This window comes from Bidens hawaiensis, unplaced genomic scaffold (genome assembly GCF_021521415.1).
Source record: "Bidens hawaiensis isolate Kalapana, Puna unplaced genomic scaffold, B.hawaiensis_p1.1 tig00028327_1, whole genome shotgun sequence".
Taxonomy (NCBI): Eukaryota; Viridiplantae; Streptophyta; class Magnoliopsida; order Asterales; family Asteraceae; genus Bidens; species Bidens hawaiensis.
In genome coordinates this window covers 21,615-93,703 of record NW_027494628.1, presented here as the reverse complement: position 1 = coordinate 93,703, position 72,089 = coordinate 21,615, and the positions used below count along the sequence as shown (strand labels likewise).

General features: G+C 35.8%; 2 protein-coding genes, 1 long non-coding RNA gene and 1 pseudogene across 4 annotated transcripts; all 4 read left to right on the top strand.

Moving 5' to 3' along the window:
• The first annotated feature begins 43,490 nt into the window (after positions 1-43,490).
• LOC143576876 (uncharacterized) lies at positions 43,491-46,109 on the top strand. The gene is made up of 2 exons (XM_077060873.1): positions 43,491-43,579; positions 43,615-46,109. The coding sequence occupies exon 2, from the start codon at positions 43,758-43,760 to the stop codon at positions 44,667-44,669; it is 912 nt and encodes a 303-aa protein (XP_076916988.1). The 5' UTR covers positions 43,491-43,579; positions 43,615-43,757; the 3' UTR covers positions 44,670-46,109.
• On the top strand, positions 44,901-45,811 carry LOC143576872 (uncharacterized). Its single transcript, XM_077060871.1, has 2 exons — positions 44,901-45,494; positions 45,563-45,811. The coding sequence occupies exons 1-2, from the start codon at positions 44,901-44,903 to the stop codon at positions 45,809-45,811; spliced, it is 843 nt and encodes a 280-aa protein (XP_076916986.1).
• Positions 46,110-46,147: 38 nt separating the features above from the next.
• On the top strand, positions 46,148-47,246 carry LOC143576875 (uncharacterized). Its single transcript, XR_013143012.1, has 2 exons — positions 46,148-46,723; positions 47,113-47,246. It is a non-coding gene; the product is annotated as an uncharacterized LOC143576875 (long non-coding RNA).
• An 11,483-nt stretch (positions 47,247-58,729) lies between these two features.
• Positions 58,730-65,204, top strand: LOC143576871 (calcium-dependent lipid-binding protein-like; annotated as a pseudogene). The gene is made up of 13 exons (XR_013143010.1): positions 58,730-59,064; positions 59,163-59,264; positions 59,335-59,385; positions 59,463-59,583; positions 59,669-59,787; positions 60,536-60,605; positions 60,686-60,766; positions 60,829-60,908; positions 60,977-61,202; positions 61,275-61,439; positions 62,447-62,744; positions 64,908-64,969; positions 65,166-65,204. The product of XR_013143010.1 is annotated as a calcium-dependent lipid-binding protein-like (transcript).
• Positions 65,205-72,089: the final 6,885 nt, after the last annotated feature.

The window sequence follows — 72,089 nt, the reverse complement described above, 5'->3', positions numbered from 1 at the left end:
TTTGGGCTTTGGTTTATTGGGCCATTATTGTTTGGACTATTATTTGAACTCTTGATTGAAATGGACTAGTTAAGCAACACATCATCCCATGCTGCATTGCCTCAAGAGTTGGATTCCATTGAACTACCACTCGTGTACCCCGTTTACTGTCTCATGAGCGGTTTACTGAGTGGAAGTCCAGGTTCGAAAAGTACGTGAAGATGAAAGATGCAAAGATTTGGAGAAGCATTACCAGGGGTCCTCAATCTATACTTATGAGAAGGAAGATGGTGAAGTAGCTGTAAAGCCCATCTCAATGTACATCAATGAGGATTTTCAAAAGTTTGAGGACGATGAAATGACTCTTGCCACTCTTACCATGGCACTTTTATCTGAAATTGCACAAGTATTCAGAGAGCTACAGTCTGCTAAAGGGTTGTGGGAAGCCCTTATTGAGGTATATGAAGGGAATGAGGATATGAGACGAAGCTGACAAGATCTGCTACGTCAAAGGTTTAACATGTTTAACCATGTTCTTGGTGAGTCTTTGGAGACACAGCTCTAGAGATTCATCACCCTGATCATTGAGAAGAGAACAACTAATATTTACCTAAATCTCATTGAGATCAATAACAAACTGGTGAACTCCCTGCTCAGAGATGGGATTGAATGTGGCAGTGATCAAGAAGTCCAAGGACTTGGCCAGACTCACATGTCGGAAGTTATGTCAATCATCAAATCTTGTGACATGGATGACAAGCAGTGTGCTTTTAATCATGCCAACTCATACAAAGCTGTTGGTTGTAGTGCTACCTCGAACAATGCATTCGTATCACAAGATAATTTTTCTCTGTACAAGTCTTCCCAGGGACAGTTTACTCACCCACCTCAAGAAAATTTCTAGATGTTTAAATCCTCCCAAAGTCAAAGCTATCAACCAACCTAGCCACCTCCGATATTTTATCGACAATCCACCCCACCGACTAAGTCTTTTTCAGCAACACCCAGTTCACCCCCTACAAAAATTCCTTCTTTGTCAAAGGAGATGCAAGAAAACATTGCGTTGATGGCAGGTTTCATGAACTGATACAATGCTTCTCTCGTTGGAGATTTGGTCCACCCAGTCATAGTTGCTGAATTGGATCAAATCCATCCAGATGATGTGTAGGAAATGGACATTTCTTGGAAGATAGCCATGGCCATTTTTAGAGCAAAGAAGTTAACTAAGAGAAAATATAGAAACAACTGGAACTTGCCGGCTGACAAGAAGGTGGGATTTAATAAAAACACTCTGAGGTGTTATAACTGTCACGAGTCGAGTCACTTTGCTCGTGAATGCACGGATCCAGCTAAGGAGGGAAACAGGGGAAGGGCACTGGTTCTGGTGGGTGGTGTTAGAGGAGAAAATGCAGCTGGTGCTAGAGAGAATGAGTGAGGATTGGTGGCTCAGCAGTTTGATTGGACTGAGCAGATGGAAGCACTCAACTTAAACAATCAGACTGCGAACCTTGCTCAGATTGATGCCGTTGAAAAAGAGAACGGTGCAAAGGAGCTGGTAGAGTACCTTCAGTTTGCCTTCACGTCTTCCACTTCTCCCAGATCATCTGAGGTATGTTATGAATTATGTTCTCAATTTTGCTTTAAAAATGTAGAACTATATACACAATAGTAACCTGCTTCGAGAAATGAAAGGCATAAAACATGAAAATTTCACCCTTAAGAAATTTGAAAAATCTTTAAAGGAAAAATTAGAGGCATAACAAAAGGATTTCTTTAAACTTCAAAATGATTTTAGCGTAAAATGTTGTCACCACTTAGATGCAAAACAAAAATTTGCCAAACTAACTGCCAATTTAGACGCTTCTAAGTTGGAGATTGCAATTACCTAATAAATTTGAAAACCCTGAATTCAACTTTAAGAAATTAGATGACTCTAGTGCTGTTGTTGAATCTATGATTGAAAAACTGCTAGAATGGAAAGACAAAAGGGGTGAGGGTATTGGTTACACCGAGGTTCCACCTCTATATAATAATAACTATACAGGGATTCCTCTTACTAAAGAAAAGGAAGAGATTGAACAATTTATGCAATATGATAAGCAAAGTACAAATGAGATTGTTGGTTATGATTCAGTCAATCCTATTGAACCAATCTTGAGAGTGAATGATACTAATGTGTCTACTTCGCGTGCAGATGAAGTAATTATAGAGGATTGGGCTGATGAGGAGGAAGACTCATTTGTTTTAACTAATAAAGACTTTAATTCTACTGTTTCTTTAAATTTACCTGCTTTAGATTCTATTACTACTAGTGCTTGTATGGGCTATGTTTTTAAGAGAAAAGACAATTGTTTGGTTGATTCTTATAAGCCATTTAAAACTTGTGATGTGGTTTCAAATAAAATTGATAAAAATAAGATTTTGGATAAGCATTTGTCACTTAAACTTGTTAAACAAGGGAGTTCATGTTTGCATGATTGTGATAAATTAAATGTTCAGGCTAAAACGGGGCAAACTGGCTCACACAAAATGTCAAAATGAGGGGTTGGCCACAACGAATTTTCTATCAAAAGACAAACGTGTTTTGACTATGGCACTCCTGGACACATTGCTAGAAATTTTCCGTACAATTCTTATGTCCCATACTACGGACATAAACAGAGGAATATGTCTCGAAATACCTTTAATAAACTTAATTATAATAAATCAAGGTATTACAGGTATTACAGGGCAAATCCCTCTAATGGTGATGGGAAATGAAACAAGGGTGAAATGTTGAAATCCTATCAGACTAAGCCTGCCATGTTTCGAAAGCGTGAGGAAAAATCTAATTTGGTCCCGAGACCAAAGCCGGCCTCTAGATCGAAATCAATCTGGAAACCAAAATCCAACATGACTTCCGTTCGCAAACCAGAGCCAAAGACAATCGTTTGCGTTAGTCACAAAGTTTTGAAACCCGACTATAAGTGGTTGCTTAAATCTTCGGTGTCCAAATCACTAAAAACTTCCTGTTCAATCTTAGATAACTAGGAAGATATGTCATGGCAACCTGTATCATTCATAGATGAATGAACAGTACCCAACATTATTATGGACTGGGTACCAAATACTAATTAATCTCGAACATCGTGCAGGAAAAACTATCGAGGAATATCATCAGGCCTTGTTATGTTGATAGTGGCTGTTCCAAGCACATGACAAAAGACATCTCTCAACTGCACAACATTCAACAATTTAGTGGAGGGTATGTTTCCTTTGCGGGAGAAGAAAATGGGAAGATCACATAGAAGGGTACCTTAAGTAATGGTGTTCTTAAGTTCGAAAATGTAAATTTTGTTCCATAATTGAAACACAGTCTTCTCTGTGTCTAACAAATCCGTGACAAGGTTTTTTAAATGCATTTTACAAACAAAGAGTGTCTGGTTTTAAAACCTGGTATCATCATACCAGAAGATCGGGTTCTTGTTCTATCACAAAGAAAATATAATGCATACGTAATCGACATGAATAAAAATGTTCCAAAAGAAATCACGTGTTTATTTTCAAAAGTGTTGAAACATAATGCCATGCGTTGGCATCGTCGTCTTGGTCATGCTAATGATAAAAATCTTAACCGTTTTGCTAAAAACAATATTGTTCGCAGTTTGCCAGTTAAAGATTTTGTAACAATTGAGAAATGTGTAGCTTGTGCACTAGGTAAACATCATCATAAATCACACAAGCCAAAACTGGTCAATACCATCTCCACAATATTCCAGTTGCTTCATAAGGATTTGTTTGGTCCTGTTCATGTATTAAGTCTCTCTCGCAGGTCATATTGTCTGGTTATAACTGATGATTACTCAAGTTTTAGTTGGGTGTTTTTCTTGTCAAATAAGAGTGAAACTGCAGAACTAATAAAGCGCTTTGTCGTACTAATGGAGAATCAACTCAATATAAAGTTAAAAGGAATTCGATTTGACAATGGCACAGAGTTCAATAACTCAATGCTAAATCACTTTTGTGTCGGGAAAGGGGTGCTTAGACAATACAGCTCAGCTCATACACCGCAACAAATGGTGTAGTTGAGAGAAGGAACATAACCCTAATTGAGGCCTCAAGGACTATGTTGTGAAACTCGAAGATACCTCTGTTCTTCCATGCTGTAGCAGTCAACACAATGTACTACGTTCAAAATCGGGTGCTGATCAACAAAACCCAGATGAAGACTCCTTATAAGATTGTCTTTGGTCACAAGCTCACTGTAGCACACTTTCGTGCTTTTGGATGCCCATGCACTCTGTTGAATCTCGAATAAACTACAAAATTAGGAGCAAAGGCTGATGATTGTTACTTCGTTGATTATGCTAGTTGCACTGCCTACAAAGTTTATAACAAGGCAACGAAGCAGATTGTGGAATCTTACGATGTCCGCTGGCTAGAGGAAAATGAAACCGTTGCTCGTGTCGGTCATGACTGGTTATTTGATTATAATGAATTGTTCAAGCCATTTAATGTGTTTCTAGTTGTTGATGCAGGGAATTCAGGTGCAAGGACTTCGGGTGTTGTTGATGAAAAATAAGTCATCTCTGTTTGTTTCAAAAAGTCTCTGATGATGGGTTTAGATCTGTCGGGATTGTATGATACTGTACAGCCTTCGTCTTCAAGTCCACAGGAACACAAAACTGAGACTGATTCTTCACAAAAGTCTCTCAAAGAGTGTAAATTGCATAGGGGGGAGAGTACTATTCGTCAAATATTTGGTATGTAAATTGCATACAGCTGAGACACCTGCAGCTAATGTTTAGTTAGCAGAGGGGGAGAGTATTATTCGTCAAATATTTGGTAGCACTCTAGTATCATGTACTCGTACAGCACCTCGGCATCTGGATGGAGGAGCCCATTCTCCGAACCCCTTGGAGACCCAACAAATTTTCCAGCTACCAGTTCTGTTCCCAATCATTCTGTTCCAACAAGGATTCAACGGGATCATCAATTCAAGAATGTCATAGGTCCCCTTTAAACGGGGGTCTCAACCAGAAGTCATACAAGAAACATCAACAACTGTCTGTATCTCTCAGATTGTGCCGAAGTATGTTGAAATGGCATTGCAAGAACCAAGTTAGGTGGAAGCTATGCATGAAGAGTTGAACCGGTTATAGAAACTCAAGGTTTGGAGATTGGTTGATTACCCGTCGGCAAGATGACACTGGGTTATTGTTCGAAATAAGGCACGACTTGTGGTTCGTGGTTTTCGTCGGGTTGAGGGTTTAAATTACATAGAAGTGTATGCTCTAGTGGTTCATCTTGAGGCCTTCGAATTTTCTTGGCATATGCTTCCTACATAGGTTTTGTGGTTTATCATAAGGATGTCAAGATGACATTTCAATATGGAGAAGCAAAGAAGGAGATATACATGGATCAGCCACCAGGTTTTACTAATTCGAAGCATCCTACTCACGTCTACAGGCTGGACAAGGCTCTTTATGGTCTTTATCAAGCTCCTCGATACAGAAGTTTGATGGACATGAATTTGGTTGGTGGAAGATGCTAATTGAAGCGCAACTTTGTCAGAAAGACTTGGATGTAGTGTTTGAAGATGAAAAAAACTAGAAAAGTTGTCAAAAGCAGATTGGAAGAAGTTAGACAAGAAAGCTAGGGCTTGTATTACTTTGTCGTTGTCGGAAGATGTGGCCTTTAACGTCATTAAAGAAACCATAGCCCGTGGTATGATGGAGACACTATCCAACATGTATGAGAAGCCTACGGTAGCAAATAAGGTCTATCATATTCGAGAGCTAGTGACAAGAATGAAGAGGGTGGGTCAGTTACAACGCATATTAATAATCTTAATTCGAACCTCTCCCGCTTAGTGTTAGTCAGCATTAAGTTTGATGATGAAGTTCAAGGTCTTTTGTTATTATCATCTTTGCCCGACAGTTGGTCGCAAACAGTGACTGTAGTTTGTAGTTCACCTACAAAAATTACTTTTGATGGGATTCGGGATTTGATTCTTGGAGAAGATTCAAGACGCAGAAGTTCAGGTGAATCATTAGGAAATATGTTAGTCACAGAAGGAAGAGGTAGGGGAAAACAACGAGGCAATGGGAGTAGGAAGAGGAGTCAGTCTAGGACTTGTAAAGATATTTAATGCTGGGGTTGTAAAGAGAAGCGACACTTCAGGAATTAGTGTCCGAATGGTAAGAAAGAGGTCATCGTTACAGAAGACGAAACAGATGACGGGGTCACTAGTGATGAGGCTTTGGTTTGCAGTGTTGAGAGTAACGTTAATGCTTGGGTGATGGATTCTGGTGCATCGTTTCATGCCACTCACTATAGTGACACGATGAAGAATCTTAAGTTTGGAGATTTTGGAAATGTTCGACTTGCGAATGATTATATACTAGAGGTTACGGGTATGGTAAATGTTGATTTGATAACTTCATCTGGTACTTCTTGGACTTTGAAAGACGTGAGGTTTATTCCAAGTTTGAAGAAACGTTTGATTTCAGTTGGGCAGTTGGATGACCAGGGGCACGATGTTAAGTTCGGGAATGGGCAGTGGAAGGTAGTCAAAGGGAATCTAGTGGTTGTTCGTGGCAAGAAAATGAGTTCGTTGTATATGGTCGAGATGTCACTGAAAGGAGTGGATCTAGTTTTGGTGAAAGACAAAGTCCGGTTCACAGAATCTCGTCGGCGGAAGAAGGTTCATTTTGCAAGTAACAAACCCCTAGCCAGAGTGAGGATTCAGGATGAACGAGCTAGGAAGGTTAAATCAGTCAGAGGACATTGTGAAAGTGGGAGCACAGGTCAAGTTTCAGTTACAGTTTCAGGTCGACAGTGGATTAAGAAAACCAGTAATCCAGCTTTAAAAGTCTCTACAATGGATTACTTGCTGAATATGGAGAGTGTTTGTTCTCAAGGTCTCAGGATCTGATAGTTTGTTTCAGTGGGAGCCGGTAGGGACAGAGAACAGGTTAGGGGCAGTTTTAGCCGTGACTGATGTATTGGAGCCGGGGAGCTTCAACGGGCCTTCAAGTTAATTGATGAGAAGACGGTGGCATCTAGAAGTTAAATGTTTAGATTACAGAAGTACAGAAGTACAATCAGAAGTTAAATGTTTAGATTACAGAAGTACAACCAGGAGTGCAGACGAGAGTACTCAAGGTCTCCGAGTGGGAGATTGTTGGGTTCGTAGGCCTCGTTGGCCAGCTTATTATTTGAAGTCCAAAGGGCAGAGGGTGGCCAGACCCAAGCCCGGCCCAGTTTGGATTTCTTGTTTATTAAGATACAAACCCTAGTCGTATATCTATATATTTGATGTCATGTATTTGTAATCTTTGGTTACTCAATAAAAGAAATACCTAGTTGCCACCCATGGACGTAGGTCAGTTTAGACCGAACCACGTTAAATCCTCGTGTTTGTTATTGCTTTCGTGTTTGTGTTCGGTTCATTTGCGCGCTTAATCCTAACAAGTATTTGTAATATTTGGTCACTCAATTAAAGAAATACCTAGTTTCAACACGTGGGCGTAGGTCAGTTTAGACCGAACCACGTTAAATCCTCATGTTTGTTATTGCTTTCGTGTGCGCGCTTAATCCTAATGGTTTTATGGTGCCGTGGAAGTTGCAGGTTTTTTGTTAATGGTGGATATGGAGTGTTTGGGAAGACAATCCTGTTTTCGAGAATAATACAAAGGGTTTCTTTGCCCAAGATCATTAGAGATCTCGGGGTTCCTGTGTTCTTGGGTGTGGTTGACCAAAAACAGATGGTCAACTAGAGAACCCCTAAGATTGGCAGAAATCTCAAGGGTTCTCGGTCAAGTTTGACCGAGAACTCTTGAGTTGACCGAGAACCCATTGTTCTCGGTTGTCAAAGTTTTTTTAACTAACAGAATTCACGGTTATCGGCCAAAACACCCTATATGGACATAAAACTATTATTATTGACCGAAATCTCTGCTTGTTGATCGAAAAACGCTCATTTTGGACATAATTTATTATATAGATTAAAACACTTTGTATTTGGACTAAATTTCAATAAGGGGTTTATAGTTTCATCATTTTAAGTTTTGGTTCATATAATATCATTTATGTTATCAAACTTAAAAAGAAATCAAATCTAAAAGATGAATGTTCATGTACATAAGTTAATAAGTATCAAACTTGGCTCGTTTCTTGCAATCATGACTGAATAGGCACCTCTCAAGTCTGTTGACTATCACAATATTGTTGAATGCTTGTTTGATCCTCCAGCTCAAAATTCAAATCCATGATCGTTGGGCTGAACACTTGCAGGATTTCTCACGCATTACGAGAGAATCCTGTAATCTGCAAGAAAATGGTGACGGACTTCTGGAACCATGCCTCAATTAATCAGCGATGTGCGTGGGAGTGGTTACTATTGAATCAACCATATAAAAGAGATCGGTGTTTATCTCTAAAGCCATTATGCGTGGCGTGCTGTTGTTTGGTGATTAACTTGATCATCCTATAGAATATTCAAGCGACACTGTGGGAGAGATTGTGCAGCGAATGTGTTATGAAAGAGTCTATCCTCTGGCTAATAAGAATTTATTTTATCCATACTGGAGGTTTCTAATTCACACGTTCTTTACGTGTATTTCTGAAAGAAAAGGAGGATTCCACGAGATTGGTCACACTCAAATGTCGGTTGTTGTGTCTTTGATCATGGACTGGAATTACATTTACTTGAAGTTCGTGTTCAATGAGATGATAAGCAACCTTTTGGGGAATAAGACAGAGATTTTTTTTTGATATATCCAAGGTTTCTGCAGATGATCTTTGATTCCCACTACCCAGAGTTGAATCGATATGTGGAGATGCTTGATTTGAAAGCTATGGGTCCTAACACTTTTGGTCTAATAAAGCAATCAAGAAAAGGGGCCAAAGTGGTTTACCAAGGGCTTCATATGTTACAAAAGTTCGGTAGATTTATTGAAACCGAGATAGATGCTGTTGTTGCTGAGGAACATACAGTTCTTGGTTAAAGGTCTTCCACTACCTTTGAAATCGTATCTGATTGTGAAGCCGACACCTCTCCTTCTCAACCTTTGGAGAAAGAACACCATGAATAAGTGCAACAATCTGTACCTACAACCAAATAACTTGAAGCGTTTAAAACATTTATAGAAAAGCTCCTGTAAACTGCGTTGACACCTCCTCGATCAGTTACTGTGACAAATGACGAGGTTGTTGAGAATGAGCCAGACACCGATCTTATTCCACGCAAACGTAAAAGAAGAGATCCAATACCTGGTGTGCTGATGAGAGATCTTGTGCAAACCGATCAACCAAAACCAACTGAGCCTATCGTTAAGACTCAGTCTAATCCAAGCCCATCTATTGAAGCCTAACAAACACAAGATCCAGCTGAAGATGACATACTACATGAGTATGGCTTTGAAGCTCTTATCCAGTCAACTACTGAACCCTCCGGGTCATTTGGGTCAAGGAAGCTCGAGTGCTACTGAGACAATTGCCCACATTCTTTCCATGCAAGAAACGTTCCTACAAGGCAAGGGTAAAGGGGTTGCCATTAAACCCAAACCCATTATGTTCATGCTCTACAACGCAGGGTCTTTGAACTCGAACAAGACTCTATGGTTAAAGATATTCATATCCAAGTGCTTAAAGCTAGCAACACAGAAAAGGACTTACAGATTCAAGAGCTTCAATCCAACATGGGAGGTCTCACTTGTTTATACGTTGATTTGCAACAGAAACTCATTAAACGATTTGGAAATGAGGTCAAGGGAGCATATTATATCAGTGATGAAGTTGATGGTGGTGACACTCAGATAGGCACCAGAGGTTTTGGATCTCTTCCAGATCTCGGCAATAAGCACGGTGCTCCTGATGTGCCTGACATTGGTGGATCAAGTTCACGGCCTACTTCAAACATTGATACTTGCAAGCAACTAGAGAGTTACATAACCGCCCCACCTAAGACCGCAAAACAATGAGAAAGAATAAGAAAGAAGACTCTGATTATGAAAATTTCCAATAAGAATGTCGTGTCTTCCGATCATCTAGATAAGTTCGTTGTGGAACATCAAAAGGGATTTTCTGATAAATACGGTGATCGTTCAGAGGTTGTTTCATGGGGATATGCTATTGATAAAGAAATGTGGTGGGTTAAGCGTAAGTCTGGGAACATGGAATACTATAAGAAGATGAAAGATTTTGGTTCATGGACGAAAGTTGATCTAAGTGATTTAATAAAAGATCCTTTCCACAATCCAAATCATGACATGAAGGCTAGCAAGTTCTGAAAGTTCTTGTGAAAACAAGTGGAGAGAGGATTTCCTGACATGCCCACTGCTGATTCTTTTGTTAAAAAGGCAAAGGTGGTTCACGATCCCTAATCAAACAAGCCGATGCTGAACGTTATGTGGCCTCCAACTGCCAAAGTAAAGTCAATTCCAATTACCAAGATATTTCCTGAAGGTGCTCTTGATGAAATGAAATTTTGGGCTTATGATGGTGAAACTGCTATAGTGATTATAAGGCTAAGGAAGAGTCAGTATTGTATTGTTGATTCACGAGACCTTCTGAAGTTTGGTGAGAAAGATATCAAGACTCTTAGCAGCTTTCAAATTGAAGCTGAACCACTCTATGAGGCAACTGCTAAAGAGTATACAGGTATGGTGGGATCGATAATCAGTACTAGTTTATGGGCGGGTGCCTACCATGAGGCTGATGCTGAAGGTATGGAGCATGAATGAAGATAAATGTTTAGACCAAGGGGGAAGATTGTTGGGATAGGCTTATTAGATGATTTACACTTGATCTTATTGGGCTTAATATGTATGTAACACCGAAAACATGGTGTTTTCGGTGGGCTTGTGTTTTGGGCTTGGGCCGAAGGTATGCTAGGCTATATGTATATATTGTATTAGGTCATTAGATGGGGGGGTTAAGTATTCACGAAGTTGGTTGTGGTTAGTAGGTTACATGGTTTGTATTCCAATCATATTGTAATCGATATTGGGTGCTTAAGCCCCAACGTTAATACAATGTGTGTTTTGAAGCATATTGTGTGCTGATTTGTGTTTGTTCGTTGTCATTCTTGAATCACCTTGTTGTAAATTTCCGCCTAACAACGAGTTTGTTTGATATCACATTAAAAGATCCTGATTTGGGACTTACACCAATGTAAGAACATCCCATCGTGTCATCGTAAAAACATTCGTAATATGTTGTAAATACTGTATACTGTTCTCCTACTTCACGATACAAATCTTCAACTCCTGTTCATACATCAACGAGACTATATCACCCTTAATGGTCTTCACAACTACAAACTTCTTCATCTGATATGTTATAAAAAATTCTGCGATAGAAAAAAATCTTCTTTCTGTTCATCTTATTCATACCGCAATCTACCGATCATCTTATTCATCTTCTTCGCGTTATAATTAAACATATCAACTGAAGCTTGTCGTGTCTCAGGTTCAGTCACTTTCTCCTTACCTTTATATTTCTCTTTCTCCTTTCTCAGACACTCCTTGGCTGCTTCAAGTTGTTTTGTCATGAAAAACGGAATCCCATCATTAGTGTTAAACCGTGTATACATATCCTGGTATTCCTCAGCAGTCACGTCTTCCATCTTCACATCATCACAGCAAGTATTCCCAGATGGAATACTCAAATCAAATCTGACTTCCTTAGTATCTTCCACTTCTACATCCACATCTTCTTTATTTAAGTTAAGAAGAATGGCGATCTGTTCTTTTCTCAAACAATGATCAACAAACTCACATTTTTCTATCTCATCAATATCAACAATACTCATGACAATCCTTTTCTCATCCACAAACAACACCTTTTTTACTCTCAAAGTGTTCACGGGTTGTACCTCGGTCGAATCATGATTAATAACAATCTCTTTCCTAGACGACTCCCCCTCAGCAGGTACACGACCGGATGATGAACCACAAGGTTGTTGATCAAAACCACCTGCTTCAAGATCCTTGACGTGATCCCGATCCTTCAATTACTTAACATGTCTTCTTTATACGCTAGTTGAAGGATAAGTTCATCCTGTTTGTCGATCTTCTCCCCCCTGAGCTGCTACCAAGACCATTAGCTTTCTATTCTCTTTCTGAAACAACTGTAGTCTTCGAAACATCTACCTCTGATCAGTCAACATACGTTTTTGAAACTCGATCAAATTCATCAGTGTTGCATAGGAAAATTATAGAAGTCTGGATGAATCAACTGCATCGGGCCTTGAGGTCTGTTAAATGACATAAACGAATAATTTGGCCTCTACATCTGTCTTGCAGGTACACTTGGACTTGTAGTAGCCAGAGTCTGTTGTGGAAAAGTTTGAGTCATTGGAGAGTGAATCGATTGTAGAACATATCTTGAAATAGACATAATACGTGAATATATTGATATCGTTGTCATTAATAAAACCACTGGTGTACTCAAAGAAGTAGTTACAGCCGGTGTGGATGGAAAAGAAACAGTAACCACTCTTGGAGCTCGTGGTTGAGACTCATGCATATCAACACTCTACCCGTTTTGGTTCGGTTAGGTTTTGGCTTATCTACCGCGATACACTTACCCTTAGCTTTACACTTTCATGCCTCAACACCACCATCACCACCCTGACCACCATGTCCATCATCATCACCATCATCCGCACCACCATCACTTTTCAAATAAGAATCTTTGTGAGACCAACGATCATCAGATGGAGCTTCATATAATTCACTCACCAAATGACCAATCAAACACTTATATTTTGGCCTTGCCTTCTCTGACCCCGATAGACTTGAATTCTTCGCATAGTGTACTCATTCTTATAAATCAACTCAATCCGATCAACGAGAATCTCCATGTGTTTAACAATATTAGGTTCCAAATGATTAATGATCAGTTGTAAGAAACATGGATACATTAGGAACTTGTTGTTCTTCGTGGTGCAATTCTCCTTAAGATGATAGAATACCATCTTTGAGAATTGTAAAGGCTTGTTCATCACCAAAGCAACAATGACGGACTTTAGCATAATCCTGCACTCATCAAATCCACCTCTTCGACCTCCCAAGAAATGAATCAGCACATGTAATAAATACTTGTATTGCTCACAGAGGTGTGCCTTGTTGTACATGGACTTGTTTAAATCATCATTATACTTCAACCTTCTGAATAAAACTTAGATCAGCTCTATATCAAACTCATAAACACAATCATCATTGTCTCCAAAGTCCAATACTGTACGAATAATACCAACATCAACAATGATCTTCTTCCATTGGATTTAAGCAACAATATGATTTTCCCCTGCAACATATCGGGCCATCTCCTAGAATGGTCTGATAATGCTATAGTGAAGTGGGAGATTGGTTGAGATAGCTCGATATATTCTTGAACGTCTCAAGAACATAATCACCTCTCCGAACATAGAACGTCCAAAGAAATTATAACCCAAGAAAGCACAAATGTTATGCTTTTTCGTCAGCAACCCATCGATTACTAGTCGGTTCTACTTCTGCTTGTGCTTGTTGTGGCTCGAAATTATCCACAAATTGCTCAACATGTTATTCTCGTATAATTTGAGCCTATTTCCTTACAAGCTGATCTTGTTGACCTTCAGGAATATTAACCTGTCGATTTTCAGCTACATCAGCACAAACGAACATGTTAACACTTGGACACATCTCATTCGTTGTCTATCAACAGTATAACAAATGGACGTATCTCTAATTCGTTAAGAAACTTAACGAATAGACTTATTCGCTTTGGAAACCACATGCGTACCACATTCGCTATGACATATGAGTCCTCATTCGTTAGACAAATAGCGAATGTCACACCCCAACCTACGGCGGAAATGCAGGGTCGCGAATTGCTCACAGCTCAAAAGGTATTATCATACAATTTAAATATGACAATATTTAATTTATTTATTTAATTAAAAATTTTCAATCAAGTACACTGTGTTAAAACAAATTACCAAACAATTACAAATAAATAAACATCTCAAATACTAAAATCAAATACAATAGTCTTTTTATTAAAGTAACTTAGGGTATCTCTAAATGATTCTTCACATTAGCTTCAAACCAGAGTATAACCTGCAATATGCGTACAAAATAATATAGGTTGTCAACACGAGGTTGAGTGAGAAAATTACCACTTTTTGACACTAAATTTAATATAGATAAAACCTGCACACCAATATTCCGAGTATCCGGAATTAAATGATAGAAAGTTATTGGTGTTGTTTGGCAATTTCCTAGCGAATCAGGCTTGGCTACTAAGACGAATGCTAGAATTAAACGGATAAGTAAGTAAGCAATTAGAAAATAAATATTTAATTGATCAACAACACAATAGTCATTATTTGCTAGAATGGATAATGTGTAGTATGAAAAATAAGAATATATACACATAAAGTCCCCAAAAGCATTTAGCAAAGTAAAATAGGGGAGTAATTATTAGGGACGAGCACGGTAATGTACCGTTACCGACCGGTACCGGTACCAAAAATACCGATCCTGAAAATCACAAATTCTTTGTACCGATACCGGTATTGAAATATTCGGTTCGGCACCGGTACCGTTACGTTACCGGTATTGAAGGTAAAATCTCGGGAAATACCGGTACCGTACCGATTCCTAAACTCAATACTTTGGTACCGATTTGGTACAGACGGTACTAAATCACTACCGATTTCGGTACCGGTACCGAATATGCTCATCCCTAGTGATTACTCACCTTATTTGCTAGGCGAGTAAACCGAAGATAATGATTAAACGAGTGAAACTAGCACCCCAAGTTATCTGACCCAAAAATACCTGAGACTTATACAAAGTAAAATAGAGTCAAAACAGAGAACATAGCTGTTGGAATCAATCCAAACATATGTACAAAACTCCGGTTATGAGATTTTTAATAAATAAGCGAGCTTTTACTGACCAGAAACCGAACAGCTAGTTGGGAGCCGGGTTTTGTTCAGTAAACTCAAAATCTTAAAATAAACATAAAAGTTTTTTGGTTTGAAAGCTAGTTCTGAACAGAAGTGTTAGATATCGATTAGTAAATCTTGTTGACTATTTTGCCCTTAAACGGGTCGGAGTCCAATTGACATGGTAAATCCTCTCAATCTCATAAATTGATTGAGGGCTTTAGTAAAAGAGATAAAAACCTACATTATTGAAAAAGAAACCTTAACCCAACAATGATTAGAACTAAGAGAAATTCGTGGTCAACAAGGTCTTGAACACCAATGTCTGCTAGTCTTGAATGAAATCGATTAAATCTTGAAGAATTTGATGAAGGGGAATGGAAATTTCGTGGGATATGGGGAGGATGGATGGAAGTCAGTAGTTTTTAGGGTTTAGAGATGTGTTTTGATTAAATTTTGAGACTTATAATGCATTTATGAAGTAATCCACTCGACTAGGAAACAAAATAAGCTATTAATGAGAAAATTGGGCATAATAGCTAATAAAATTCGCTTGAACAACAAGAAAACAAATTAGGATGTTTTAAACATTAATTTACATATCTTGGATCTTATGTTTTGTTAATTTAGTCAAAAAATAGGAATTATTTGGCAAAATTAGTCCCTGTATTTCCATAAACATGATTTTTAGCTGTTTTAAGCGATTTTAATGGTTGTTTGACATGTTTAAAGGTCATATTAGTATACAGTGAATTTAACACAAATAATTACTTAATAAATGCATGTTTTAATGATAACGAAAGATCCCAATAAAATCCCAAATCAAGTTAAACATAAACGAATACAAATACGAAAAATCCGAAATGTTACAACGAATAAGGTCATTTGTTAAACAAAGTTAACGAATAGGGTTCATTCGTTTAAAGATGAACTAATGAAACGAAAATAGTTGAAGCAACAAATATGGCCATTAGTTAAAAACAATTAAATTTAAACAAAAAGCTTTTCTTTTCAATAAAATTTAAATAAAATTTAACATAATATATAACTTTGAGTAGTTGGAGCAACGCTGCAAATGAAAATCCGAAAAGGGCACTTATTTATAGGATGTACCAGCGGCGTATCCACCATGTTCTTATCATCTTAACACTTGTATCGTTACCAAAAAATACTTTCGGTTCTAGATTATGTCCCACAATTTTGCGTACTATGATTTCCATGAGAGGACTTGTATAATTATGTATACATCCATAATTACTTTGATCGTCGGATGGTCCACATAATTCGTCTCATCATGTGGGTCACATAACATTTTAATGACATACCTTTGTGAGAAAATAAAATTTTTAATAAATCTTAAAGGTAAAATCAGAGGATCATAAATGTATAAAATATTTCTAGTAAAGAAAATGAGATGAACATTTGAGTTTGATTAATGAAAATAGTGAAACTTTTGAAACTTCTTAAAATTGAAAGGAGACAAATGCTTGATGTTGAGATTAAAAGTTTTGAATAAGATTACGACAATATTGTTTGTAATGAACAAACATAGAAATACAAGATAACTAACTAACTTTAGTGAACTTAACAAATAAAAATAACAAACAATAGTTTTATGAATGTACAAAATATCAACAACAAATTAAGTGAATGATTTACTTAATAGTTTAAACAAGAAATCTTAAAATGAGAAATAATATGTGAAACCTTTAAAAATTGTAGATATGTGAAATAATATGTGAAACCTTTAAAAATTGTAGATATTAGAACAAGGTTAAATGAAGATTTTGAAGAATCGAGTTTGATTAGATGAGGAACTTATGAAATTTAATGAGAAAATGATATAAAACTATAGCATTGCAATTGTAAATTTTAGATGTGATAAATCCAAATTCAAATAAATGGTAAACAGTAATTGAAACGTTAATGAAAATGCAGAAATTTACGTATTCAAACAAATCGTTAAGAGATTAAATTGGGAAAGCGGATATCCTCGTATCACCGAGATAGTCCTATTCCAAAAATACTTTAAAATTATATATAATATTAAGTGGGTCATTAGGGTATCCACGAATTACGAGGAATCTTTCTATTTCCACAAAGTCGTTATAAACAATATGAAATAAGTAGATTAAATAATCCATGATTTATCATGAAAGTTTAGATAAGTAATGAATATTAAATTGATAATGAAAATAAAAATGGGTTGTGAAATAATATAATTAAATAAAATAAAACGTGGAGTTGGAAATACATGAATCACCATGGCTATTCCAACAACTAACGAAGTCATCACCGAAACATTCAAAATTCTCAAGATGTATTAATAATCAAAGTAGGGAGTTGAATTATCCATGAACCATCGTGTAATTTTCACCAAATAATGAAATTCAATAAAAATGAAAATAGATATTTGAGATACCATGAACCACTGCAGGTTTTCAACAAGAATCATGAAAATTTCAATAAATAAAATGAGTGATTAAAGTATCCATGGATCACCATGGAAATACGATTAAAAAGGAAAAATAATGAAAATTAAATTAAGTAATGAAAGATTTAATTCAATAGCGGAAAATAATCTAAATGATGGAAAATTCAGTTTAATAAAATTACAATGATTGAATTTCAAAATAAAGACCTATAAGATGGAAGGTAAATTGTGAAACATGAGAAGTAACATGAGATTAACCAAAACATGAAGTACTTAAAATGTTAATAATTAAAAGTTGAGGGTGAAAGTTGAAATGGTTTGATAGATTGAGAATAAAAAATTAAAATAGATGAGAGGGGACATAACAAAATGATAACTATGTCTCAATAACTTGAGAGTTATGTCAGATCATGAGAATTAAAATAATTTAATTAATTGAAGTAATATGAATAAATCAAATCATTAATTTTGATTAAATAAAATCAAATAAATAAACGAATAAACGAATTCTCTTCGACGAGTTGGGCTTACCATAAGCCTTCCATGAAATTTTATTGTCTCAACATGTTAGAAAACCAAAATAAATTTGTGAGTTGAGTTTCTCATGAGTTTCCCATGACATTTTGTTATCCCAATTAAATAACATAACATTAATTTGTGAGTTGGGCCTCCCATGAGCATTCCATGGTATTTTAAACGGCCTAACTAATTAACGAATTATCGAAACAATTAACCTGGTTAGCACATGAGCGTTTCATGGCGTTTTAATTGATCCAACTAAATAACAAATTAACGAATTTAAATATGCGTAGCTGGAGCATCCTGTGAACTGCCACAGATGATTATGCTCCAACAAAATCATATAAATCAAAACAAGTTGAGAAATGGATAACTGGAGTAGCAATGGGTTTCCCAATGATTGTTCACCAAACTAAATACTTTAAAATAATAAAATACAATATTTGGAATTTCCGAGTTTAGCCACGTGTCACCGTGAATTCGGTTTTGTAACTTAGGAATGTAACCGTTTAGCCGGTTAAGTTAACCGCTTAAAGTTCCGGTCGTATGACATTTTTCCGCTTTGGCCTATAAGATCGAGTACCGTGGTCGGGTTATCCTCCAGGTAAGGAATATCGTGTTACCTTTGATTCTTGGAATTGTTTTTCCAAGGCCCGACTCACAGTTCTATCTCCCTTCCAGTTACTACACGAACTTGTCATACTCCCTTGCTTTAAGGAGAAGGAGTAAAAACAAAAACAGTGGAATTCTTAAGGAATTTCCCATAATAAAAGAAATCTACTAATTAATGAAAGATAACCTTTTGAGAATGAGTCACAACCTCGGAGCTTATGTGTGCGTGTACAAGATTAAAATAATAAAGTAAATAAATAAATAAGTAAGCTATAAACAATTAAAATTTGAACACATAAGGCAGTCAAGTAGGCACGTATATGGTTCTAAACATGTTACTTGGACATTACTAACGACCTATCTTATAACCTTAAGCTCTGATACCAATCTGTCACACCCCAACCTTACTGCGAAAATGTTGGGGCGCGAACTGATTGCTCACAGCTCACAAGGTAGGGGTGTTCATCGGGTTATTTATTTGGTGTAACATCCTACTTTTGGTTATAATAATAAAATAAATTTCGTTATTTTATGGTGGGTCGTTATCGATTTAGATAAATAGAATACGAGTTGGGCTAGTGTTGGGTAAATGAATATGAATTATGGACTTGGGTTAGGAAAGAAAGAAGGAAAGACCATGGGCTTAAGCCCATGATCCATAAATATATAAACCATTAATCACCATTTAAATTCATTTTACACATATTCCATACACCACCCAAAACACACACTTAAGCTTCTCTCTAGTTCTCTCTTTTCTCTCTAGCTAAAACCAAGAAGGAAACCGAGCACCGACCCGAGGTAATACTAGTATGATGCTTATTAACTTAACCCGTTAGATATAATCGCGAAACTACGAGCCGACGCCGTTAAACCGTTTAAGTCACGAGATCCGGATGGAATCGGGTATAAATTGAACCTAAGATGAGCTTAGGGATCACCCTAGTTCAGATCGGGATCGAACGGGACGAAAAACGGTGAAAAACGAGTTAAAACACGTTTTTCCGGCAATGGCGGTGCCGGAAAGTGGTACGAGGTTAAGAGGAATGTCAGGGAATGTTCTGACATTCCCTGACCTAACCCTAATTCGCTAGCGGAGGTCTAACGAACTAGCTCTGATTTGGGTACTAATTCGTTAAGGAAAGACTGACGAGCTAGCTTCAGTTCGTTAAGTCCAATTCGTATGTTGACCAGCTCGTTATAACGGTTCGATTCGCCAAGAAGTTCAATTCGTTAGGCAGACCAAACGAATAAGGACCAATTAGCTAAAAAGGCCAATTCGTTATGAAGTAACGAATTAGCCAATTTGTTACGGAAGACAGAAGTAACAAATGAACCCCAATTCGTTAAAGAGCATATTAACGAACTAGACTTTGAAAGAATGACAGAATGATCCTTGAACTTATAAAAGAATGGTTTGTTTACGAAAGAAGCCCTTGAACTTTTAAGTTAGCAAATTTAATAATGATACGAACTCTAATGGAAAATGTGTTACGACATTTAATGGAAATAAAATTTTTCCAAGCTGACGTGGCAGCTCGACCTCAGCCAGTGGCTCTGCCGCTTGGACCCTGCTAGGGGCTGCCGCCCCTAGACCCCGCTTCCTGGGGCGCTGCCCCCGGACCCCCGTCCATTGAGGGTTATAATTAGAATAGAAACGTGATATGGCTAGTGATAGATAATTGATATGAGTAATTGTTATACAGTTAGCCGTGCCCAACCGAAGAAAGGAATAACTATTAACGGTAAACGTAACCGACTTCAGGTGAGTTTCTAGCCCCATTCCTTGTTATGTTTTCGGGGCTGTGTGCATACTCGATGTGAATAGTTAATACACCTATCCTAAGTGATAAGTGTATGCCATATATGTATTATGTGAAATGTATGAATGATTTCTTGTCGGTACATGAACCTATTTCAGAATTGCATGTACTGGCAGGAAATGGTTGATGTTATATGTAAGTTGTAAGATGAAGAATGAATGATGTATGTATGTGTGAAACTTACGATTATGTATATAGAAAGTATGTTAAGGAGGTATGGAAGAAAGGGTACCGGACCCTAATAATATCCGAGGATGGAGGCTACCGGACCCTAATAATATCCGAGGATGAAGGGTGACCGGACCCTAATAATATCCGAGGATGAAGGGTGACCGGACCCTAATAATAACCGAGGATGGAGGGTACCGGACCCTAATAATATCCGAGGTACGTAGGGCGAATGCTCTTTATAACGTAAGATTAGCTATGTATGTGTATGAAAGATTGATGGACAGGTTAAGTATGTAATGCGTACCTTCGGGCACGTATATGTTTATGTAAAGTAAGTTATGTGATTAACTAGAACTCACTCAGCGTAGCTGACTTTTAGTATGCACGCAGGTTAACAGGTTGAGACAATTGGTTTGAGCAGGACACATGGCAAGATCGAAGAGGCTGGCATCTGAAGATTTGTCTTGATGTTTTGGTATTATCATTTATGTTATGTTTTAAAGACAAGTTAAGAATGTTTGTAATAAATGGTTGACTATTATTATTATTCCGCGAAAGTTTTAATTAACTCTGATTTAGAACAATGTTTATGAGTAAATCTAACACCAAAGTAGGGTTACCGATAACAGGGCCTTACAAGTTGGTATCAAAGCTAAGTTCGAGAGATTTATGAATCCGATATGCTTAGACTCGAACAAAGAATGGGATTAAAATAAAAAAAGAAAGAAGATGCCAGTTCGAGATAGCCATGTGTCACTCAATCAAGCTCAGTAACGGTAAAGTGTATGATTAAATATGTATGTAAATGTTAGCTAAATTGCTAAAGAAAGAATATGTGAATGTTAGGGATAGGATTAATTGATTGTTTGATTGGTTAACTGCTTAGAGTAGAACTAGCACAAATAGACTCATAAGAGGAAGTGTATAGGACACGGAAAGTAACGTGATCAGCTAATCACAGCTGGCCATTGTTATTACCTGTTAGCCTTACTATCCTTGTACTAAATAGTTCCTTGAGTGATGACGTTTGTGTTTTCCTTTCCAGAATACGATGGCTGGATCTAGGGCAGTTGTTGGAGCAGTAGGCCGCACTGGACGTCGTGGCAAGCCTCGTCGTGTCCAACGACCTTCGGTAGAAACAGCTTCCAACACCGAAGAAGAAGGAAGTGCAGCTGGAGGAAACCTTAACAACAATGAAGGGGTTCAGCTAGATCCCTTAATTCAAGCGGCTATTGTCCAAGCTGTAGCCGCGGCTGTGAAAAACATGAATCCCGAGAGATCTGCTGGAAGCCATGAAAGAACAGCTGAAGGAGCGGGAGGAGGTGGTAGGGAAGACGATGAAGGAGAAAGAGGGGCCTCGAGTGAGGTTAAGTCTGTGAAGGTCGATGACAAGAAAAGGGGCCGAGGTGGTTGCAACTATAAGTCTTTTAAGGGTTGTGACCCGCCGAAGCTGACTGGTTTGGGAGACGCAATCGCTACCCTTTAATGGATAACAGCCATGGATAAAATTATCCGCATTAGCGAGTGTCGTCCCAATCAAGCTGTCGGTTATGCCACCCAATCATTTGAAGAAGAGGCGATGTATTGGTGGGAAAGTGTGGAGCAGAGGAAGACTCGGGACGAGATTAAGGCCATGAAGTGGGATGATCTGAAGGAGTTAGTTATGAAGAAGTTATGTGCTGACACCAAAGTTAAGAGGGTGGAGATGAAGTTTCTGTACTTGAAAGCTGGGACCATGACACATCGTGAGTATACTACCGAGTTCAACCGAATGTCTAGGTTGGTACCCGATATGGTCAACACCGAGGCTAAGAGAATCAAGTGTTATGTGAGGGGACTGCCACAAAAGGTTCGCATGCTGTTCAGGGCGAATAAACCTGCTACTTTTGACTCTGCTGTCGAACAAGCAGAGATGGTTTATGAGGATCTGGCTGCGGACGATGTTGTGGTGGGGGAAGGGAAGAAAGACAAGAAGTGGGTCGCTCCTGTTAAACGACCGGGTACCCAATTGTGGAACTCTAAGGACAAGAAGCAGAAGGTGTGGGAGAGAAAGACGTGCAAGACGTGTGGAAAGGTGCACGATGGAGAGTGTAAGTGGGGCACTGGTTCGGATGTGTGTCACAAATGTGGAAAGGCTCATGGTGGGGAGTGTAGGCTTGGAACAAATGCCTGTTATAAGTGTGGGAAGGTGGGGCACTATGCTATCGAGTGTGATGTAAAACCCGCATGCTACAAGTGTGGTAAGACGGGTCATATGGCAAGGGAGTGTACTGATGGTGGAGCTGGAGGTAGTGGAAAGAAGGATACCGATCAAGCTAGGCCAAGGACTAGAGCCTACATGCTGACCCAGGAACAGGCTAAACAAATTCCGGATGTTGTAACCGGTACGTTTTTAGTAAACGGTATTTCTGCTTCAGTATTATTTGATTCGGGTGCGAATAAGAGTTTCGTAGCTACACCATTTAGTAAATTAGCAAAAACGAAATGTTGCCGAGTGTCTGAAACTTTTATAGTAGAAACCGCTAGTGACGCTTCGGTTAAAATAATTAAAATGGTTAAGAACTGTAAGATAGAGTTAGAGGAACATGAGTTCCCGGTTACCTTGTTTGTTATGACCTTAGGAGGGTTCGATGTAGTTTGGGAATGGATTGGTTGTCTGAGTACGAAGCTCAGATAGTGTGTAAGAGTAGGATAATAAGGTTAAAGTCTTTGGATGGTAATGCGGTGACGGTGTATGGTGATAAGGAAAGTTCTGGGCTTAATGTCATTTCGATGATAAAAGCGGAGGGTTTGTTACGACGAGGGTATGGTGCCTACCTGGCGTATATTGTCAATGCTACAGCCGAGACGAAAGAGATGAAAGATGTTCCTATCGTGTGCGACTACCCAGAAGTATTCCCGAGGATCTTCCGGGGTTGCCACTGGAGCGTGAGATAGAATTTCAGATAGATTTAGTACCAGGAGCCCAACCCGTCGCAAAAGCGCCTTACCGTCTAGCACCGTCCGAGTTGAAAGAACTGATGTCCCAACTGCAGGAACTCCTCGACAAGGGTTTTATTAGACCAAGTGTTTCCTCATGGGGCGCACCAGTGTTATTCGTGAAGAAGAAGGATGGAAGTATGAGAATGTGCATAGACTATCGCTAGTTGAATAAGCTTACGGTAAAGAATAGATATCCTTCGCCAAGGATTGATGATCTGTTTGACCAACTGCAAGGTTCAAGTTGGTTCTCACGAATAGATCTCAGATCAGGCTATCATCAATTGAAAGTGAAAGAGGCAGACATCCCTAAAACAGCGCTTTGAACGCGATATGGATACTACGAGTTCCTCGTGATGTCATTCGGTCTGACGAATGCTCCCGCAACATTTATGGACATGATGAACAGGGAGTGTCGTCCGATGTTGGACAAGTCAGTTATCATCTTCATCGATGATATATTGATCTATTCAAAGAGCGAGTCTGATCATGCTGAGCATCTGAGAGAAATATTGGAGACTCTGAAGAAAGAAAAGTTGTACACTAAGTTTTCGAAATGCGCGTTCTGGTTGCGAGAATTAAAATTTCTAGGTCGTGATCAATCCTGAAGGGATTACCGTGGACCCAACCAAGATTGAGGCGATAACAAACTGGAAGACTCCACAGAATCCGACTGATATACGAAGTTTCCTAGGGTTAGCTGGCTACTATAGGAGATTCATCGAAGGTTTCTCTAAGATAGCCGCACAGTTGACCGGTATGACCCGAAAGTCGATAGTATTCACTTGGCGTAAGTTTCAAGAAGAAGCTTTTCAGGAGTTAAAGAAAAGACTCACGCAAGCCCAATCCTTGCTCTACCCGATGGTGACGAGGATTTGGTTGTTTGTACTGATGCTTCGCATCGTGGGTTAGGTTGTGTGTTGATGCAACGAGGAAAGGTGATAGCTTACGCGTCTAGACAGTTGAAAGTCCATGAGAGTACTTATCCGACGCATGATTTAGAGCTAGCAGCAGTAGTACATGCCTTAAAGATATGGAGACATTATCTGTATGGTACTAAGTGTACCATTTACACAGATCATAAGAGTTTAAAGTACTTCTTCGAGAAGAAGGAATTGAACATGAGGCAGAGAAGGTGGTTGGAGTTGATTAAGGATTATGACTGCGACATTAAGTACTATCCTGGTAAAGCTAATGTGGTCGTGGCGCGCTAAGTCGTAAGAACGAGGAAGTCATTGCAACAGTGAAGTCATACCAGTTGATTATGTATTCAAGTCTGTTTGATGAAATCATCAAGGCACAGTCAGAAGTGTTAGTAGATGAAGGGCTAGTGAAGAAAGAAAGGATTTTCGGTCAGAAAGATGAGTTGAAGGAAAACACTCATGGTGTTAAGACTAGGTTTGACCGTATGTGGATACCACGCCATGGGGATCTCAGAGGTCGAATCTTAGATGAAGCTCATAAGTCAAGATATTCGATTCATCCAGGAACTACAAAGATGTACCGAGATTTGAAAAGGGATTACTGGTGGCCAGGCATGAAGAATGATGTAGTAGATTATGTCAGTAAGTGCCTAACTTGCTTGCAAGTCAAGGCAGCCACCAGAAACCTTATGGAAAGATGCAGCCTCTAGAGATACCAGAATGGAAATGGGAACACATCACCATGGATTTCATAACAAAGCTACCTCTTACAGCTAAGCATCATGATACCATCTGGGTGATAGTGGACCGTTTGACCAAAAGTGCTCACTTTCTGCCCATACGAGAGGCCATCTCGTCAGAAACTTTAAAAAATTTGTTCATAAAAGAGGTTGTGGCCAAGCATGGAGTGCCGTTATCGATCGTGTCTGATAGAGATACTCGATTCACTTCGAGGTTTTGGAAGAAGTTCCATGGAGCTATGGGAACGAGATTGAACATCAGTACGGCGTACCATCCTCAAACCGATGGACAGTCTGAAAGGACGATCCAAACCCTTGAGGATATGCTACATGCTTGTGTTTTATACTTTGGTGGAAGTTGGGATGATCACCTGCATCTAGCAGAGTTCTCCTATAACAACAGTTACCATTCAATTATTGGTATGCCACTATTTGAAATGCTTTATGGTAGACGAAGTAGAACCCCGGTGTGTTAGGGGGAGATTGGTCAGAAAGAAATGGAAAGCCTAGAAGTGGTTCAAGAAACGTCTTCAAAGTTCAATCAGATTAAGGCTAGGATGAAAGCTGCTCAAGATAGACAGAAGTCGTATGCTGATAAGCGGCGATGACCGATTGAGTTTAACGTTGGTGACAATGTGATGCTCAAGGTCTCGCCTTGGAAAGGAATCATTCGTTTTAGGAAGAGGGGAAAGTTGAGTCCAAGGTACGTTGGACCGTTTAGGATCATAGATCGTGTAGGTGAAGTGGCTTATAAGCTAGACTTGCCAGAAGAATTAGAAGGAATTCATTCAACCTTCCATGTTTCTCACCTAAGAAAATGCCTAGCTGATGACACATCTCATGTGCCATTAATGGACATTGAGGTTGATGAACAGTTGAACTATATTGAACAACCGATCGGGATAGTTGACCGCAAGGAGAAGCAACTTCGTCACAAGGTTATACCTTTAGTGAAAGTGATATGGAAGCATCGCTAGGGTTCAGATGCTACTTGGGAAGCTGAGGATGAGCGTTTCATGGCGTTTTAATTGATCCAACTAAATAACGAATTAAAGAATTTAAATATGCGTAGATGGAGCATCCTGTGAACTGTCACAGATGATTATGCTCCAACAAAATCATATAATTCAAAACAGGTTGAGAAATGGATAGCTGGAGTAGCCATGGGTTTCCCAATGATTTTTCACCTAACTAAATACTTTAAAATAATAAAATACAATATTTGGAATTTCCGAGTTTAGCCACGTGTCACCGTGAATTCGGTTTTGTAACTTAGGAATGTAACCGTTTAGCCGGTTAAGTTAACCGCTTAAAGTTCCGGTCGTATGACATTTGTTCCGCTTGGGCCTATAAGATCGAGTACCGTGGTCGGGTTATCCTCCAGGTAAGGAATATCGTGTTACCTTTGATTCTCGGAATTGTTTTTCCAAGGCCCGACTCACAGTTCTATCTCCCTTCCAGTTACTACACGAACTTGTCATACTCCCTTGCTTTAAGGAGAAGGAGTAAAAACAAAAACAGTGGAATTCTTAAGGAATTTCCCATAATAAAAGAAATCTACTAATTAATGAAAGATAACCTTTTGAGAATGAGTCACAACCTCGGAGCTTATGTGTGCGTGTACAAGATTAAAATAATAAAGTAAATAAATAAATAAGTAAGCTATAAACAATTAAAATTTGAACACATAAGGCAGTCAAGTAGGCACGTATATGGTTCTAAACATGTTACTTGGACATTACTAACGACCTATCTTATAACCTTCAGCTCTGATACCAATCTGTTACACCCCAACCTTACTGCGAAAATGTTGGGGCGCGAACTGATTGCTCACAGCTCACAAGGTAGGGTTGTTCATCGGGTTATTTATTTGGTGTAACATCCTACTTTTGATTATAATAATAAAATAAATTTCATTATTTTATGGTGGGTCGTTATCGGTTTAGATAAATAGAATACGAGTTGGGCTAGTGTTGGGTATATGAATATGGGTTATGGACTTGGGTTAGGAAAGAAAGGAGGAAAGACCATGGCCTTAAGCCCATGATCCATAAATATATAAACCCTTAATCACCATTTAATTTCATTTCACACATATTCCATACACTACCCAAAACACACACTTAAGCTTCTCTCTAGTTCTCTCTTTTCTCTCTAGCCGAAACCAAGAAGGAAACCTAGCACCGACCCGAGGTAATACTAGTATGATGCTTATTAACTTAAACCCGTTAGATATAATCGTGAAACTACGAGCAGACATCGTTAAACCGTTTAAGTCACGAGATCCGGATGGAATCGGGTATAAACTGAACCTAAGATGAGCTTAGGGATCACCCTAGCTCAGATCGGGATCGAACGGGACGAAAAACGGTGAAAAACGAGATAAAACACGTTTTTCCGGGAAAAACACGTTTTTCCGACAATGGCAGCGCCGGAAAGTGGTACGAGGTTAAGAGGAATGTCAGGGAATGTTCTGACATTCCCTGACCTAACCCTAATTCGCTAGCGGAGGTCTAACGAACTAGCTCTGATTCGTGTACTAATTCGTTAAGGAAAGACTGACGAACTAGCTTCAGTTCGTTAAGTCCAATTCTTATGTTGACCAGTTCGTTATAAGGGTTTGATTTGCCAAGAAGTTAAATTCGTTAGGCAGACCAAACGAATAAGGACCAATTCGCTAAAAAGGCCAATTCGTTACGGAAGACAGAAGTAACGAATGAACCCAATTCGTTAAAGAGCATATTAACGAACTAGACTTTGAAAGAATGACAGAATGGTCCCTGAACTTATAAAAGAATGGTTTATTTATGAAAGAAGCCCTTGAACTTTTAAGTTAGCAAATTTAATAATGATACGAACTCTAATGGAAAATGTGTTACGACAGTTAATGGAAATAAAATTTTTCCAAGCTGACGTGGCAGCTCGACCCCAGCCAGGGGCTCTGCCCCTTGGACCCTTCTAGGGGCTGCCGCCCCTAGACCCCGCTTCAAGGGGCGCTGCCCCCGGACCTTCGTCCATTGAGGGTTATAATTAGAATAGAAACGTGATATGGCTAGTGATAGATAATTGATATGAGTAATTGTTATACAGTTAGCCATGCCCAGCTGAAGAAAGGAATAACTATTAACGGTGAACGTAACCGACTTCAGGTGAGTTTCTAGCCCCATTCCTTGTTATGTTTTTGGGGCTGTGTGCATACTCGATGTGAATAGTTAATGTGTTACGACAGTTAATGGAAATAAAATTTTTCCAAGCTGACGTGGCAGCTCGACCACAGCCAGGGGCTCTACCCCTTGGACCCTTCTAGGGGCTGCCGCCCCTAGACCCCGCTTCAAGGGGCGCTGCCCCCGGACCTTCGTCCATTGAGGGTTATAATTAGAATAGAAACGTGATATGGCTAGTGATAGATAATTGATATGAGTAATTGTTATACAGTTAGCCATGCCCAGCTGAAGAAAGGAATAACTATTAACGGTGAACGTAACCGACTTCAGGTGAGTTTCTAGCCCCATTCCTTGTTATGTTTTCGGGGCTGTGTGCATACTCGATGTGAATAGTTAATACACCTATCCTAAGTGATAAGTGTATGCCATATATGTATTATGTGAAATGTATGAATATCCGAGGTATGTAGGGCGAATGCTCTTTATAACGTAAGATTAGTTATGTATGTGTATGAAAGATTGATGGACAGGTTAAGTATGTAATGCGTACCTTCAGGCAAGTATATGTGTATGTAAAGTAAGTTATGTGATTAACTAGAACTCACTCAGCGTAGCTGACTTTTAGTATGCACGCAGGTTAACAGGTTGAGACAATTGGTTTGAGCAGGACACATGGCAAGATCGAAGAGGCTGGCATCTGAAGATTTGTCATGATGTTTTGATATTATCATTTATGTTATGTTTTAAAGACAAGTTAAGAATGTTTGTAATAAATGGTTGACTATTATTTTATTATTATTATTCCGCGAAAGTTTTAATTAACTCTGATTTAGAACTATGTTTATGAGTAAATATAACACCAAAGTAGGGTTACTGGTTAGGGGGCCTTACATTTGGGTTTCGGGTTGTTCGGGTTGGGTTATTCGGGTTTGAGCTCAAAACAAACTGACCCCAGAACCGACCCAAATAAGTTCGGTTGGTTCGGGTTTCGGGGTAAACTGGTCGGGTATATTCGGGTCGGGTTTAGGGTTTAACAAATTTAAAAAATTTATCCACCTTTAACAATATCATTAATTAAAAAAAAACCATATTCCAAGTCATTATAAAACCATAATATACAACGATATTCAACAATAACATATTTTATTTAGCAAAATATGAAATTTATCATGCAAGCATGCATTAGACGGGATGACATGTTGTAGCCCATGGATCAATGCTTGTGTAGATTGAAGAAACATGCTCAATACTATTGGTTTAAATACTATACCATTTAAGTTTTTGAATTGAATATACATTCTCAACATGCTTTATGGTAATTAATACATTGTGATCCAATGTGATAGATCCAATATTAATTGGAGTCTTGAGAATAGCTAAACTACCCAATAAAAATTAGGGATACATGCATCGATGTATTATACTTTGGGTTATTCGGGTCAACCCAAATTTGGGTATTTCAACCCAAATACTGACCCCAAATATTTTAACTCGGGTTCGGGTTAGGATCTTAATCGGTTCGTGTAAATTCGGGTCGCATGTCGCTTTGGTTCGGGTTTGTTATTTGGGTACGGTTAAAAAACACACCCCTATCACAGGGTACTATCATACAATTTAAATATGACAATATTTAATTTATTTAATTAAAAATTTTCAATCAAGTACATCATGTTTAAAGTAACTTAGGGTATCTATAAATGATTCTTCACCTTAGCTTCAAACCAGGGTATAACCTAGCATATGCGTACAAAATAATATGGGTTGTCAACACGAGGTTGAGAAAAAATCACCAGTTTTCGACACTAAATACAATATAAGATCAAAACTACAAACCAAAAATGTGAGAATCAACAATTAAATGAAACCAAGTAATTGGTGTCGTTTGGCCATTTCCAAGTGAATCAGGCTTTGGCTACTAAGACAGCATGCTAGAATCAAGACATGCTAGAATCAATGATGGACCTCTCTGAATGCTAGAATTAAACAGATAAGCAAGTAAGCATTTAACAAATAAACATTTAATTGATCAACAACACAACAAGTATGATTTGTTAGTATGGATATGTAGCATGAAAAATAAGAATAGATACGCATAAAGTCCCAAAAGTATTAGAAAACAGTAAAATCGGGGAGTGATTACTCACCTTATTGGCTCAGCGAGTAAACCGAATATTACGATTAAACGAGTGAAACTAGCGTGACAAGTGATCTGACCCAAGAAGACATGAGACTTATACAAAGTAAAATAGAGTCAAAACCAAGAACATAGCCGCTGGAATCAATCCAAACGGATGTATAGAACTCCGGTTTTGAGATTTTTAATAAATAAGCAAGCTTGTACGGACCAAAATCCGAACAGCGAGTTGGGAGCCGGATTTTGGTCAATACACTCAAAATCTTAAAATAAACATAAAAGTTTTATGTTCCGAAAGCTAGTTCTGACCAGAAGTGTTAGAAATCGATTATTCAATCTCATTGACTATTTTGCCCTTAAACAAGTCGGAGTTCAATTGACACGCTAAATTTCTCAATCTCATAAACTGATTGAGGGATTTGTAAAGGAGATAAAAATCTACAATATTGAAGCAGAAAACTTACCCAAACGATGATTAGATGTAAGAGAAATGCGTGGTCAACGAGGTATTGAACACCAAAGTCAACTAGTCTTGAATGAAATCGATTAAATCTTGAAAAATTTGATGATGAGGAATGAAAATTTTGTGGGATTTGGGGAAGGTGGCTGGAATTCAGTAGTTTTATAGGGTTTAGAGATGTGTTTTGATTTAAGATTGAGAGTTATAATGTATTTATGAAGTAATCCACTCGATTCGGAAACGAATTGAAATAAATGACAAAATTAGGTATAATAACTAACAAAATTCAGCTTGGACAAGAAGAAAATGAATTAGGATGTTTTAAAAAATTTAATTAACATAGCTTAGAGTTTAAGTTTTGTTAATTAGTCGAAAATAGAAAAGATTTGGCAAAAGTAGTCCATGTACTTCCATAAACACGATTTTTAGCCGTTTTAAGCGATTTTAAGGGTTGTTTGACATATTAGTATAAAGTGAATTTCACACCAATAGTTACTAAATAAATGTGCATTTTAATGATAAAAAAAGATCCGAACAAAAACCCAAATCGAGTTAAACATAAACGAATAAAAATACGAAAAATCCGAAATGTTACAACGAATACGATCATTTGTTAAATAAAGATAACGAATAGGTTTCATTCGTTACAAGATAAACGAATGAAAGGAAAATATTTAACGAATTGGATATGCATGAATGATAACGAATGAAATTTTTTGTCTAAAATGTCAAAGTTAAATTCCATTTGAACTTCAAAAGCCAAAACATGCGGTTTAAATTACATAAAAACTATCAATTCATAACCATTTACATCAAAAGTTATATCAATGACATCGGTACAGCATCGAAGATCAACTCGTGATATCTAATTAGATTTATTACTCTCAATTGAATGTCAATTAGTCCATTTTATGTTTGTAAGGGTTTTACCGTCATAGATGTTTGTTTCTACCTTATAACATATCAAATCTTTAATTAAATCATCATAGATGTTTGATTCTACCTTATAATGATCGACAATGATGATCTAAATGATTTCAATTCACAATCAGGTTTTTAAAAATTTTTGCAAGATTTTATTTATGAAGGGAGTTTATCGAGAGAAACAGTGTTGAAACTAATGAGTTGACATTCGTTCTCCAAGGTTTATACTTTTACGAATGTGGATATGACCCATCCTTCTGTGCGAAAGGATCGTGTCTTTCTCAGTTTCTTTTAAGATAAAGCATGTTGTTGTCGACGAGGAAGTTGTTGTTGAAGCCATATCAAGCACATAAATATCATTTGATAGGGGTGATTGCATGACAATCATGTCTTTGAAAATAACAACCCTAGTCGAAGAAGCACACATTTTTTTTATCTTTGAACAAGGTTGTATACTTTTTTGTCACATATTTGTGAGACACTCAACAGATTATGATCAACCTTGTCACAATAATTAGCCTTCTCAAATGTGATTCTACCATTCGAAACTTCACCTTCCTTAGTAAGTAACCCACCTTGATTACCCGCAAATGCAACATAACCCCCTTGAATATTCTTCACATTTGTGACGAGATTAATATATCATGTTATATGCCGTGAACATCCACTATCCATAATCCATTTGTCTCCAAAAATAGTCTTAGATGAACTCTCTTTAGTTTTAGCCATGCAAGCGAATGTTCCTTGCTTATCAACACTTGGCACATCAGAATCAGTTTCAGATTCTTCACTTTCTTCAATTAGCTTCTCATCCTCAGCATCATCAAACTCTTTTACACGAGTAATCATAACCAGATTAGCTTTCTATACTTCACCAATCAATCATATCTTGTGTTCTCATTGACTTTGAAACATTTGGGATTCCTGAGTCCATAACTATTGGTTTCTCCTTTGACTCAGAGGTTTTATACGTCTTGTTGTTGGAGTTTCTATCTTGAGTCATTTGACCAGGAGAATACTCTTTCCTTGGTTTATCAAACTCTTTAGCAAAGTGGCCAAACTCTTGACAATTATAACACTTAACTTTCAGCTTGTCATCCCAAATTCTTTTACTCATGGCTGGTAAATCCTTCCCAGTTCTCTGCATGAACTTCTTGATTTTCCTGACTATCATAGCCATGTTCCACTTTAGATCCATTAACTCAAGATCTTTGGCATCTATTTGATAATAATCCTCATCGGTCATGTTGCAATTAGCAAGTTGACTACCCACCAATTGCTCATATAAGGACATGAAAGCTCCCATGGAGGCAAAATGTGTTTCTGCTTCCTTCATGTTTACAGTAGGTGGTGTAATAGGAGGAATTGAACCCGCACTAGTACCAGATGAACTTGAAGACAAATAAGGTTCAGTCACATCTTCTTAAGGAATCTCTTGATTTGTTTAAGAATAAAAAGCATAATTGGAAAATATGTACTCTTATGCGCAGGAAGTGCCCCACCATACAATGTTGGATCTTGATTACCCTTAGATGTACCTTGACATTTAAATTCAAACTCCCTTTTTCCAACTTGTGCACAAACTCCATTATAGTGAGCATTTGATTTTTGAAATACCCTATTTCTGTGAGAATCATCAGCTAAGTAGTGTGTGAATTTGGAGGAGCATTCTTGTAACACCCTACTTTTGGTTATAATAATAAAATAAATTTCGTCTATTTTATGATGGGTCGTTATCGGTTTAGATAATAAAATATGAGTTGGGCTAGTGTTGGGTAAATGGATATGGGTTATGGACTTGGGTTATGAAGGAAATAAGGAAAGACCATGGGATTAAGCCCATGATCCATAATTATATAAGCCTTAATTCCCATTTATCTCATTCATTTACACATATCCCATACACCACCAAAACACACACTTAAGATCTCTCTCTAGTTCTCTCCTTATCTAGCCAAACCAAGAAAGAGGAATTGATCCCGACACGAGGTAATAATATTATGATGTTGTATGAGCTTAAACCCGTTAGATATACTCGCGAAACGACGAGCTGACAACTTTAAATCGTTAAAGTCACGAGATCCGGGTGGAATCGGGTATTTAATGAGCAAAAGATGAGCCTAGGGATCACCCTAGCTCAGATCTGGATCAAACGGGACGAAAAGCGGTGAAAACGGTGCTGAAACACGTTTTTCCGGCCACCGCCTGGTTTTCCGGCACGGCGGCGCCGGAAAGGCGGTTGGGTGTTTAAAGATGTCAGAGAATGTTCTGAAATTCTCTGACAAACCCTAACCCTAATTCGTTGACAGATAATTAACGAACTAGGGGTGATTCGCCAAATAGTTCGTTAAAGAAAGCATAGCGAACTAGCTTCTGTTCGTGTTCAATTCGTTAAGGGAAAAGATAACGAATCACCCTTGATTCGTTATAGTCATTCGTTAAAGGAGATAATGAATTGGAAGGTCCAATTCGTTACATGAACTGATTCGTCAAAGGACCAGTTCGTTATAAGGTCCAGTTAGTTCAGTAACCAGTTCGTTAAAGGGTTCAACTCGCTACATGGACCAATTCGCTAAGATAAGCCAATTCGTTAAGAATGAGTAACGAACTAGACGTTTACAAAAGGACAGAACAATCCCTAGACTTAGAAAAGAATGAATTAATTACAAATAAGTCCTTGAACTTTTGAGATAGCGAATTAAATAATAATTTAAAATCCTAATGGAAATTGTGTTACGACAGCTCGACCCCAGCCAGGGGCTCTGCCCCTTGGACCCTGCTAGGGGTTGCCGCCCCTAGACCCCGCTGCCAGGGGCGCTGCCCCCGGACCCTCATTCTTTGTGGGTTATATAAAGATAGAAATACGTTATGCGAAGTAATAGTTAATTAATAAATGTAATCATTACACAGTTAGTCGTGCACAGTGCAAGAAAGGAATAACTATAAACGGAACGTAATCGCATTCAGGTGAGTTTCTAGCCCCATTCCTTGTTATGTTTTCGGGGCTGTGTGCATACTCGATGTGATTTGTTAATACACATATCCTAAGTGATAAGTGTATGCCTTATGTGAATTATGTGAAGGGTATGATTGACTGCTTGTTGGTACGTGAACGATCTTCGGATATTGCACGTATTGTCAAGTTATGATTAAGGTATAATGTTATGTATAATGTATGAATGATATGTACGCATGTCATGAATGAATGTAAGAAGTAGCCAGGTGTAGAAGAAAAGGGACTGAGCCCTAATAATACTCAAGGAAGAAAAGGGACCGAGCCCTAATAATTCTCAAGGCAGGAAACGGACCGAGCCCTTTATAATCTCGAGGCATAAAAGGGACTGAGCCCTAATAATACTCAAAGCAGAAAAAGGGACCGGACCCTAATAATATTCGAGGCAGAATAGAATAATGTAAAGTAGAAATTAGAATAAAGTATGAAGGTAAGAATATATACTATGTACGAAGTAAGAGAATATAAAGTATGTGCGAAAGTATGAAGTAATGAATGTATGGTATGTTGTATGATTAACTAGAACTCACTCAGCATAGCTGACTTTTAGTATGCACGCAGGTGAGTAGGATGAAGCAGCTGACTTGAGCGGGGCACATGGCAGAAGAATAAGAGTCTGGCATCTGAAGACTTGTTATGTGATGTTTTGATTTTGAATGACAAGATGAATGTTTTAAGACATGTTATGACCTATTTTGTAACGTTTTATTAAAGTTTTAATATTCTGCGTATGTTTTTATTAACTCTGATGACTAGAACTGTGTCGATGAGTAAATCCAACACCAAAGTAGGGCTACCGGTAACGGGGCCTTACAATTCTTCAAGGTATCAGTTTTATCACTTTCATCGGGGTTCATATTAAATCTAGTTAGCTCAGCTGTTAAATGACAAAACCTTATCAACAATTCACGAACAGTTTCTCCAGACGTGAGATTGAAGTTTTTGAATTGAAACTTCAGCATTGACTTGTTACTCTCTTGTGTATTATCCATGCTTCTGGATTTTAAACGTGGATACAATGGAGCAGAATGTTTATTATGATTGAATTGATGGAAAATGTGCTCAGGTAAAGCCATTGTTAAAGTAGAATAAGCCTTTATTTCGACTTCATATGCTTCCCTTTCCTCACCTTTCATTAGAGTAATTAGCTCATCCATCCGACCAGCACCAGGAGAATCAACAAACAATGGTTCATAAGTGTGCTCAGATCTTCGCATACATTCGGGATGAACTGCTCCCAAATGAGCACTAGCCCTTAAATCCCATTTTGGAAAGATTATTAAGCATTTGGTATGAGACGCGACCTCAGTATCATAGTTTAACATCAGTTGCATAATTGCATTATGAGATGACAAAGCATAATTTTCCATTTGTGAAAAGTTCATGTGTTTAATCTGTCAAATTGAAAAACTAAGGCATGAAACTTGATCAATTTGAAAACCGTGATAACAAATGAGAAATTTCTGGTGTAACGAATGATCCAGAATAGGCAATGACACGAATTAGACTTGACGAATGAGACAGTGAACTGTATGAAAAATGAAGTATAATGAATCAGGTATGAGGTATGACGAATGTGACTGTAGCGAATAGGGAATTTGTGTAACGAATGAATGGACAGTGACGAATAGGTTGTTAAAATGGTTATAACAACCAAATAACCGTTTAACGAATAAGTTCAAATAAGATAACGAATGAGCTCATAATCCATCAAGAAATTAATGAATGAATTCATCTCAAATCCAATTTCTAGACTTCAACAAACAACTCAATCCTTCATCAAACCAAAACAATACCACTCGTAACTCAAATCCAAACCATTTTGGACCAAATCCAAACTCAATTCACTACCAAACCACCTCAAATCAGTCAAAATCCCAATCAATTTTGACTCGCTTGACTTCGAAAGTCAAAATTCATATGTTTAAGCAACAATACTTTCCCGTTAAATCTGAAATCGATCAAAAAGAAAAAAATAATACAATTAACTCAGTCCAGATCAAGAATATGTCATTCCAACAAACCTATTAGAAAATCACAATCAATTATCATCTTAATTATCTCTAATTGATTGATTTGGGTCTGAAATCAAATATTTTCAAATTCATTTATAGTTAAGTCTCAAACAACAATCAAGTGTATCTAATTTTAGTCCAAGACACAATCAATCAGATGCCAAGGCTCTTATACCACTTAAAAATCTATGGTTGATTAGTCTGTTATGATCTAGTCGTTATATGATTGTGTTATTGCTCAATTAGATTACCTGTGTGTAATGTTGTATTGAGAGAGAATTCGGACAGAGTAACGAGGCTTAAATGTCATAAAGTAAGGACTTATATTAATTACTAATAATGTTACAGGGTATATATAGGTGATGACGCATTTGTTATACATACATAACAAACGAGCATCCCATTCGCTAAGCCATTCGTTACACAAACTATAGCGAATGACCTTCATACGTTATCTTCCATTCGTTAATATCACTAATGAATGAGGAACAAAACATTCGGTCTCATTCGTTAAAGACTCTTTAACGAATAAACCTTACATACATTTACCAAAATACCCCTATATATTAAATCTAAATTCCAAAATGTTAAGGAAATACCGAGACGACAAAACAATGTATCAACAGTGGTCAAGGATGATAAACGATAATTAAAAAATTTAGAAATAACCGACTTATATTATAACTAGAGAAATATAGCTCTAAAATGGATGTCTACATAGCTTTGGTTGTGATGGTGGTGACTGTTGTGATATCTAACAATTACATTATAGATGTTTATATTGTAGTCACCCAACTTGGTCACAAAGCATAAATTATGTCTATGATATATAAGAATTTATAATCTTTTCGACACTATAATATCTCCAAATAAGCGTATATCGGCAATTATATCAGAATAAATAACCTTTAATGTTTATAATTTCTATCTATGGGTAAATAAAAACCCTAAATAACAAAACGAGCTGATATACGAAGAAAAACGGAGATAGACTGTGAAAACATATTCAACACACCCCATGGTGAATCAAGGCATAGCCATGTCTAGAGCATACGAAGTAAAGACAAAATTTAGGAAGACAAAACATGGTTATGTTAGCCTCAACAAACCCATGTTCTCAAGAACATGGTTGTGCCTTCCCAAAACACACCCATGTCTACAATACAATATCAAAGGATAAAATTTGGACTGATGTGGACTCACCACGGCTGTGCTTTGCTTAACACGGTTGTGTTTTCACCTGATATACGGCCTGACAATGAGCATTCAATGTAGCTAGACAAAAATGTCACCATGGCTGTGCTTTTCTTAGGACAATCGTGTTTTAGGCACCTGATCAACCTGTAAATTGAATGATCATCTTCCTCATTCAATACACCTTACAACCTCATTTACTCTTCAAACACCTCTTTTCACCGCCATTAATAAGGGAACTATCCCATCCATCCAACCCTTGAAGATTAAGGAGATTAAGGTCTTGGAAGAAGTCATTAGCATATAGGACTAGTCAGCCAAATTGGTTAGTTTGTTTCAGTTTGATCATGTTTGTACTATACTTTGATGTATAAGACTATGCCTACTTGTTGCTAAAATTTCATAGTATCATCTTGGTTTATAATGAATCTTAATTGAAGTTTAATAATGTTAGTTAAACATGTGATCGATTTTAATAAGTAAAGGTTATGTTGCAATTATCACTTGATGAAGAATGTTATAATATTCTTAAAAGATACCCAAGTGCCATGCTTGACAATAAGCTGAGAAATTGCTAGTCTTCTGAGGCCTTGACGACCTTAAAAATAGAGACCAAGTTCCGAGCTTGAAGGTAAGCCGAGGAACTGCCACTCTTGTAACGGCTTGGTTAATAAATTAAGTAACCTTTAAAGAGACACAAAGTTCTGAGCTTCATGATAAGTCAAGGAATCACTATTCTTGTAAAGGCTTGGTTGAAGAAAAAACAGGAATATTTAACATCTACAAGCACCAAATAGGATGTTAGTAGTAATTAATCATTTTAAAATAGGAACCACCAACAATGTTTGAGAAAACGGATTGCTGATGTTCATCCACTAAAATCGGTTAATTACTCATTAAGTTCGCGTGCAACATAACCTATTTTAAACAACTCTTGGGTGGTTATTACATGAGTTCTATAGTTTCTCAAGAGTTGTACATATTAATACTTGGTAATGCAAGGTTAATCCTTTACAACTCAACTAATCTTAATTAGTATTTTATTTATGATACAAAGGTTATTTTTTACTAAGATATCAAGGACAATTCACTTAGTAATTTAAGGGATTGTCTCATCATTAAATTGAGTTATTTTATAAATATTTACTATAAACCACTTGCTTACATAAATGATGTTTTAGTGTAGATCATGAAGTTATGCATATCTCTTTCTTAAATTATCATGGAATAACATGACTTAGAAATAAGGTGTTATTCCCACACTTAATCACTATAGCAAGCTCATATCACATGTTTACTAACTAATTGTTAAACTAAGTTAAGAGGAGTTTCAACCGATATGATACACTTTTATCTTTGATCTTCTATTTAAATGTATAAAAACCCAAAAATATTTATGTTTAAAAATTTATGTTTTTAAAATTATTTAATTCTTTAAAATTCTTTAAAAATTTATGCTTTTAAAGTTATGTTTTTAAAATTCTTTAAAAATTTACTTGTCAAACCAAAACCAATATGATATTCACTTCCGGTTGAAATAAATACAACGATTTAGTAGTAAAAATCAAACAAGTGTGTCCGTGGATAGATACTTGTTTCTTACCTATACTTTACTATATATACGGTAGGTACACTTTCCTATTTGTGGTTTACTTAAGAGAATAATCATTTTTATAAATTTAGAACTAGATAGTGTGAAAAATCTTTTAAAACTTAACAAGCTTTTCATACTACATGCACATCACGTCAAGTTTTTGGCGCCGTTGTCGGGGACACACGATGAATTTTTACAAACAATCCAAGTATTTATTAAACCTTATCTATATCTATATTACATATAAAACATATTTGATGGGCAAAATGGTAATTTAACTCCTATAAGACGCCTGTAAAGAGGCGCCACTATATTTAATTCACGTCAACTATAATGAGTTACAATTCATTTCAAGCGAGCCATTACAAATTATCTCTGTTTAGCATTCAATTGAAATTAATATGGAATCGATTTCGATGATCTCTCTCCATACACTGTTAAAAGCCTTATTAATCTTTCCGTTAATTATCACCGGCGCACGCATTAACAATCAATCATCTGTTATGTTATCTGGTGCATTCAAGCCAATGCTCTGGCGACTGTTCTTCTCACTTTCATTAATATCACATCAATCAATCAATCATGCCCATCACTTTCATTAATATCACATCGATTTCATTAATTGAATATCCCATCGTCCCTTACCTGCAGTTTTTAAGGTTTCCCCAATTCTCAGTTTCTTCAAAATCCTCATCTGCTTCATTCTAACGCATTTAAATTGGCCCCAGGTTTTTTCTCTCTCATTCTACAGTTTGTTTCAATTGATTAGATTTGTTAATTTGGTTACAATTGTTGACGATTTAGGGGTTTCTGTTGTTGCTTAATTAACACAAAGTAAATTATTTTAGTTTGTTTATTCACTATTGAAGAGGTCTTACTTTGAAAGGTTACCCATATTTTTATCAAGACTTTAATAATTACATAAATATTTAGTATATGCGTTTTGTTATAAGGTTAATACGAATTATTCAGTTGTAATCGGGTTAAGAATTTGCATAAGCGAAAACCAGGTTGGTAATTTGGTTACAATTTTAAGCAAATCGAGTAACCAACTAACTTTGGTTTGTTTTTTATAATTGGTTTCGGCTCAGTTCAGTTTTTTGGTTATTCGGTTTCAAACCGAATAATGAACCAAGCCAAAGTTATAAGAAGTGTGAGAACATGGAGTTACGAAACATTTGGTTTTGAAAAAAAAAACAGTTTTATTGATAAACATGGATACTTCGGAAGATATGATGAAAAATGCAAAACATATACGATTGTTATTCATTTTGTTAAAATAGTTAGTGGTACAAACAATAACAATTATGCTAATGTGCATTTATTCTTGACATGAACTTGGCTCCATGTAGTACTCACTAATATTATAGTTTTTTTGGTAATAAACATTAAATAGAAATTGTTATTTTTAATTTTATTCAATGATCATTATATCTCAGATACATCAAAGGGGATCACTTTTTTATTCTTTCGGAAAAACGTTGGTTTCCTTTTGTAAATTCCCTGTGCTAATGAGTAATTATAATATTTTTTAACTTTTTGGGTATGAGCATTCAAATTTGGTATGCAGATGAAGAAATTAAAGTACTTGTTGCAGAAACATTGGGTGCAGTTGGGTTAAAGGTGAATTAAAAGGCAATTTGGTATACAAACCATGGAATTTTGATCGTTTGTGTGAATTTATATAGACTTTGATGACATGTTTACTATGGAATTCATTACTTTGTGACTTTGTTGTAAAGATGGTTGCCTTTGCTGTCAGGGAGTTGAGGAGTGGATACCATCTGAGGTGGCTGGAGGGATAAAAAATAGAGTGGCTTATGACACAAGTAATACAATAGGACATGAGGTATAGATAATGGTGCCCGGTTATGCAACTACTTGATATTATTTTACCCTTTTATATGTTTTTGATCATAAGCTCGAGCTTGGCTTGTTTACTTACAAGAACTAGAGCTTGCGTCGTTTCAATTTCTATTTCTAAAGCCCGAGATCGGCATGTTTACTTACAAGAACTAGAGCTTGTGTCGTTTCAAGCTCTATTTCTAAAGACCGAGCTCGGCATGTTTACTTACAAGAACTGGAGCTTGCGTCGTTTCAAGCTCTATTTCTAAAGCCCGAGACCGGCTAATTTACTTACAAGAACTGGAGCTTGCGTCGTTTCAAGCTGTATTTCTAAAGCTCGAGCTTAGTTCGTGAGTAGTTTTCAAATTGAGCTCAGCTCATTTTTATTTAGTAATTAATTCATATACATTTTTAATTAATTATATATATTTATATATTTATGATTACAGTTTTTATGATTTCAACCTCAATTTTTATGTTGCATTTTTGTTTTATTTAAATCGAAATTCATAGTGATACGTGAATATTCGATTCAACCTCTATATTTATATTGTATTTTATTTTATTGAAAACAAAATCATGGTGATACATAAATATTCGATTTCAACCTAAATTTAATGTTGTATTTTGTTTATTGAAATTGAAATTAATGGTGATACGTGGATATTCGATTTCAACCTCAATTTTATGTTGCATTTTGTATTATTGAAATCAAAATTCATGGTGACATGTGAATATTCGATTTCAACCTCAATTTTTATGTTGTATTTCATTTTATTGAAATCGAAATTCATGGTGATACGTGAATATTTGATTTCAACCTCAATTTTATGTTGTATTTTGTTTTATTGAAATCAAAATTCATGGTGACATGTGAATATTCGATATCAACCTCAATTTTTATGTTGTACTTTGTTTTATTGAAATCAAAATTCATTGTGATACATGAATATTCGATTTCAATCTCAATTTTATTGTTGTATTTTGTTTTATAGATATATTAAAACTCTTGAAATTTGATCAATTTATCTCATGTTAATTTTCAAATTTTCCTAATGTTGTTTTACTGCATGTTATGTTATCCCTTTACCCTATGTTATTTTACAAATTTACATCATGTTGTTTTACCTCATGTTATTTGTAAATTTTCCTCAACAATTTACCCCATGTTATTTTATACATTAACCCCATAATGATTACCTTATGTTTCTTTAAAAATTTACCCCACAAAATTTTATCCATTTTACCTCGTGTTATTTTAAATTAACATCATGTTGTTTACCTCATGTTATTTTATCAATTTGCCTGATATATCTATTAAGTCTACCTCATGATATCAATTTACCTCATGTTATATTATCAACTTACCTCATGTTATTTGTCTAGTTGCCTCATGTTATTTTTTTCAAAGTTATCTCTTGCTATTTTGACAATTTACCTCAGACCCCACCTCAATAATATTTCATGTATTGTATCTCAATCTCAAACTCAACATTATGTCACACCATTTTAACAAATTATCTCAAGCTCTATCTCAAATTCTATATGATTCCTTGCAATTTCTAACCTTGGTTTATTCTCATTATGTCATACTCAATTGTGTTTTAATAAGTTACTCAACTATGCATATTCTATAGTCTTCGAACTCTTGTGTTTGGGGATTATTGACAACTCGACATGATTTGTCACCGCATCATATGTTATATCTCAATCTTCATTATTATCTCATCTCAATGTATAGTTTTCTTTTCTTCTTCAACTTAAGTATCATAATTTCATATTTCTCTTGCACCTCATCGCACCATTTTTTTTTGGAAAAATGGATTTAAATAATCTCACCTTTAATGGATTGGCCAATAATAATCCCACCTCCGGTATTTCCCGTTGGCAGTCCCACCTTTTCAATGTTTTTTGTTTTATAAACCAGCGTTAAAAAAAACTTTACGGGGTTAAGTATTTGCTTATGTGGCGAGTGACTAGGCAATTTAATATCCACCTGGCTTTTCCCTTTATATCCCCCCTCCTCCCATTACCTACGTGTAATCTCACCCATTTCTTTTATTATTTACAACCGTAAATAACTTAATCAAATCCCAATTCATTTCCTAGAACCCTAATTCGAAGAAGACAGTCGTCAAAATCCCCAATTCAAAGGAAACGATTAGCAGAGCCCTAATTGTTGTCCATCGGAACCCTAATTCGATGAAGACGATCTACAGATCTTGCAATAAGGTATGTTCTTGAAATGTGTAAATCCTTATTATCCAAAATAAAGTAATTTATTTTCGTTAATCCTTATTCCACTTCTAAAATGATTAGGATGGATGAAAAAATCAAAGTTAAAGCATGGCATGGTGGGAAGCTACAACCAAATCCGAAATTGCACTATGAAAGAGGTGATAGTTATATGTTTGAGGTGGAAGTAGATAAGACGTCTTATTTTGAGCTGCTGGACTCTTTGATTGAGACTAAGTCTTATTCAACTAGGGACTTTGAGTTGTATTATTTGATGCCTAGAAAGAAGTTTGATGAAGGACTTAGGCAGATTAAGAATGATAAAGATGTGATGGACATGGTGGTCAATTTGAGGGACAAAGATGTCTGGAATATCCTCCATCTGTATGCACAAGGTAACACCAAAGCCCAAATTGAAGCCCAACCCATTAACACCAAAGCCCAACCCATTAAAACCCCCATTAAAACCAAAGCCCATCCAGAAAACCAACCTGTGAAAGGGTTTACTAAAGCTACTGCCAATAGAATCTTAACTCCTACCAAACTGCTCTTAGGCTCCACTAGTTGTACCCTTCCCAAACCAGTCACCAATCAAGAATTCCAAAGTGAGATACAAGTTGACAATGGATCTGCATCTGAAGGAGAGGCAAATGGATCTGATGATGGATCAGAGTTAGAAATTGAAGAAGAGTTGAATCTAGATGATGATGCAGTTTGGACAGATGATGATGATGATGAGTGGAAGGAATCTGTTGCTGCAATAAAAGAAAGTAAATTGGCAGAAAAGGAGTTGGTTGAAAGGTTATTAAAAAACTTCCATAGTGAAATTCAAGTTGAAGAAGCACATAGTGATTGTAGCAGCTATGAAGACTCTGAGGGGGATGCCAACTCACCTGGAGAGAGTGAGGATGATGATATAAAGGGAAAGAAGCACAAGGTAAAAGTTCCTGTTGTAACTGACTATACAGATTGGTCAAAGTGGGAGTGAGTAGTTGGTACAAGGTTCCCAACAAGGGAAGCTATTAGAAATGCTGTTAGAAATTATGCAGTTTGTAATGGGAGAAATCTTAGAGTTATAGTAAGTGACAAGAACAGGCATGGAAGATTAGGTTTTTGTTGTGTCAAGGATTGTCCATTCAAGGTGTATGCATCTTTTCATCCTAGGAAGGGTTGATTCTTGATCAAAACTGCAATTAATGAACACACTTGTCAGAGAAATATGTTGAAAAATAGACAACTTAATGCTGACTTTATAGTTGACCAGTTCCTACCAATTTTCAAAGCTAAACCACATTGGTCTGCAAAGGATATACAGGATGCAGTTAAGGAGAAGTTTAAGGTTCTAATTACTAACTGGATGGCTTATAAGAGTAAGACAAGTGCTCAATGGAAATTGCATGGTTCAATGAAAGATCATTATTGTAAGTTGAAATCATATTTAACAGCCTTGAAGCAAGTTAATCCAACATCAACCTTTAAACTTGTGACTGTCCCATCAGAGTATTATGGAGTTGATGATTGTGTAGAGGTTTTTTTTAGGTTGTTTGTTTGTTTTGATCCAGTCAAACAAGGTTTTCTAGCAGGATGCAGAAAACTTTTATGTCTTGATGGCTGCTTTCTAAAAACATTTCTTGGTGGAATGTTATTGGCTGCAATTGGTAGAGATGCTAATGATCAGATGTATCCAGTAGCTTGGGCTATAGTAGAAGGTGAGAACAATGATAGTTGGGAATGGTTCATGACTGAGTTGAAGAAGTGTTTGGATGTAACTGATGAGGGGAAGGGTTGGACACTTGTATCTGACCAGCAAAAGGTACATTTAAAGGTTTTATCTTATAGTTTATTTAAATTTTTATTCATTTCAACTATATGTTCTTTCAGGGATTACTGAATTCTGTTGCCTCTGTTTGGAGTAATGCTGAGCATAGGAATTGTGCTAGGAACATATATGCAAATTGGCATAAAAAGTTCAAGGGTGATGAATTAAAGGAGTTATTTTGGAGGGTTGCAAGAGCATATAATGAGGCTGATCACAAAATTGCACTTGAAGATATGAAGCAAGTGAAAGTTAAAGCATATGAAGCATTCATTAACCAGAATCCAAAATGCTTCTACAGGTGTTATCTTTAAACTTATACTAAATCTGATGTTATTGTTAGCAATATGGCAGAGACATTTAATGGTTATATATCAAGTCTAGATCCAAGCATATAATTGATATGTTAGAGGATATAAGGTTGGCAATAATGACAAGATTAATTACCAAGAAAAATGAAATGTCTGCTAAAAAGGTTGTGGTATGCCCTAGAGTTCAAAAAAGGAAACTGGATAGAGAGAAGGACAAAGTTTATATGTGTAGTGTGTACCTATCAAGCAACACAGTGTTTCAAGTTAAGTCCTATGATGATGTATCTGTAGACATCAAGAACAGAACATGTAGGGACTTAACTGGTATCCCATGTCATCATATATGTGCAGTTGCAGGATTTATGAAAAGGAATGCTGGGGATTTTGTTGATAGTAGTTACACAAAGGAGATGTATCTCAAGTCATATGAACACACTATTCCACCATTGCCTTCAGCAAAATATTGGCCAAGTGTTGAATTACCATTAAAACCTCCACCCATCAAGATTGGTCCTGGCAGACCTAAAAAGAACAGATAGAAAGATCCTCATGAGACCAAGAATCCTGGGAAGCTAAGGAGGCATGGTTTGTTAATGACTTGCAAGAACTGTAATGAAAAGGGCCATAACAAGTCATCTTGTTCTAAAATTGCACCTCAAGGTTCTCAAGTTTCAAGAAAGAGGGGTAGGCCAAAAAAGTCAATAGCAACAACACAAGGTAATCCACAACCTTCTAGGGCCAGTCAACAAGCTTCTCAAGCCACTCAAAATCTCAGCCATTTCAAAGGTCAAAGGGGAAGGCACCAAAATCAGCAGCATCACAATCTCAATCTTCTCAAGGGCAAGCTAAGAGAGGAAGGCCAAAAAAGGTTGCCAAGACCAAAGATGGACCAGAATGAAGTCTAGATGCTGTGTTGTGTTTCAAACTTGATATCTATGAACTTGTTATGTGTTATTTGTCTATTGTTATGTTATGTTTTTGTTCTAAACTTGTGCTCTATATACTTGGTACTAATGGTTTTTGGATAATGATGTGCTAATTATGTTATGCCAATGCAATGTTTAGTGTCAATTTTGTCAATGTCAATACATGTGTAATCATATTGTGCAATGTCTTTAGAGTCAATTTGGTCAATGCAATGTGTTTAGTGTCAATTTGGTCACTACAATATATTCATAGTAACCAATACTAAAGTTGGGCTGAAAATAACAAGAACATTGCAACCAATACACAAACAAATACTTAAACATAAGCTATATTTTTGGCATTCCACTTGCATCAAAATTTGCCAATACATATCATAGTTCTTACATACATTCTTCTACAAAAGCCAAGATAAGCTGACTAGTCTTACATTCATAGTTATACAAAAAGCCAAGCTAACTAGTCTTTCCCACATGGGTCAAAATAAGAAGTACATTGCAAACAATACACCACATGGGCATTCCACCTTCTGTTTTTTTCAAGCTCTTGTTCTCCTCTACAAGCAACTTCTTCTCTAACTCTAGCCTTTGAACATTCATCTCAAGCATGCTGCAGTTGCACCGATTTGTTTTTAGAGCATCAACATCTTCTTTCCAAATAAAGAAATTGCAATCGGATCTCTAACAATAAACACCCACTCTTTAGAATAAAAAGACATCGAACAACACAAAATTGGTAGAGATGCAAACTTACAGGCCACAACGAGCAGCCATAAAATTCTTGACGTGGCCTGGAACTTCGTTTTCCGGCTACTCCGAGTGTCGCAACCAGGTCGTGCTTACAATAGACCTTCCCGTTGGTGTCAATCCTAAAAAGCTTAGGGTTTTGTGCGCGATAAGAAGAGGACGAACTCATTTTCGGATCCAATCGACAATTTTGTGGTCAATCGGATTCAATCGGATTCAAAGGGAAAAGATAATTAGGCCCAGGGTAAGTTTTGGGGTTTAAAGAAAGGGGTGAGATTACACGTAGGTAATGGGAGGGGGGGGGGATATAAAGGGAAAAACCATGTGGATATTAAATTGCCTAGTCACTCGCCACATAAGCAAATACTTAACCCCGTTAAGTTTTTTTTAACGCTGGTTTATAAAACAAAAAACATTTAAAAGGTGGGACTGCCGGCGGGAAATACCGGAGGTGGGATTATTATTGGCCAATCCATTAAAGGTGGGATTATTTAAATCCAATTTTCCTTTTTTTTCAATGTCACACAATTTATCAAACCCAAACCAAAAGTAGGAAATACCCTATCCATGCAAGATCCTGTAATGCTTTCTTGCCGCCAATGGTTCCACTTCAGAATGATTGAGTCACCTTGGTTAAACGTATCATGAACCCATTTCGACCCAGACAGACAACTCAATTATTAACCATTTTCGCAAGCCGGTACTCATCTCCTTTATAGCAAGCGCACTTGCTACCCTTTTGAAGGTCTAACCTATTTCTGTCCTGCAACACCTTCATCAACATTCCATGACCATTTAAACCTTATTTGTATTTATACTACCTCTTCATATTCTTCAAAACTTCATCTTTATAACCATGCATATTTTTTGCATTCATTTTAAGAAAACCCTATAAATATAATTTCAAACCCTCAATTACTGATAAAATAATTAACTAATATATATATATATATATATATATATATATATATATATATATAAAGATTTTCTTTAAAACCAAAATTTTTCCATTTGAATCAAAGCTTAAAAATACTTTTGTTTCAAAGTAGATCTAAGCTCTATGAAGTTTTTATACTATCACTATTGTATTTTAGACAAATATCGATCCCTTAGAATAATTTTTTTCTATGACACCGCCTAAAGTAAACATTGATTCTACATTAAAGGTTTCTCGTAAGCTTTAACTAACTAAGGATTTTGTTCATATATATATATATATATATATATATATATATATCATGAAAAAAATTAACGCTTTTGCAACCAATTTTCACAAACCAAATGGAGATTTATAAAACTATCAACTTCCCTTTTACATCAACGCATATCAAAGTCATCTTTCTCATCTTTTCAAAAACATCCATCTTAAAACCCACTTGAACTTCATTTAACAATCCATTCTCACCATCACCATTTCCAACAACACCAACCATGACGTTATGCTATTCCTTTGTGCAAAGAGCAAATCTTACAACAACCCACATAACTGCACTCCCTTGACGTAACCTATGTAGCCATGAGCCTACTTCTGTTATCATTTCGGAGGAAGAATTCTCGATATCTCTTGGGAACTCATGTTTGAATATCCGTATTGTACTTCCTGAAACTGACTAACTATAAATTGGATTACCAACATTGTTCTAATGGACATAGAAGTAGTACCTGTGCAAACAGCTAGTTTGCCTCCTACATTCGAAGTTTAAACGCCTTGTTGGTTCTTTTATTATATCCAAAATCGACACACAATTCTTAACTTATGTTGTGCTTGATTACGTTCAAACTTCTTAGTATTTGACAAAAGCCTTTAAGGTGCCTAAACGGAACCCTACACTCAAAATTTTATTTCTAGTATTTTCTTTCACATATTTACCTTTAGTATTTTTTTTTCATAACTCACAATAAAACTAACTATGTGGACCATGCGACGACATTAGTAATTACGGATGCATATGTAATTACAAAGGTCCCCGCATGGAAATCATAACATGAACTACTGTGTAGAATAACTCAGATGCTAGGGTGATTTTGGGCAACAATACAAATGGAATATGAGAAGGACATGGTGGATACGTCGTTGGTACATCCTATACATAAGTGTCCATATCATTTTCAACATTTGTAGTATTTTTCAGGTCACTCGAATATCTGTGTTATTTTATTTTCTTAAATAAAATTCTTCACACTTTTGTTTTACTAAAACGACCCCATATCGTAGTCTGTTTCATTTTTTTGTTAATTTTTAGATGAAATTTCTAAAAGCTGTGAATCATGTGACATTCGTCAATTTTCAAATCTGAAAGCCGACCCATTTTAAAATTCTCATATAATGCGGATCCTCATTTATTAAGAGAAATATTGATTACATGTCATTTTGATTCGATTTTTTTATAATTTATGATTGTAAATATTATTATCTACATGCTCATACGATCTTTGACTAAGTTTTCGTCATTAATTTATTTACTTCTCATGTATGTACATTAGTTATTATCATAGTAACTTTAAGTCTTATATGTTTGTGAATTCACAAATAGTTTTACGCTCGGATTAATGAAACAACATTCACATCATATCAATTTGTAAACTCAGATAAACAATGTATAGTTTATCAAATGAAATGTGTACTTCTAATATATTTATATAACTTGATATAGTCACGTTTATTTATTAATTTATTTAAACTTATTATTTTTAGGAATATTTCATCATCACATACCTATACCATATTCAAGTATTATAATATCATTATTTTTCATCAATTGAGTCAAAACAATTTAATTATTCTTTTGACTAGCTCTTGAAATTCTTTTTGCATTGTTATTAACGATTTTATAGCTATATAAACCACACCTCCATCCATTACACCTCCATCCATTTCTAACTCAAACTATCTCACTCCCAATTTGTGTTAAAGTCCAAGTTTGACCGAAAAATTCAAATAATCAAAGTTATTCTTTTTCTTCAATATTCCATCATCGAGTAATTATTGTTCTATTTTTTGTACAACTTATCGTGTGATCGTTACCATGTTGTCACCTTATTTTGACAATCATGGTTATGTTTCACTACCGCTTGTCAACGCGTCTAATGTTCAGTTACAAAAGTTTTATGTTATTAACTTACTTTTGCAAAACTAATTAACCAAACTAAAATTTTCCAACATGACACTTCATCTTATCATTTCAAACATGTTAGACATAAACCGTCTCAAAACCGAGTTCATGTCTGACCAAAAATAAACCACTCGTTTAAATTGTTTTCTTAAATAATATCCGGTTCGGAAACGAACCAAATTCATTAAAATTAACTAAAAATATTATAACCTACATTTTTTTCAAAAACTATAATACATTTGACTAAAAGTCAAATAACGTTTTTCTATTAACTTATAAAATAGAATAAAATTATATATTTAACAAACTTTTTATTTAAAAATTTATAAACCGAACATATCGACCATCTATTTCTTATTTTCCGCAGCCGCATTTTGATCCTAGTTATTTTCTTATCTAAGGTCGCTCGTTGAACCGAACTTTGTCGGTTCATTCGCTTAAGGCATCTTCATTTATTTACTTATTTCTCGCTAATTAACATGTGAGTTTCTCACACCCCGTTTTTTTTACTTGTTTTAATTGGCCTCATTACTTCAAACAACAATTCTCATCATGGAATTGTGTGTTAGTACTTGCTTGCAAGGTTGCAAAAGTCGTTAGGCCGACCCTAGGCAGTCGACTAGGGAGTTGGGTGTACTCGGAGTACTCGGAAATTGTAAATATAAAGAAAATTAATTTTTGGATATTATATACATGCCAAATATCATAAGTATACTAATATTTATAATAAAATAAGTGAAATTCAATATAAATAAAAGAAATACATTTTTAAATACTAAATTATTCTAAAATTTGCTAATCAATAACTAAAAAAATGATATTATTTTTTTAATATTATAGAAAATATGAATTATGTTTTATTTTTTAAGTCAAAATCGGCCAAAGTTGACTTACTGGATACAATTCTGGCCGAAGTTGACCACATTTGATCGATTCTTAGTAACTAGGCGGAGTTAAAGAAACTCTCCTCGACGTCATGCCTTGTAGCGAGTGCTCGGGGAGTACTCGGCCTTGGAAACCTACTTTTACAACATTGCTTGCTTGTATGAATTATGCCTCATTGATTGATTTGTGTTCATTATTATTTAATAGCCGCAATAACTTCAATAAGTACGATCATACACTCCTCATGAGTTCTATAATTTCTCAAGAGTTGTTTGTGTTAATACTTGGTAATGCAAGGTTAATCTTTACAACTCAACAAATCTTAATTGATATTTTATGTATGATACAAAGGTTATTATTTACTAAAATATCAAGGATAATTCACTTAGTAATTTAAGAATTGTCTCATCTTTAAAGTGAGTTATTTCATAAATATTTACTATAACCACTTGCTTACAGAAAATGATGTTTTAGTGGAGATCATTAAGTTATGCATATCTCTTTCTTTAATTATCATGGAATAACATGACTTAAGAATAAGGTGTTATTCCCACACTTAATCATTATAGCAAGATCATATAACTAATTGTTAAACCAAGTTAAGAGAAGTTTGAACCAATATGATACACTTTTATCCTTGATCTTCTATTTAAATGTATAAAACCCCCAAAAATATTGTATTTTAATTTATGTTTTTAATTTCCTTTTAAGATTTACTTGTCAAACCAAAACCAATATGATATTCACTTCCGCTTGAAATAAATACAACGATTTAGTAGTTAAAATCAAACAAGTGTGTCCATGGATCGATACTTGGTTCTTTCCTATACTTTACTACATATACGATAGGTACACTTGCCTATTAGTGTGTGGTAGATAATAATCATTTTTATAAATTTAAAACTAGACATTGTGTGAACAAGTATTTGAAAACTTTAACAAGCTTTTCATACTACATCCACATCACATTAGTCTCAACCACTCAACTTGGCCAACAAGGTCAACTTGGCCACCAAGGAATTGGAAGAAAGTTTCATAATACCCCTTAAACTTTAACCAGCATGTTAAAACATCTTGGGCCGGGTTCACTGACTTGTGACCCATAATATAAATTAATCCAACAGTCACTCCTCTAATTTCTAATTCGAATTAGAAAGGTATTCAACTCCAAGTAACTCTCACATCTTTGTTAACCTGATTCTTTTGAGTTCCTTAGTGAGGATATCGACACGTTTTTTAATCCCGTTAATGTGGTCAACAACCTCGCCATCATTGTAGAAATCTCTGATAAAATGAAACCGAGACTTTATATGCTTTGTTAAACTATGAAAAATCGGGTTTTTCACAAGGGCTATTGCGGACGTGTTATCAGCCCTTAACACAACTTTCTGCAATGCTTCTTCGGTCAACTTGCTCAAAAACTCTTTGAGCCATTCAAATTGGCATGCGGCTGCCGAAGCCGCGATGTACTCAGATTCACACGATGAGGGTGCAATTGTCGCTTGCTTTTGTGAGAACCATGTATTTGGAGATTGCCCATAATAAACCATGTGCCAGGTGGTGCTTATAACATCATCCACATCTACATTGTAACTACTATCATTATACTCGACAAGTCGTTTGGACCCGTTATTCCCGTACTTGATCCGTAACTCGTAGTTTTATTCAAATATATCAGTAGGTGTTGTATTGCCATACCACGGAATTCTCGTGGGCATAGCATGCATTGACTAACAATATCCATTGAGTACGCCATATGTGGTCGGGTGTGTATAAAATACTGTTAGAAATCCATCACCTTTCGATACTCGATTGTGTTGAGTTCAGTTTCATTCTCGGCCTTTAAATATTTCATACCGTGATCCATTAAGACTTTAGACTGATTACAATTTTCCATATCGGTCTCCTTCATAGTTCTTTTGGCGTATCCTTCTTGAGTAATTACTATCTCCTCCTCTCGTTGGAATACTTCAATTTCGAGATAGTATGTTAACTTCCTAAGATCTGACATCTTAAATTTGGACATCATGCCCTTCTTGAAATTGGAAATTATACTCGATCTTGTACACAGTTACGATCAAAAAATGTTTCCCACTGGTCTTTCGGCAAACCGATTGTTTTTCGAAACATTTTTGTAATTCATGTCTAGTAGGATGTTATTGATCTTCGTTTTCCAAGCTTAAGGAGGTTGCCTTAGCCCGTACATGGCCTTTGAAAAATTGTAAACTTTTTCCTCCTCACCCTTTTTCTCGTATCCTTCGAGTTGTGAAACGAATACAACTTCTTTTAGTTCACCATGAAGAAAAGCCATTTTTACATAAAGATGGTTGACTTCCCACTTGTTGGATGCGGCTAGTGCGATTAGTAATCAAATGGTCTCGATTCAGGATACTGAAGCGAAAACATCATCAAAGTTAATCATGAACTATTTCATGTAACCCTTTGCAACCAACCAAGCTTTGTACTTTTTTTATTGTTCCACCCACATTAAATAGCCCGATATATTTAGCAACCTTTGGAAGTTCGACTAACTTCCATTTTTCATTCTTGTTTATCGAATCAATCTTGTTATTCATAGCACAAACCCATTAAAGTTCTAACCCACATACAATGAGCACCTACATCACCATTAGAATACTCCGCACCATCCTCGTTAAAGTTCTATTTTGTCTTTCTAGCACCCATTGTGTTGTGGCATGTAAGGGGCGGTTAAATGCCGAATAATTCCACTTTCACTGCATAACCAATTAAGATCACGTGAAGTGAATTCTCCTCCCCTATCGGTCCAAAGAGTTTTAATCGGTAAGCCCACCTCTGTCTCGATTAGAGATTTAAACCTGTTAAAACTTTCAAACGCTTCACCTTTTCTTTCAATAAAAATATCCACATATATCGTGAGTAATAATATAATAACAAAGACATACCTATTACCGTAGATAGTGGATGGGGTTATTGGTCCACACAAATCGCCATGAACCAACTCCAAAGGTTGGGTTGCTCTAAACGAGGTTGTGGCCGAAAACGAACGCCTCATTTGTTTACCCACCAAACGTGATTCACATAACTGATTTTCGTGTTCAACATGTGGTAAATCTCGTGCTAGATCATTCTTAGCCATCTATTTCATTAACTGAAAATTGATGTGCTCAACCTTTGTATGCCAAAGCTATCATCTTGGATCTTTGAGTGCAAACACACGGGAGCTCCAATCTTCATTCTTTGTAGAGTCGGTTTCGGATCTCGTGACTTTCATGCGTAATCTCCTGTTCTCATCGTACATGGTTAGAAGATTGCGTTTCATCCGAATGTCACATCCGGACTCCATTACTTGGCCGGGACCTATTATATTACATTTTAACTTCGTAATTTAATTAACTTTATTAGTTAGTCTTTTTCACCAGATTTTCCTTGGAAATGAATTAAGCCTTTTTCCCTTGATTCGTGCAAATGACCCATCTCCGAACATAACCCTCCCGGATATGTTTTCGTTTAATTCTAAAACACATGATCGGTTTCTTGTCATATGATTACTTTCTCCATTATCCAAATTCCATACATCATCTTCGACCCACTCGGTCTCGTATTTTTTTGGTATTAGGTTTTGTTCATTTAAGAACACAACTTGATGCATATGCGCTGCATCATTAAAATTTTCATGGGCTTCAGGTTTGTTTACTTTTTGACCCTTTTGAATTCAGTTCGTGAAACCGTATGAAAAGTGACCAAATTGGTCATATCGGTAACATAAAATCTTTGACCGATCTTTCTTCGTCTTTTCTTTTTCCCCTGCTTGATTACCCTTGATAACCCTTGTTCAGTACTAGGAGTTCGGTCTTGGCCATTAAAACGATTACCTTGGCCCTCGTCCTTGTCCACTATTAGATTCAAAACTTTTATGACTTGATGAATCATATTTACTAAATAAAAGTTTACCTTGGTCACCCCTTTATATTTCATCTTCTTAATTGGATTCGTTCCTCATAGGCCCAGAGTCGGCCTACAACATCTTCAAATCCCATTTTATTGAGACCCAACACTTGCTCAAGCAAAGAAACCATCTGAATATACTTTGATCTCGGGAGACTTTTAAGAAACTTTTTAACCAACCTCGCTTCATCTGTAAAGTCGCATAGAGCCGCATATTTCGAGGCAAAAGTTATCTATGGAATCTGACTCAGACATCTTCATATTATCATATTCCATTAACAAGGTTTGGAGACGTCCTTCCCTAACCCGTTCGGCACCTAAGTGCCGGGTTTTAATCAAATCCCTCATACTTTAGCAGTTTCTTGATCTCCAATTTGCATGATCAAGGTTTCGTGTACAAATTGAAACAAAAAGATCGTAGCCATGTCATTTATGTCTTCATAAGAGACACACGAGTTGATGGTGTCCCAAATTTTGTGAATTGTTAGGACTACTTTCATCCTCAAAGCCCACATGATATAGTTCGTTTTAGTTAACATTGGACATTGAACGAACAACATGTTCTCTTTCCCCCTTTGGCAACGATGGTGGAGTCGAGTCACCCATGGCTACTCAGATCCAACTTTCTTGAACAAAGAAATAATTGAACGAACTGAAATAAAACAAAACGTGAACCCCTATCAAAGAGCTTTAGTAATTGTTTAGCAAACTGATTCAAAATATTAAACCAACTTGTTCGATCGACAACGAAAACTACTTCTTTGGGAGATCAAACCAAGTTGTTCGATCGAAACAACTTCGTTGTTGAATGAATCGTTAATTATCGCATTCTTGAACCGACATCTGATACCAATTCAAGAATGATAAACAATAATTAAAGAAAAACTTCGAAATAACCGACTTATATTATAACCAGAAAAATATAGCTCAAAAACTTATTACAATATCTTTGGTTGTGAAGGTGGTGATTGTGGTATTTAACACTAAATTTGTAGATGTATATTTAGTAACCACCCAACTTGGTCACCAAACATAAATTATGTCTCAACCACTTAACCTGACCACCAAGGAAATTAAAGAAAGTTTCATAATACCCCTTATACTTTAACCAGCTTGTTAAAACCTCTTGGACCCGATTCACCGACTTGTGAATCGATATATAAATTAATCCAACAAGTGGTTGCAAGAAGCTCCTACTATAGTAAATGTTGTAGGATACAAAAGTTTGTTAAGAATTAAAATCACAAATAGCCTCAAATAGACTCAAATTTGGCCAACCTGAATATCATAGCTTTCATCAATAAAAATGTTAGGTTTTACGTAAACTTTGAAAATACCGTTGAAACCTTAGCCTCCAACTCTCATATGAGAGTAGCCAAAGACCATGGGAAAGCCATCACAGCAACAGGGTAACACCAATTTCTCTCTTTACGAAACGAGAATCATGTAGTTACACCGTCGCCATAGACAACCATAATGGCCTACGTCTGACCACAAAAAGATGGAGAAACCAAATCTAAAGAGACGAAGAGAAAAGAAAATACAACCACATTAAAATTACCAAATTAAACAATAGATTTAATAGGAACCACCGACTTACAATTGTCATCCACCATCATCATAGACAATCGAAACCTGCTAGCAACAGCAGGCAACAACTCCGTACTCTCTCTCTCTCTCTCTTCCTCTCTATCCCAACCTCTTTGAAATGCACTGTCGTAGTTCCGCCGCCACCACAGACACCCACATATGGACAAGCGACGAGAAAAAACATAAGTCAACCAAAAAGCCCATATGATCTTTCAAGAGAGAGGAAGAGTAGAACATAAGTTCACAATGTACAAATGCAACAAATATGAAAGAAATAAGCAGTAGATTTATGAGAGATTGTTTGACATTGATACTTAATATATTTTTTGTTTTGAACGGTCAACGAATTCTCTAAAAGAGCTAATAGCTAAATTCATAACATCGGGATACACTCACATAGGCCAACACCCGTGAACACTCGCCCGATGGGAGGACATTTCGGTGAGGCAAAACCCAATGAGTTCCGGGATCCAACTAATGAAAGACACCTACTCGCATACTCTTCCATCATCACCCTATGCCGTCGAAACTAAATGATGGGGACATGAATCGTACCCAGGACACATAAAACACCAAATCTCTTCTTACCACTCCACCACCAACTCATTTCTACTTAATATATAATTAATTTAACACAAATAATATGGTTTCCTTATTGAGTATTTATAAGTTTAATTTGTAAAGTCATTGATCATTAACACGAAACTCCAAACAATTGACACAAAATCAAGAGCCGCTTAAACCACATTTTCAATAATAATAATAATAATAATAATAAAACATAATTACAGAAATTGTCCTTTATGTATGTACCAAATTCCACTCATTGTCATTTATCTTCAAAATTGATGTATTTTATCTTTTACGTTTACAAATCCAATAGAGTTTGTCATTTGGCCCTAACCCAATTAGATTTTCTCGTTAAGTCAGGTCATGTACCTTGCACGTGAGGGAAAATTAGTCATTTTACCCATTATTTTTAAAAAAATATTAATAATTAATTAAAAGAATATAAATATATATAAACTCCCCCCCCCCCCCCTTCTATTATGCAATTCCACACCACCAAAAATCCACCTCAAACTTTACCATCTAATCTCATAAACATAGAATATTAGTGAAACTGAAGCATAAAGACAACAAATTCCTTCTCATCCTTCACTACTTCGAGACATTGGTAGTGAAACTGGGCAATTAATTGTTAGAAAGCACTCAGAGTACGTTTTTCCGGCGAGGTCCAACATCGTCGATTAGAGCACCATTCGAAGTAAGTTTTATGCCAACCGATCCATCTTTACTAGGGTTTGTAATGGGTTCTAGAGGTTACAAGCCTCATTGTTACTAGTAAAGTGGCGTGATTGTCCGGTGGCGTGGTTGTGGTTCAGCGGTGGTTGTTGGAGGTTGATGGTGGCAACTGGTGGCGTGGTGGTGGTAGACGCTGTGTACTAGAGACGAGAGAGAGAAGAAGAAGAGAAGAGTGAAAGAGATGTGTATGTATATACACATATATTTATATAAACGGATATTAAAATATCTTTTCAATTAAATGGGTAAAAGTACTCATTTGCTCTCATATGTAAGGCACATGATCTGATTTAACGAGAAAATCTAACTGAGTTAGAGTTAAATGATAAACACTGTTAGATTTATAAACGTAAATAATGAAATATATCAATTTTGAAGATAAAGGACAATGAGTGAAATTTGGTAAACAATTTTGTAATTATGTATAATAATAATAATAATAATAATATCTTGAAATTGACGCGGGTAGCAAAACAAGTAACGGACATCACAAGGCAAGAATGAACGTTACACTCACCTCCTCCCATCTCCCTCAAATCCCATCATATATTCTGCAACTCAACCAATATCCATTACTCCATTATTATTCATCTCCAAAACCAATCTTTCCGCCAAAAAAAACCATTGCAACTTCTACAGTGAGAGTTAAAGTTGATACAAAATGGGGCTGATTTTTGGAATTATTACCGGAGCTGTGTTTGGGATCGCTATCATGGCTGGTTGGCGTCAAATGATGACATACCGAAGCCATAAAAGAATCGCTAAGGTAGTTAATTTAGTATATTCTGCAATGATAACTTAATCATGACCTTATGTTGAAGATAACTATATTTTTGGCCTTAATGGTTACACTATATTCCTCAGGCAATTGACATAAAACTACTTGGATGTCTTAACCGAGACGATCTCAGGAAAATATGCGGTGACAGCTTTCCTGAACGGATATCTTTCCCTGTTTTTGAACAGGTTAAGTATTTTTTTTATTGTCACAAGTTTTGTGCTAATCGGTTCTCATTGTCATAACTTGATGTTTCAGGTGAAATGGTTGAATAAACAATTTAGCAAACTCTGGCCATATGTTGAAGAAGTAACTTCTTTACCTAAGGCTCTTAGGTTTACTGCATTCTTGATCAAATCTAGTTTTATAAAACTTGGTGTATATAGGCGGCGCGCATTATAATTAAGGAATCTGTTGAGCCATTATTGGAAGACTATCGTCCGCCTGGAATTAAGTCATTGAAGTTTAATAAACTTTCTCTTGGAACTGTGGCACCAAAGATTGAAGGTAGTGTCATATTGCAGCGCGCTCATATGTCCTGTAAATATCATTATTCACTAACTATGGTTTTATTTTTTTTTTAAATGTGTAGGTGTTCATGTTCAGAGTCTTAAAAAAGGTCAAATAACTATGGATATAGATTTTCGTTGGGGCGGTGACCCGAATATTGTTTTGGGAGTTGAAGCTGTTGTTGCTAATTTACCTATTCAGGTGGATTTGCTTATGATCTAACATGTTACTTTTTTGTATAGTGTTTATTTGTTTATTTATCATGTAGCCTAGCCATGTGGGTTTGGATTTCTGATACGACACAAAGTCACAAACCCAACATGAAATTTGCGGGTTTGGAGTCTAAACAAATTCGGTCAAACCAATGAACATGTTTAGCTAAACAAGCTGTGTTCGGGTCAATCTGACGGGTTTTTTGATTGACCTGTCTACACTGTTTATTTTTAAAAAATCTTAAAATTGTTTTTGGGCTATTATTTAAATGGATTGGGTACTTTTTGTAAAACTTTATCAGATAAAAAACAATGTTTTATAGTTTAGATTTAATTTTATGTACAAAATTTATGTTGTAATTTTGTAGCTTTAGGGTATTAATATGTAAAAAAGGTAAAATGAATTAAAGGTTTTAGTAAAACAGTTTATGTTTATGTCAACCCACAAACTGGCACGATTTTGTGAATTTTTTGAAATTGTTCTTTTATGTAATTAATTAAACATATATTGGGACTTTTTATTAAAATTTCAAAATGAAAAACAAACATCAAGCTTTATAGTTTAGATTTAGTTATTTATTTACAATTGTATTCTTTGTTGTATATTTGTTATGCGTTTGACAAGATTTTTGGGTTCGTGTTAAGTTTTTTGGTTCGTATCGGATTCAACTCGCTAACACTGCCCATTAAAAACCTGTAATTGCTGAAAGAAAAGTGTGTTCTGGTACTGCTTACAGCTGAAGGATCTACAAGTTTTTACAGTTATTCGCGTAATTTTCTGCTGTTGTTGTTGATTTACTTTCTGAGGTACAACCTATTAAATCCCACCATATTTAATAACTTCCATACACAATAATATATTTGATTTAAATAATAATCCTCTATAGCCAGAGCCAAAAATTGATTATACACTGAAAGCTATTGGTGGAAGTTTAACTGCCATTCCTGGACTTTCAGACATGATTGATGTAAGTTCTTTATAATGTTATTAATATTGTTTAGTAACTAATGTTCTTGTTTATGCGTGTAGGATACTGTAACAACAATAGTTAAAGACATGCTTCAGTGGCCTCACCGGATCGTTGTTCCCATTATGCCTACGGATACAAGGTAATAATCATTTATGGTAATCCTAACTATCACTTATAAACTATTATTATTGTTTGCATATCATACAGTGATCTTGGACTTAAGCCACATGGACAACTAACATTAACAATTGTGAAGGCGAATAATTTGAAAAATATGGAAATGATTGGAAAGTCAGATCCTTATGTGACTGCGTATATTCGGCCTCTTGAAAAGTTCAAAACAAAGGTTGTTAATAACAACCTTAATCCTGTTTGGAATCATGTCATTCAGTTGATTGTAGAAGATAAGGAGACACAGTTTGCTGTACTTGAGGTTATATTCTTTTCCTTACATTTGTGTGTTTTTAAAAAATTATTGTTTAGTTAAATAATTATGATCATATAGGTTTTGGATCAAGATATTGGGCAAGATAAGCGTTTGGGAATCGCAAAACTACCATTAATTGATCTTGAAGCTGAAACCGAAAAAGATATTGAATTGAGATTGTTACCTTCACTTGACATGCTTAAGATCAAAGATAAGAAAGATAGAGGAACTCTTACAATCAAGGTATATAGTCGATTTCACTTTTATACAATGCACTTTAATTTATTGTATACGTTACATGCCATATATTGTTTGGTACGTAACCGTGAGAACCCATTAGGAAAAACCCATAGGACGCACCAATATCCCGCTTACAAGCAGCACCTGGTAAAAGAAACGCCAAATATCTCGTGAGCTACTTAAGATTCGTTAAAAACTCGAACTGAGTAGAGCTTAAACAAGCTCGAACTAAAATATAGGCCTCTTAATAAATTAGTCCAATCCTAAACGATATTGTTTTTGTGTGTGTGTATATATATATATATATATTAAATATATTATTGTATATTATATACAAAATAATGATCAAATAACAAAATATATTATAGTATATATAAAAGTTATAATTATAAATATGTATAAAACTGATTTTAAATGTGTATTACAGCAGCAAACTTTCCTATTTTTTTCAAAAATAATAATAATAATAATAGTAATAATAATAATAATAATAATAATAATAATAGTAATAATAATAATAATGCCTAAACTAAAGTAGAAAGACTAATCTATTATTTGTTTCATCAGTGTCAATATGCCAATATTGGCACTGATAGTACGTAAATGTAACTCGTTGTTTAAACAACTATTTAGAGTTCATCGATATATTAATTAATAAATAATAGTTGAGCCGAGCCTGAGCTTGAGCTTGAGCTTGAAAGCTACTCACGAGCCAAGCTAGAGCTTCAGAAATAGTTCTCGATACAAGCTGAGCAAAAGTTCTCACAAGTTAAACAATTTGAACTCGTGCTTGGCGCAGCTCGTGTGTATCACTTGGTAAAAGCAGTTTCTACATTTTTCTTACTAGGATGTTGCTTTCCAAATGCAAAATTTCTTTCCTTGACAAACTTTTTACAATGACCATTTTTCCTTGCTATAGTTGTTTATTAAGATAAGAGACAATTTGGATGATAATGGGTCCTCTAGTAATTTTGAATCTAAAACTTTGGTATTAATATTTGAACATACAGGTCAAGTATCATCACTTTACAAAAGAAGAGCAAGATGCTGCTACAGAACAAGAAAAGAAGATTCTAGAAGAGAAAAAGAGACTTAAAGCAGAGGGTATAATAGGAAGCACAATGGATGCAATTGATGGAGCAGCAGGGTTAGTCGGGTCGGGTATAGGCACAGGAGTTGGGCTTGTTGGAAGTGGGGTCGGTGCGGGTGTTGGGCTCGTTGGAAGTGGGATTGGGGCTGTTGGTACTGGGCTAACCAAGGCCGGAGAGTTCATGGGCCGGACCATAACCGGAACCAGTGGTGCAAAACCGCGTTAACCCGTAGTAGTTATACACGTTGCTTGTTATATGTGAATTACTTTGTCCTTTTTGGATCAAATTATTTTGATTTTGTTTGGGCCAAACATGTAGTAGAAATTGAAACCAAAACCCACAATAAAGCCAATTAGATAATTTATTGAAACATATATTAAAAATAGAAAGCTAGTCAAAATCGATGGTAGCTTTAAGAGAAAACAAAATAACAAGTTTGCCCACAAAAGTCGCTGCAAAGGCTTTTGTAAAAAAATTAAAAAGAATAAAATAATTTGGTTGCAGAATCCATTGTAATACATAGATGAATCTCACGTCGGTCGAGGCCGGTAGAGATTTATAGTTCATAATGAATGCCCTGTCTTTATTATGACCAACGTTGACTGCGGAGCATTTAAAAAAGGCTTAGTTGAATCTCACGCCCAAAGGCTTAGTTGACCGTGGAGCATTTAAAAACTTCATAGTTAACCGTACTTATGTAGGAGTAGGAGCATGGACAATCCATCGGGGTAAACCAATGTTGCAAAAGTCGCTAGGCGGACCCTAGGCGGCCGACCCCTTTAGAGGGAGTACTCGTGGAGTACTCGGACATAATAAATATAAAAAAATTAGATTTTGGGTAATATATATATTTCAAATATCATAAGTTTACTAATATTTATAACAAATAAATGAATTTTAATATAAATAAGAGAAATTCATTTTTAAACACTAAATTATTCTAAAAAATGTTAATCATTAATTAAAAATAATGATATTCGTTCTTTAATATTATATAATTACGAATTATGTTGTATTTTTTAAGTCAAAATAGACCCAAGTTAACCGACTAGATGTGATTCAGGCTAATGTTAACCACCTTTGACCAATTTTTAGTAACTAGGCGGATTTAAAGAAAATCCCCTCGACACCATACCTTGTAGTGAGTACTCGGCCTTGTAAACCTACTTTTACAACATTGGGTAAAACAGATAACGTTGATGGTATTAGTGGCTGTATGCTACAGAAAACAACTGTAAATGTCATAATTCTTCGCTAAATATTATGATTACAAAATCAGTCACTACTTAGAGACACAATTTTCGGTTCTCATTAGTGATAGATCTTTAAGCAACCATCAAAACTGGTAAGCAAAGAGTCCCAAGTTAAAAGGCATACAACTTTTGCTATAATTACAAACCAGCCACTCTATAAGCAACAAAAATGTGTACGTTAAGAATCTAACATACATCATAGCTAAAAACGGTTAAACTGACCATCATTTTGTGCCCTAATTTTTGGGATAACGCGTTTTTCCACCTTTAAAATATTTAATTACTTTGTCTTAATCGTTAAAAACACGTTAGAAAATATCCCAAAGGGTACAACTTATGCTATATTTGGAGCTATGGGTGCATAACTCTACATAATACAGAAAAAAAAAAACATGTCAAGAATGTGTAACACACACCATATAGGTGGTTTGCCCCAACTGTCGGGCGTACCTAGGGGTGAGCAAAAAATGGTTCGGAACCGCCAGAACCGCGGAACCGGAACCAAACCGGTGCCTCAGAACCGCTAACCGGTGTTACATTATGGTTCTCGGTTCTCATATTTGGCATTAAACGGTTCGCGGTTCGGTTCCGGATAAACCGGCGGTTCTAGACTTGGAACCGAAGAACCGAAATATTAAAAACGTTTTAACTAAATTTACCAATACCCATTTTTTATAGAGTAACTTATTAATCGCATTCATTCAATCATTATTTAAATCAAATCTTCTATATTTTCGTTCAAAACCTAGCAACCATGATCAGTTTTGATTTAAGCTATCAAGGTAATTTAATATAGATGATATAATCTTCCTTTAATCTATTATTGCTAATGATTCATTTAACTTAAACAATTAGGTTTTAATCAAAAGTATAACGGATGTTCATGTTGTAATCTAAATTAATTTTACCGTGAAAGAAGACATACAATTATATAAACTTTTTTTGTAATTTGCAAAGTTTGCACAACATATTTGATAAATATACAGCGGAAATGGTTCTGGCCAGAACCGATTAGCGAGAACCGACTTTATCGGTTCTGCAACCGAACTGGTTTACTATAACCGGTTCCGGTTCTGGTTCTAACTTTTAGTCATTTTCGGTTCCGGTTCGGTTCCGGTTCCGGTTCGGTTCTCGCGGTTCTGAACCGTTGCACAGCCCTAGGCGTACCATCATTTCCCCAAACATTTGTGTAAACGTATTTTCTTCGACTTTTGACAAATATCTTTATTCCGTTATAACAAAATTAACATATCCTATAAAAAGAGTTTGATGTGTTAATTTTAAGTATTCAACAATATAGCAATTTTCATCTATCATAAGCCATGTACAACATGGTTTAAAATATCAATACATAAAGTTATAAAATCTTTATTTGTATCTTATAGGTGAAAAAATGTACTACAAATAGTAATGAACTAGAATAGTGGCTCATAATACACACTGGTGAAAACTATTTCAGAAGTCATATATATATATAGCCATGTATGTATCATAAGATTAATGATTAATTAGTAACATATTATGAGGCATTATATAAATAGAAATTGTATGAGGTGGAACCATAGATGAATGGCCTAGGAAAATGGCATAGGGAAACGTTATTTTATTTTAATAACATACGTAGATTATATATAAAATATGTAAATTAGTTTTAATGTATAGGTTATAAAAATACATTAATTACTATTTAATTACTATTCGTTTGAAAGCAAAAATAACCTAGTTATGTTTCAAAGTTTTTTTGAAATAAGGAATAATTTAAAATAGATGTATTTTATTATTATAATTAATATTTTTCTTTACAAATATGTAAGTATTGAAAAAACTATGGTATATTTTACAGAAAGAGAGAGACGGAAGAAAAAAGAGAGAAAAATGATACAGATACAAACGTGTTAGGAGAGAATTTTTATTTATTATATATTATATTATAGATACAGATTTATGTGTTTGTGCTTTCTCTAAATATGTATTACGATGCAAATAACTAGAAGCTTATTTAAGTACTTCAATGGGTGGATCGCTAGGGGCTCTGTCAGTCCGGACTCGTGGCCAGCTCGGGCTACCTTTAGCTAATGGGGGTCGCGTACGGAATACTCGGCGTTACTTAGTTGGTCGTTCCAAAAAATAACGTACTTCAAACTCAACCACCCATACGATTGTAATGCTACACAGTACGCATATCCTAATGGGAAAATTCCCAAAATAAGCGTTTATGAAAACATTTTTCAAGTTTTAAGTGTCATTTGCAAGAAATTCCCAAAATAGGTATGATAATCTAGTCGTGACGAGTAGTTCGTATAACAAATTAAAACTTGACACGTGTATTTAAATTAACCGTAACGAGCAGATTTACTAACCATTTACCTCGTCACGACTAAATAAGTTTTGTAACACCGCGTCTTTTACCCTATAAATTTAAAGCCCAAATATACTAACTTACAAAGTATAAGGACCAAAAATGAACATTTTTAAAAACTTCACCCATCGCGATACGCGACGGGGCAAAGATAAGCCCCTCGTGTAGCGCGACGGACTTGCACATTAACCTAGGTTTGGGTGGTGAAGCGATACGCGATGGCTCAACCTAAAGGATCATCGCGTAGCGCGATGACGAGGCTAGGTAACGTGGACACGTGTCCAACCACGTGTCAACACGTGGCACGGTATGACAGGCCACGTGTCACATGCTGGTAAAGCGGCGTTAAATTGCGGCGCCGCGGTACGCGACAGGGTAAAGGGACCCATCGCGTACCGCGATGGGGTCCTGAACTTGCCTATAAATAGAGGGTGATGGGATTGAATCCATTCATCCCAAACACACCTCCAAATTCACACACTTAACCTCGAAAGGCATGCCCCATTGCCGTACCAAGCCGACGTGCCATTTTCTCGAAGTTCGTGCAAGGAAAGAAGTCATAATCGAGCTAGTAATCATATAATCGAATAAATCAAGATCCTGCCTTTATCTTATAATCAATCTAAGTATCCGCATTAAGGTAGGAATTATGTTTAAGTTATTTGAATTATAGCTTAGACTATCAATCGAGGCTATGGCCTTTAACCTTGATCGTATTTTATAAACATTCACAATCGAGTTTTCATAAACGTTACTTCATAACAAAGTAATGTCAACAAAAGATATATTTTAACGGGCATGTAGTAATTGTAAGGGGGATATCACTAGTAGTAAGTTTCTTGCCTAAGGAAAACTAATTCGTATAAATCCCAATCAACCGAGGGACCCGTTTACTTACCTGGAGAAACTTACCAATGTGATAGAACCTATTAAGCCAAAATATGCTATATCAAACGTCACATAAAATCAAGTGTTTTCATTCATAATCAAAGATAAACGATTTCAAGGTTAAGCTTACAATCATAGATTAACATCATTCAAACATTCATACGAACCTATTTGTGTATAGGTTAAGTATCATTCACAGTCAATCAATCAATCTAAGGTTTCAAACGCACCGATGGTACAGGTGAATACGTTAACCTTTTCAATCAATCAAAACTTATTTATACTCAATGAGACGAACAGGTGTTTGTCTTAACGAGTCAATCAATGTCTACATGAGATTGTGTAATCTCTAAAACATTATAATACAAAGTAGAGAATAAAATCAACTCAGACCGAATACGCATGTGTATGGATCCAAACATAACTGTTAAAGCTCATTCAATCAATCAAAGGAAATGAAGCCGCGAGCTTAAACGGTCATGACCAGTTCTCTGTTCAGGGCCGTTTGGCTCGGAGAATACCGTTATGTGTGTAGGGCAGTGGTACATATACCGGAAGTAGTAATGCTTCCGCTGAGATTGTCAAGAAAACTATATTTGTATTGTAATCGTCATTCAAAATGTTTTATCGAGTCATACGTATTCACCAGCATATAGCTGATGTATTTTTCACCCCATTGCAAGTAATTAAGCATAAGTAGCATTAGCAAGGATTGGAGATAGAAGCGCGTACAAGATGGCTCCGTTTTTGTTAAACAAATCCTTGTATTATGAAACATATATTTTGTAAACATATACTTGGGTATTTAATTCTCAAGTAAATTTTCAATGTAAATTAATATTATATTCAACCTAAAGTCTTCCGCTAAAATTCACCCATAAACTCTGATATATTTTCAAAACAAGTACAAACTTGTGGTTACACGCCTAGGCCCTAAGTCGGGGTGTGACAAGTTTTATGCCTCGTAATCAACGCCCACGAGTAATCCATAAGTTCTTTAGTCGCAACGAGTAGTTGTAAGGTTAAACTAGTCGCAACGAGTTAACTACTAATAAACTTACTCGTGTAGGGAATGTAAACCAGTAAACTAGTCGTCGCGACTAAAGAACTTATGAATTACTCATGGGCGTTGATTACGAAGCATGAAACTTATTTAGTCGTGACGAGTAAATGATTAGTGAACCTGCTCGTTACAGTTAGTTTCAGGGCACATGGCAAGTTTTAACTGGTTCTACAAACTACTCGTGTGTAATCATAAACTACTCGTCACGACTAGTTTATAATACCTATTTTGGGAATTTCTTGCAAATGACACTTGAAACCTGAAAAACGTTTTCATAAACGCTTAATTTAGGAATTTTCCCCTCTTAAATTCCTCCTGTGAATTTCCTTTGGTACCAAAACCTACAAAATGGTTTTCCTTTGTGCCGTCCCACTTTTCACTCCGTCCGATTTTTTTCTTTGTTTCGCTTTTGCATCTCTTCAAATCAAGGAGTGCTTCTCGATTTTCACCCTCTTTCACCCAACAAGACCATCCACCAACCTCTTTTTCCCTCATTCCCGCTCTCATTACCTATCATATGTGAATTATTCTTAAACTGTTATTAAGGCTCCCACATTTCATCGGAGGGCTAAAACAATGACAAAGTAATGTTGAAATATTTTATCGAACCCGTGTGTTGAAAGGGGCGTTGGACCTGCCCTTTGCGGTTGGAATGTGAAACTCATCAAAAAGTAGATGTAAAAATGTTTAACCACACAAGCTCGTTGCAAAAGTAAGACCGAAATGTAAATCATAGTATAGACTAACTAAGTCGACTTAGGACCAACACATTGCGAAGAGGCTGTTAAACTGGGAAAAAGAGAACATAAGCCATTGAACCACTCACGCTCGTTGCAAATGTTAACTCTCCAACTTTAGGACAAAACATTAAACAAAAAAATTGTAAAATATGAATAGTATTGGGGACCAAAGGTGAAAATAGAAAAGTGTTGGAGCTTAAAATGAAAAATGCTTTTTGAGAAACTTACCTTCAAATTGGAAATAAATAATCTCACCTTTTGTGTATTGGGCGATAATAATCTCACATTTAAAAAACCATGCCGATGGTCCAACCTTTCGACTATTTTTTTCTCAATTGACCTCCTTTAAAAGCACTTAACGTCGTTAAGTGTCTTTTTGAATTTCAAACTGATGTTTTAGTGTTTTTAATCGAAAGAAAGATATGAGGCGACTAAATGCAAAAATCTTGAAACGGTGATTCAAATGACTTATTTTTGTTAATTGGAAATCCAAACCCCCGAATTGAAACATTATATCTTCGTTGGGATCACCGATTTGAGATAAGTTTTACATCAGTTGATTCATATCCTTCTTCTGATCAAAAGCCCTAAAACATCAGTTTGTAATTCTAAAAAAAACTTAACGACGTTAAGTGTTTTTTAACGAATGTCATTGATAGAAAAACAGTCGAAAGGTTGGGTCATTGGCAACGATTTTGAAAGATGAGATTATTATAGGCCAATACACAAAAAGTGGAATTATTTATTTACAATTTGCCTAAAAAGTGAAAAATACAAGGGTTAAAAGTAATGATGAGAAGTACATAGTTAAAGTAGTATAAACAAAAAGATTGGAAAAAAATAATATTGAAGTAGTACAATGTGCATACTCTTATGCACCCCAAAGTTAATAAATATATAAAAAATTTGTTTTTAGTATGGTATTACGAGGTTTTTTACAAATATTTTTCAAAATTTGTAAATATATCTTTTTTGGATTTAAAGTTAATTTACGGTTAGGAAGTTTTTAATATATACTTGGACCTATATTGATACATTTATGTTTTGCTATGTTCGTTTATATTCATTTTTGGATAAAATATTGAATTAATCATATACTTACTGTTTTATATTTGTGTATTTATATTCATTTAAGTGTGTTTATTTATATTTATTTATGTTTGTTTGTCTTCATTTATGTTTGTATACCTTTGTTAACTTATGTTCGTTTACATTTGTTTATGTTCATGGACTTTTTATTTAAATTTTAAATGAACGAACACTTAACCCAGATTTGTATAAGAGAGTATTAAGATCAAAAAGTAAATCATGCATGTTTTTTATAAATATTAGATAGCATAGTGTTTGTAATCTTTCACTAGTAACAACCGTTCTAAGGTTGAAGTGGTTGTGGAATGAGTGATGAAGATGATAATGGGTTGATCCGGATAAAGTTTCATAAATAAAATAGGAGGTAGGGGACGACTAGATATGAATCGGTGGCAGATTAACCGTGTTTATTCGGAAAATTCAAGAGAAATCCAACAAATAATGGGCGGTTGAGCACGAGAGAGGAGGTTGACCATGGTGGGTGGTAATCGAAAGTTAATCGATGATGGAGAGGATACACCGACGACGAAGAATATGTAAAGGAGATAAAATTAAATTAAGGTTTGATGATAAAGGGTTTCACAAATAAATGAGATGTTATAACCTCTTTAAAGACTATTAGGGTTTGGTGAGGCCCATAACCCGTGGAAATTATTGTTTGATGATGAAAGAGTTTCACATATAAATGTGATGTTATAACTCATTTAAGAGCTATCCAGGTTTGGTGACAGCAATGACTCGCTCATTTTTTAAACTTAAATGTATTGTTATAACCCGTTTTAAGAGTTATTCGCGTTTGGTGAGACGAATGACCCGTGAAAGTTATTGTTTGATAATAAAATGATTTTACAAATAAATTAGATGTTATAGCCCCTTCAAGGGTTATCCGGGTTTGGTGTGACCCATGACCCGCTTATTATTACTTTGTTAACTTAAATGAGTTAAACGCATTGAATTTCACCATTCAGGAATGAAGCATAGAATTTCACCATAGAATTTTAAATCTAAAATCAATGAATTAGATCACTTTCAACCCTTTTTATTTTTATTGTACTTTGTATTTTTTAAACGGCCAACCAAAATTTTATTATAAACAATCGTTACAAGTAAGACACTAGCAGCGACCAATACACGAAAAACAACCCCAAATGTGAAAAACCTCAACCAACCCAAACACAAATAAAACAAAAGCGACTCGAACGCTCTTACTATATGAAATTAAAGCCACGTCATTTCTCCCACGTGAGTCTCGTATTCTTTCCCGGGTTCTTTACCCACATAAAACTAGGCACCTTAATCTCACCAACCATATTATTAAGGTTAATCGGTTTACCCTAAAAAACTAAAGCATTACGCGAACGCCACATGCACCAAATTGTCGTCATGCACACCACATTAAAAGCTTTTGCTTTTGTTTTTGGAAAATGGAGGAATCTATGCAAACCCAACAAATCTTTGACCGAAATAGAAGGAACCTATGTCAACTTTGTATTTTAATCTTATTCCAAAATTGGTATCTACTCCAATGTCATACAAAATTCCAACGAATTAGTATTGGTGTTGTTAGGTAAGATCTTGGTGGTAGTTTTAATTTGCTTGGATTTCTAATGGTTACTTTTGGTCAAGGTAGAGTGGTTTGTCTTTAGTTTTTTTGTGAGGGTTTCAGTTGTTTTCGGGTGGTTTGGGTATGGTTTTTCGTTTGCTTGTTTCGGTGGTTGTATTGGGTGTTTTTAGCTTCCTGCTAGCTCGTTTTAATTTTAATATAAATTTGTTGGTCGTTCACAATATATATATATATATATATATATATATATATATATATATATATATATATATATATAGATATATATGTTTAAGTTCAAGAAAGAAATAAAATTATTTCAAGAAATGAGAGAAATGAATATAAGCCACTAGTTTTATTTTAGGTTTTAAATATTTAAAAATAAGTAAAAAAGATGTAAATGCAACAATAAATGCAATCTCTCTCTCTCTCCAATTAATACAACTAATATAACCATAATGAATATATCTCTAATTAATATATCTACTAATTTAACTATAATAATTAAAAAGATAAAAACACTAATTTAGTTTTATTTTTTATTTACACATTTTTAATTTTATTCAACATAAATACAATTTTTTCATATAATACTATTCTTTATGTTAA

Bases quoted from the DNA above. Each gene is read 5' to 3' on its own strand.
- LOC143576876 (XM_077060873.1), top strand. From the start codon at position 43,758: ATGATTAGGATGGATGAAAAAATCAAAGTTAAAGCATGGCATGGTGGG.
- LOC143576872 (XM_077060871.1), top strand. From the start codon at position 44,901: ATGTTGAAAAATAGACAACTTAATGCTGACTTTATAGTTGACCAGTTC. The intron at 45,495-45,562 runs GTACATTTAAAG...ATGTTCTTTCAG, and splicing joins TTGTATCTGACCAGCAAAAG to GGATTACTGAATTCTGTTGC.